The sequence below is a fragment of the Emydura macquarii genome, unplaced genomic scaffold (genome assembly GCF_026122565.2).
Source record: "Emydura macquarii macquarii isolate MOO-44397 ecotype Brisbane River unplaced genomic scaffold, CSIRO-AGI_Emac_v2 contig_3603, whole genome shotgun sequence".
NCBI classification, from domain to species: Eukaryota; Metazoa; Chordata; order Testudines; family Chelidae; genus Emydura; species Emydura macquarii.
Genome location: NW_027133740.1, coordinates 2,837,649 through 2,909,737, shown reverse-complemented (window position 1 = coordinate 2,909,737; position 72,089 = coordinate 2,837,649). Strand labels below are relative to the sequence as shown.

At 39.9% G+C, this 72,089-nt stretch overlaps 1 protein-coding gene across 2 annotated transcripts; it reads left to right on the top strand.

Moving 5' to 3' along the window:
* Nucleotides 1-13,868: 13,868 nt before the first annotated feature.
* Nucleotides 13,869-70,921, top strand: FXR1 (FMR1 autosomal homolog 1). 2 transcript variants are annotated; one of them, XM_067536478.1, is made up of 17 exons: nt 13,869-14,632; nt 30,732-30,784; nt 34,872-34,965; nt 44,350-44,421; nt 45,988-46,136; nt 46,947-47,040; nt 48,237-48,353; nt 48,461-48,631; nt 52,923-53,001; nt 58,007-58,116; nt 59,338-59,424; nt 61,097-61,304; nt 63,422-63,625; nt 64,647-64,847; nt 65,822-65,902; nt 68,585-68,676; nt 69,900-70,921. In XM_067536478.1, the coding sequence occupies exons 1-17, from the start codon at nt 14,582-14,584 to the stop codon at nt 70,071-70,073; spliced, it is 2,037 nt and encodes a 678-aa protein (XP_067392579.1). In that variant the 5' UTR covers nt 13,869-14,581; the 3' UTR covers nt 70,074-70,921. The 2 variants fall into 2 exon arrangements, with proteins under 2 accessions (XP_067392579.1, XP_067392580.1); XM_067536479.1 differs by lacking the exon at nt 65,822-65,902 and having other exon boundaries at nt 13,955-14,632.
* Nucleotides 70,922-72,089: the final 1,168 nt, after the last annotated feature.

Below are 72,089 nucleotides of genomic sequence, written 5' to 3'. Positions count from 1 at the left end.
TTGTCTGTCTGTCTCCCCTCACAATGCAGTGATTTTGGATTCTCATGAGCTCATGTATAGCTGCATGGGGGCGGAGCCCAAGACATGATCTGGAAAGAGGGAATACAGTGTGAAGTGGTGGGGTACCGGGGGAAAAGCAGTGGGAAGAAGTTACACAGTTTACATTTTGTCCATATTATAAATGTGCGTTAAGGCACAAACATTTCCTGCACGTATTTGTGAGGCCTGCAAGCTCATGAGAGTAGTGTTCAGCTTCCTAATGCAATGGATGGCCTTTCGTAGAGTGGTCTAGAGCAGTAGCTCTCAACCTTTCCAAATTACTGTACCCCTTTCAGGAGTCTGATTTGTCTTCCGTACCTCAAGTTTCACCTCACTTAAAAAGTATTTGCTTACAAAATCAGATAAAAATACAAAAGTGTCACAGCACACTAGTACTGGAAATTGCTTACTTTCTCATTTTACTATATAATTATAAAATATATCAATCAGAATATAAATATTGTACTCCTCCAGCAACAGAACATTATGTCCCCCTCTCCCAGCTCTGACCAGAACTCCTCTTTCCTGCTACTGCCAGGTTGGTGCCACCCTCTTGACTTCCTTGCAGAGTGCCTTCTGCCTTTTTTATTTATTTATTTATTTTTTAAAAAGACTTTCAGATCTCTCCTGTCACCTCCCATAGCATTGGGCACTTCCACTCTCAGTCTGTCCTTCCAGGCAACCCCCATACCAGGGTGCCAGACTTGCCCTGAAGAAGAGTCCTCCTTTGTGAAGTTGATCTTTGACTGACTGGCCCCAAAACCATCACTAGGAGCAAGTGAAGTCACCTTGGCAGGAGCAGATACCCATGTAAAAGCAGGAAAGGCATAGAGACACCAAGGCATGAGACCCCTAAATGAGCTTCTCATGCAGAGAGCTTTGCAAATACCCTCTTTTCTATCCTTCAAATCCCTCTTTACTTTTCCCAAGTTTTCTACATTGATCTCCCCATGCCATCCTACATCTGAGTCACTGCCCTATGTTTTATTTGTTTCTCAGACAATAAGTATTTTTGGGAAAGGAACATGTCTACTTATTTGGCACTTTGATCTTTTCACATTCAAGGCTCAGGACACAAGTAACATCCAGTGAAGTCAATGAAAGAACTGTTTTGTAATGTACCTTATACATTTGTGATGTTAAATCTCACACTTACATATTCCTTTTAAAAACAACAACAACATTATCTGGTAAAAGGATGTTAGGGCTGTGTGGTTAACAATTCAAAAGTCCAAGAGTGCTATTTGTGCAGGCAATCTTAATTCTCCCCGGTGCATATGCAATTATAAATAAAGATTATACAGTATAAATGTAATCTTTAATTATGCATACAAATACTATTTCTCAGATAATACGATCTAATATCACATCAGCTGGAGAATGTGTCAGGAGGTGAAAACACCATGCTAGAACAAATTTTCTGGTATAGCATATGTGGTCCATCAGAGTAAAGTTTTGCTCTAGTGAAGGTTAGCCCCTCTGCCAGCTTGACATCTTCATCTGATGGTGACTGTGACCATGTAATTTAAAAACTGTTTGTAACGCAGCTGTACAAGGGAGTAGATTGAAGTGCCTTTACCGACTGCAGAGCTCATATAGCATTCAGCAGCAGGCACAAAGGCAAGGGTTACTGCCAACCTTATCTGGTGCTCTGTGGCTAAAACAGTGATCTTGCTGACCTTACAGGCTTGATCCAAAGCTTTTTCTGGAGTCCTTGTTTTACCGACAGTGCAGCCTATAGACTGAGCTATAATCAATCATGGAATTTAGTGCACACCTTACCTAACTGAATTGTAAGCTGAGTATTTAATTTACACATGGATACTCCCTAGCAACTTGCCCCTCCCCCCAAGATAATTCTTGTGGCTCTCCTTTTCATGAAGGAGAGAGCCTCTCTTCTGCAAGGCTCTGCACACTGCATCACTGTTCCTATTTCCTACCTTTCCCCATCACACTACCAATTACTCTCTCTACTCTCTTCATCTCTGTCTTTCATTCTCATGCCTTCCTCCACCCTGGTTCCTATGGTTGGAGCATCCAATCCATCCCAACATACCCAATGCCTGTCCTCTCTTCCTTCAAATTCCTCCTCAAATTCTTCTGTGAAATGTATAAATGCTAAGCTGTGTTAGAAAAATGTTGTCACTGCTCCATTATAGCACCCACAAAAAGCCCCTCTAAAAGTAATCCTTCCAATGTTTCTTGTGTCTGACTTGTGCTGTCTGTCTAGTTAGATTGTAGGCACCATGGCCAAATTTTTCAGATTTGGGTGGCTACATTATCTAATTTTCAGGGGTACTGAGCACCCACAATTTTTGCTAATTTCAATGGGTGCTGCAGGTGAAGAGCCACTTAGAAAATTAGGATACCGATTCAAGAGCCTGGATTGACAAATGTTGACTGTGCTGCCTAGCTTTAGGTGCCCGAGTTAGAAAGAGAAATAGATCAACATTTTCTATGTCTTGTACTGAGGGCAGTTTTTATCTTTGACTTGTTAATAGGCTACATTCATAACCCATCCTCAGCAGAGCACACAGACATTTAGTGTCCATTCCAACCTTCCTGGGATTTGACTTTATTGATAACTCTGCCAGCATGACTCAGGAATAATTACCTTGTACCGTAATACAGGGTTTTAGTTCCTGAGCCTAGTGTGACTCAGCAAAAGAACTGTGCCTTCCTATACTCGTTCTTAGGGTCAGGCATCCCATTACAGAAGGGATACTATCAGATAGTTCTATCCCAAATCGTTATTCATGGTAGGTTAACACTGTTATAAATCTAGTGGGAACTGTGCTTTGGATTCTAATTATGCATTTTTTATATCTACCCATCTGTTGCTTGTAAACTGAAACCAAAACAAAACAGACATTATTTTTGAAACACCTTAAAACATTTATGCTATTTTGTTACAGCATCAGCTATCCAACCATCAAAAGGGGCACAAACTCGCTAATAAATCTCATTCACAAAGCTCGCTAATAAATCTCATTCACAGAGCTGTGTTGCCTTCATTGCTGGTGCTAATATATAAAAAAGAAAATGATGCTCATCCTCGGCGTCTTGCATTCATAAGAAACACTAGAGAAAACATCACAGTTAAACAAAGTTGGTAGAATAAGTTTATTTTTAAGTTTCTAAGAGGTTATTTTAAAAAATGCAGAATTATAAAATAATATTTAGCATACACCTTAAAGTGCAGACCTGCTTTGAAAGGGGAAAAGGTAAAAATAGCACCTTCTTCCTCAACAGCTCTTCTTTCTGTGTGTTCAGAGTCTTACCTGCTGACATTTATGACAAAAATACATTTTTACTGCTTTTTACACCTGTTATCCTTGCAGGGGCCAGCACAACTCAGAGGGAATGAGCTGGTTGTCAAGAAGGCTAATAGCATATTGGGCTGCATTAGGAGGGGCATTGCCAGCAGGTCACGGGAAGTGATTATTCCCCTCTATTCGGCATTGGTGAGGCCGCATTTAGAATATTGTGTCCAGTTTTGGGCCCCCCACTACAAAAAGGATGTGGACAAGTTAGAGAGAGTGCAGCAGAGGGCAACCAAAATGATTAGGGGGCTGGAGCACAGGACTTATGAGGAGAGGCTGAGGGAACTGGGCTTGTTTAGTCTGCAAAAGAGAAGAGTGAGGGGGGATTTGATAGCGGCCTTTAACTACCTGAAAGGGGGTTTCAGGGAGGATGGGGCTAGGCTGTTCTCGGTGGTGGCAGATGACAGAACAAGGAGCAACGGTCTCAAGTTGCAGGGCGGGAGGTCTAGGTTGGACATTAGGAAAAAGTTTTTTACTAGGAGGGTGGTGAAGCACTGGAATGGGTTACCTAGGGAGGTGGTGGAATCTCCATCCTTAGAGGTTTTTAAGCTGAGGCTTGACAAAGCCCTGGTTGGGATGATATAGCTGAGGTTAGTCCTGCTTTGAGCAGGGGGTTGGACTAGATGACCTCCTGAGGTCCCTTCCAACTCTAATATTCTATGATTCTATGGAGTCTATGCCTTCTTTTGCCTCATCATCAGATTTCTTTACTAATCAAGTTTGTTATTCCTGTGCAAATCCACTGAGGGGGAAAGGCAGTACTGAAAGTGATAGTTGAAGAAATAGGTGTTGCATATGACATGGGCCTAACATGACATGCTGGTGACAATGCCTCAGAAGGAAAAAACCCAGCTGGAGTTTCAGATCCCAAGTTGTTTGTAGGCCAGCAGTTAGAAAAATAAATCTTTGTGCCTGTAAAGCAATCAGATTTTGTATAGAAATCATTGAGACAATAAATATGGAGCCACATTGCCAGATTTTACAGTCACTGTGCAGAGCAGAATCACTTTTTAATAGTTCATGTAAGGTGGATTTCATTTTGTTAGAGAAGCCAAAGCTTTGAGGCCACTAGGCACCATTGGAGGGACTTAGATGTAGAAATAATTTGTATATTATGAATTATTTCTCTCCCATCTTAGGTTTCATGAACTGGTGTATTTGTAAGTAGATGATAAAGAAATTAAACAGCTTCTAGGTTTCTTTTCTTTCTTTACATTTATGTATTGTTTTGGAGGGGGGTTATTTGTGATTAATGGATAATAAAGGGTGAAATTCATACCTGTGCAGAGGGACAGTGCATGGCCTACCTATCACTTAAGTGGTATTATGCCTTGTGCTGGACCGCTGCACAGCAGAGAACTTCATTAAAGTCCTTTTTTGTAGTAGTAGTAGTCTGATGTCTTGGGACAGTCTGGGTAATGATCTAGGGTATAGCAGTGTGTGTTAGCAGACCAATTAAGAAGGGTATTGTTTCTGGCAAAATGGCATTTGCTTGTGTAAGTTCTATCACCTGTGCTTGAAACTGATAGCAGTTATCACCTGTACATACAAAAAAGAGTGCTTCAGAAATCCACACATATGTGGGATGCCAAGTTTTGAAAATTATTTCCTCTGTTATATATGTCTCATCTCCACGCTCTTTCTTAAAAACCCCTAACAGAATATGTTCTGTTAAAGAACTCTAGTGTTGTTCTGATTAATTTGGTGATGTTTACAATACTTAGCTCTTGTGCCCTTTATTCAGCACATCAGAATGAGTCTGTTTTCCCCCATCGCTCAGAATTGAACCTCTACAGAAGCAAGGGAGGAAGAAAAAGAAGCAGCATTATGTGAAGCTTAAAAACAGTAAAGCAAGAATGACAGGATTTTCATACAACTAAAAGATTATCTTCTTTAAATGTCTAACTCTCATGTTTGCTCTTTAGGGGTAGATTGTTAAAGTATGTGTTCAGCTTTCTCAAGAGACATTTAGGACTTCAAATGTAGTAATAAATTAATTTGCGAGATAGAGGCAATAATGAAGGATTCCATTTCAAATCACTGAGTGCAACTTTTGTGGAATTTTCAAACACTAAAAAAATATAAGTGACAGCCTCATTTATTTATATAAATGAACCTACTGATGAAGGAAGGTACAAGATTGACAGCATTAGAAAAGGAAGTTCTCTTTATATTTATAAGAGAGAAACAGTTTACATAGCAGTAGTACAAGCTTTCCTCTACATCACTTTGCCGCCATACTGTCCTAGCAGGCCCACCTCCGCAATGTGAAGATAGTTCAGCCACCATGTGTATCCAATCCTTTGTTTCTCTTCTGAGATTACCAAAATTAGTTGCAGTGACATGGACACATCAGCTAAGAACTGATATCACCACTTTATTCACATGGCCAACAATAAGCCAGGAGATAGGGACAATTTTATCTCTGTGTCCACCTAAGCTAGATCTTAATTAATGAACTACTCTGTATCCTGTCACCTACTGCTTGAGCTATCCAGTTTTCTGTGACAGCAATTTTATGCCAAGAGCACAGCAGTCTCACAACCACTAAAGAGCCATTTGCTTGTAAAGCGTAAGAAACATCTCTCAGGGGCTAAAAGTGTTAAAGAAATGCTTAAGAGTATACTGAGTTGGTAGAGTCTTAGGCTCAGATTACAGAAAAACATCAGCAGTGAAAGTCCACAAGACTTATCCTAATTTATCAGATTACTTCCTCAGAAACTCTTCTTTTGAACTGCTCTTCAACTAAAGAACAAATGTATAGACTTCAATGCTTAATAAAGCTAAAAGCTTCTCCCTGGGGTAATTGAATTTTTTCCATCAAAGGGGCATAGACCTGGTTGCAGCTGCAACAAAGAAGAAACATATAAAGCCAAGTGGAAAGCAGTTAGACAGCATTGGTGGTACAGGACCATTGAACATGGTCTTGCTAATTGGAATCTATAGCACAGGACATTCCACTACATGCTGGGCAAATGACCCTGAAAGTTTCAAGTCTATCTAGTATAAAAAAAAGTTCAGATGTAAAAATAATCATACGAATGATGGATTCTGTATCCTTGAATGGGCATAACCAACCAGAGATCTGGGTAACTGGCAAATTTCTTTTTTAAATAAGGCCCTTTGAGCCCCATATATGCATCTACTTTCACAAGCATTTCAAAACCTGTCTTCTAATAATTTCACACAGAGCTTTCAGAGAAGCAATGTTCAAAAGAATAAAAGTAATGAAACACAGCAAAGTTTTACATTTTATTTCTGCACTTTGGGAAAATTCCTATTGAAGACACAAGGCAGTTCAAATTGGAATTTCTTTACTGCCAACAAAAATGAGTAACTCTTGATCTAATGAAAAATTACAGAGATTGAAAAGCAGAGATGGATTTGGGAAATGTTTCAGTTACAGCAGGATGCAGCCCTTATTGCACTTGTAATTCAAATTGTTATATCTGTGGAGACCCAAATTGCTCCTCTCTAGGGATTTTGGGGCTTTAGAGTTTTGAGGGGTTTTTTTTCCTGCTGAGGAACACTTATAGGTGGCTAAAATCACAGACTTCACCTTTATGAAGCAGGATATAGCTTGTTCAACAATGTCCTCATTTTAACTGAGAATAAAATAACATTTAATGATAAAACTGCTCATTTCTTGTCTCTTGTCTTTCTTAGACTGTAAGGTCCTTGGGGCAGGGACCATCTTTTTGTTCTGTGTTTGTACAGTGCCTAGCACAATGGAGACCTGGACAATGACTGGGGCTCCTAGGTACTGCAGTAATACACTACTAATAACGATAATTTAAGAATATTTGGCATATAGTTTAAATAGTACCATCAAATGAGCACTTGTGAATCCTTTTAAGGGCCCAGATCCTGCAATCTAGTTCATGCAGGCACACCCCTTATGTCCTATGATGGTGTGTACAAACCACACACTGGAAGGGAAGGAGTTAAAGAGATACTTCACCTACAAAGCATGCACAGGCTGGAGGTGGAGCTTAAAAAGAGTAGCTCAGTGGTTGGCAGGCAGTGGAGATAAAAATGATCTACGCTCAGAGCTCCTGAGAAGGAGCACCACAGGAGCTCTTGCTGGCTGGGGCCTGGTGAAAGGGACCTTACCAAAGCAACAGAGAAGGGACCTGAGGTTCTCTGAAGGTTAGAGACTTTATCTTGGTGTTTAGTTATTTACTGTACCCGATCCCTTCCAAGGCTTCAGAGCCCACACTCCAGCTTGTGTCACAACTTTTGAGCATTGTCTACACAGCTATTTTCATAGCACTAGAGCTATCCCCACTGCCCCAACTCTGCTGATCCAGGCTGGGAGACTCACCCATGTGGACTCCAATATGCTGTGTATGCATAACCTAAGTGTTTCCAGGAGCAGGCCCTACATTAGACAATGACAGAACAAAAATGCCACTAAGTCATGGCCATCCACACAAATACCCGTCTGTTTCCAGACTCTAGCCATTTCTCTCTCTTCCCCTTATCACCTCCATTTTCCCTGTCCTTTTTACTCTGGTCTGATCGCTCTCTTTCCCTCCATTTACCATACATTACTTCTCTGTCTTGTCTTTCCCCATCTGCCATCTATCTTTTCCCCATTCCCCATTCTTTTCTACCCACTCACTTATTCCCTTCTTTCCTCATTAAAGTTTCCATCCCTTTCTCTGCTATTCTGCTTCCTCCCCTTCCACTTCTATTTTCGTCTCCTGTTCCCCATCTGATTCCTCTTTTTGTTCTCATCTTTGCCCCTTTTCATCTGCTGTCTCCTCTCTGCCATTCTGTTTCTCTTCTCCCATGTTTCAGCTCTTCCCATTAATCCCTTCCAGTCCCACTTTTTGACAGTGTCTTAATGTATTCTAACTCTAGTACTAGGCATTTCTTCCTCACTATCTTAACTAACATTTCACATGCTGAGCACAGGTGCTCCTTTCAGAAGTACCAATTCAACACAGCTGGAGAACGCCCAGTGCTGGAGGTATTATTCCATTAAGATAGTCTAGAACCAGTAGGTATGGAAAATTATGGAGCATAGTGCAAATTGTAGTTTAGAGCACCAACAATTTTTAGGGCTAAAATGATGAGTCTTGGAGCAATGAGGTGATAGTGGAATCAGAAAATATAGTTTTTAAACATGCCAGACAGATGACATAGAGCAGTTGGTACCAATACAACAAAGAAATAATGAAAGGATTAGTTGTATTCTAAAGACAGAAGGTTCTGAGTACCTGTAATAATGTAACGGGAAGCAAGAACCCAAGCAAAAAAATTGGGTCAGTTTTACAGTTTTCATCAGAATTGCCTTCTTATAACTGAACTACTTTGCTTCATTAATCTCCCTTTTAATCTCATCAAATAGATACTCATTGGAAAACACCATTCTGCTAATCTTACAGTACGGTGAGGAAGACAAGAATGTTGTCAGATTCCACCTCATCATCTTCAACTTGATTGCAGCTAATCTGATACCTCTGCAATACATGAACCCAAAAGATTATTCAGAACAAGATTGTCTGAACTAAAACAGCAAATACTAAAGCCAGTGAAGCCATATTTTAACCTCTTGACTGCTAATTTTACTGAAGGATGATGTATGCTATGCACTTTTCTATCTAGCAGTGGTACTGGGTGAGCTGCAGTGTATATCTAGGTCAAGATGATTGCCCATTGTGGTTTTGAGACACCTTGAATATAAATGTTTAATCTCTAACTTTTAACTACTAATGTTAAATCTTTTCCCAACAAATACCACTGAAAAAGTTCTGCAGTCAAAATTAACATCAAATAGGGCCAATCCAACATCCATTAAAGTAATGTAAAGTCCTCCTGATTTTAATTGAAGTTAAATAAGGCTAATATTGGGAGAACAACTGATATTGAGATTCTTCGAGTGATTGCATATGTCCATTACACTATGTGTGTGTGTGTCTCATGCAGCAGTGCCAGAGAGTTTTCCCTAATGATACGTATAGGGGTGACCATGCTTGTGACCTGGTATCCCTCATGCTTTGAGTCCAGGGCATAAGGGCAGAACTGCCCCACTCAACCTTCAGTTCCTTCTTACCATTGATGGTCAGAGTGTGGTGTTAGCTCATTCCTTCTGCAAACATGCCATTATAGTTAATTCTTGTTATTAATTAGTGGTACTTGTTTTGGGTCCTTGGACCTCCTTTTTTCCCTTCCCCTCTCCCCCCCCATTTAACATGTTCGCCAAAGGTAGTAGTTAGTGGCCTATAGGCTCAGCCTCATACCAGGAAAGCCTGTGCCAAGGTACCTTGGCTTCAAACCAAACCAATACCTGTGAGGAGCCCTCACTTTTGCTGTCTGAAATGTTTGGATAAGTGTCACATCAGGAACAGGTGTCTGATTTGCTGATGCTTCAAGACAAGAAGTAGGATGCAGAGAGAACACCTCAGATACATCTTTGTGGAAGCCACTCTTTGCCTGGCATTGGTGCCACCTTGGTCAGCTAAAGGGCGTTCCTTTCCATCCAGGAGTGCTCCCCTGGCCTTAGCTATTGTTAGAGACAGGAGGAAATCTCTTTCACTGGAGCAGTCCTCAAAGAGGCACAAGATCTTGGGGCACCCCTGACCTCTGAAGCCAAAGAAGAGGATGACTTCCACATTGTCAGAGTTCTCTGTGTGGGACTCCTCATCCATAGAGGTAGGTCACTCTGGTACCAAAGATAGAGTACACCCTTTAGTTCACAGATCCCTGGTACTGCATCCCAGTGGCTTAACCAGACCAAAGCTGTTGACTCTGATTCCTGTGCCGGGACCATCGAGGCTGGTTGCTTCCTGAGCACAGAGAACTGTTGTCCCTGCCCAAGGAAGGGCAAAGGCCAATTTTGGTACCAACCACCCTGGAGGCTTGTGCAGCTGTGAAGAATCTGCTGAGCTGCTCGGTACCACCCTCACTGATTGCTCAGATTGACAGTACCTTTCCAGCTCCTTCACACATGATGCACACATTGGCTTCTCTGTTGGGATCTGTTACAGTGTGAGTGACTTCAGATCTGGTACTCCTTATAGCAATTTCAATGCCAACTGCGAGACCAATGGTAGCTGCTCTGCCTCAGCACTTGTATTGACAGACCAGGAAGTCCCCGATGTTGCCACATATACCAGGAAATAAAAATTATCTTATTAAGGTTTACAGCTGCACTTCTGGATGTTTATCCAAGCCTTTGAACATTTTGAAGTTAGATCACTACTAGTTTAAAATTGATGGGAAAACTGGTTTGATAAAAAGAACCAATATAGATAAACCCTTGAGATAAAAAAAAGTTCTGTTAACTTTCTTTCCCCTCTTATGACCCCTTAATATTTTCAGATGCCTTTTCATTTCCTATGTTTCAGATGGAACCAAATGCATTACAAAACTTTCATGGTGCTAGGTAGAACAACGATTTACCAAAAAGCTCTTGAGAAATTTTTTTATCAAGATTTCCACCCTGTTTTCTAGACCAAGTTGGCTTCTAATAAGCATTCAAACTTTTAGATGTTTATTTGGACTTAACCAGTTATTAGTAAAAACTCTACATAAAACTCAAACTGCGGTTACTGAGGCCTTGATTAGACTGGTAGATTGTCAAAGGTATTTAGGCACATAAAGAGGACATTGAAATTAATGGGAGTCAGGTAATTTTGAAAATTCCACTAGACACCTATTTGTATAATTAGGCACCTATATAAATTTTCTGGCCTTTAAGTACTATTGTTGGATGAAAATATGCTGCAGTACATGAAAAGCTTTAGCCTGTGATGGGCACTATTCATACTAATCATTGCACACTGCCTACTTGTTCTTATAGAACAGAAAAGAAAGTTCATGAATGGTCCAAGTTTGTTCCATTTATACCAGTGCCAGTCTGGAGTAGCTAAATTGTAGTCACTCCTGGTTTATACTAATTTAAATGAAAGCAGAATTTGGTGCTGTCATCTTCTTCAGTCTGATTGCTTCCAAGTGGCTATCCAACCTCCTGAAAACAGCTGCCCTGTGCCCCATTTTCACCCAGCTGCAGCAACCTGCTGCAATATTAGTCTGTAAACAAGCTTGTCCTTTTAAACACTATCAAATGCATATTTTCAGCAAAACAATTTTAATCAGGCAAATTCACATGCAGATTACATTGGCTCAGGCCAGTTCTTGTTATCATTATTGACCAAAACTGTGCACAATATTCCAAATATAGTCATACTCGTGGTTTTTACAATTCTAAAATAACTCCATTTGATACCTATTTCATAACTTAATTAACACACAATGGAATTTTGTTTGCCATTTTTACTGCTGAGGACAATGTCTAATATTTAAGGTTTCATTTTTACCCCATTACACCATTTTGTCTAAATATTTAACATCAAGAGAGAATGAATAGTTTCAGAAATATTATGAGACTTCCCAGAGGTTTTTAAGCACTTAAACTTTTTGTCATCCATCTTTTGGTTGTGTAACTGTTCGTTACATAATGTTCCTTCTGAGTCTCTCATAGCTCCAAGGTGTTCAGTGCCCTCAACTAATGGGAATGGAAGGCACTCAGCACCATGCATAAATGGGCCCTTATAGTCTCTCTTTATGGCACAAAACCATTTAAAAGCCACTTGAGATATATCCTTTAAAGGTTTATCCAATATTTGTTGTAATTAAAGGTTGAAATGAAATGAATGTGACTCAGTAAAGAGAAAATGTTTATACATGTGAAAGAAATAAGAAGAGTCTAAATCAGGCAGCCACTGTATCCTTAGTACTACCAGATCCCCAACAAAAATTTGAAATATCTGAGTAGGGGAAAAAAAAGAAAACTTTTATAACCTGCTGAAAAAAAAAATGCTCACATTCAAATTCTGGGTGGAGCTCAAGCAAGAAATACAGATAAGCCAAAATGATATTTCAAAGTACAATAATTTTTTATTGGCATTTAACATTGTTCATACAACCAAAAATCAAATTCATTTATATTTAGCAAAGATATGGGCCCTGATCCTGCATTTAGTTCTGCATGGGCTGACCCATGCATGGCACAGAGGTCATGGCAGGCACAGGGCCATAGGGGTCTAACCATGTTCACCATGCAGCACAAATTATAACAAATAATGTAGGAAAACATTACTTTTCTGTCCATCAGAAGCTGATGAAGGGGAGAGGAGAGATGAAGTCTTTCCAAGCAAGATAAATTAAGGGAATGCTAATGCTAAAATACAGAGAGTAGATTGGATGGTCCACATTACAAGAAATATTCTCCTGGAATTCGTATATCATGGTGATTGACATGATATCAAAACTCAGGTAGATAACAGAGTATATTCCAATTAGTTTCCTAACATATGAATGAGAGCACGATTAATATTAACAAGTGTTATAACCATCAGAAGCTATGAAAAGGTAATTTTTGATATGCTTGACTAGGAGTTTAGATACTTGTCTGAGATTAGTAGGCAGTTTCTCAAATCTTATTCTGAGAGATGGAAAGGTAATGGTTACACATTTTAAGAAGAAAGAATAACATCAGACATTTCCTGTTTGTTTGACATTTTATAATGGCAAGGAGTTTTAGAGATTGAAAGTAGTACTCATTTAGGCCTTGATTCCCTATTGTGGAATGTACAGAGCCCTAAGCATCATTTCCCAAACTAAGGGTTTTCCATGTGAATTCAGAGAGCCACCTCTTCAGGTCCTTATGTGCTTATTTGGGAAAAGCCCACTCCAATTTGGGGAGGTCAGGTCATTTGTGTGTGTGTAAAGTTTCACACTCCTGTGTCTGTGTATATAGGTGAGTCTTTTTTCTTGGAGTCAAGCCCTGGTGTTTAGAGATCCTCCCTCTCCTGGGAATTCTTATTTATATTAGTGTCCAAAATGTGCTAAGTGCTTTCCAAACAGAGAAGACACAGCCCCTGCCCCAAAGCACGTGTAATCCAAAATGAATAAAGGTTGAGGAAGGGACTATAACATACAAAGTGAGTAGGATGACAAGCACAAGGCTTATCAAACTATAGGTATGATTTAAACATTCTGGATTCCACTCCCTGTATCTTCCCTCCATTATTCAACACCCTGGTCTCTCTCTCACAGCAACCAACAACTCTGCGTCCAGTGTTATGCCTCCTCCTTCACAACATGCCTTCTGGCTGGGAATAAACAAGCAATAGAAATCAGTGAGTAAACAATACAATGCTGGGGAGGGAGGGAGGGAGGAGGAACTGGGAAGGTTGAGTGAGGGATGATTGGGATGAATGATGTAGTCGGCTTTCTTGTGCCTATGAAGGAAGACCCTTCTCCGTCCAGTCCAGAGTGGGCACGTTTCCACCCCGATCTGATCGTAAAGAACCTCCTCTCCTGGGGGGGAAGGGGCTATCACCAGTCCCCCGCCCTGCGATACTGACTCCCTGTTCTTGGCAGCTGTAAACATAATGGGTGCGGCGGGTCAGTGCCAGTCTCCTGGGGAGCAGCCAGCTCCCGCCCTGGCTGTGTGAGCGTGGGGAGAGGAAGTGAGAGTTGTGGACCCCGGCCCTCCCCCGCGGACTAGCCAACCCCGACCCCGGCCCCTCCCGTGCGTGGAGCCCTGAGGAGCTCGCCCGGGCTCGGGGCTAGGCAGGGCAGTTAGGCCAGGCCTGGGTTGACTGGGACGGGCATGGTTATGAGCCCTCCAGCAGGGAGCAGCCAGCGGCCCGTGTCTGAGGGAGCTCAGCTCCGCACAGGCGGTAGCCAGCCCGGCTGTTACCGTGTGTCAGGAGTCAGCCCCCGGCCCGCCCCGGGGCGTGGGGACAAGGAGCCAGTTCTGCTCCACCCCGGGCCGGGGTGAGAGACTCAACCCCCCCCCCGCCGCCCGTGAGAAGAGGCCGAGCCCGGCTGTGGGCCAGCCCAGCGCCCTCTCCGCGTGAGGGGAAGAGAACCGGGGTGTTCCCGCCCCCCTGCCCCGTCGGTGAGAGGGACTCAGGCTCGCCCAGCCAGTGAGCGGGGAAGCAGGCAGGCCGGAAGGGACCCCAGGCCCAGAGGGGACAGGCCCAGGCCAGCCGACCCGCTTCGCCCGGTGTGAAAGGGAAATAGCCGCCCCGCTCCGCTCCGGACCGGCTGCGACTGGGCTGGGCTAGGGGAGGCCCACCGGGCACACCCCGCCCCATGTGAGGAGGACTCGTCTCGGAGGGGGAGCCCGGAGCGGAGAGCGCCCCCCCCAGCGGTGACAGTTTCTAGAAGCCCGTCCCAGCGTCCTTTGCGGTCTCAACATGGAGGAGCTGACGGTGGAAGTGCGCGGCTCCAACGGGGCCTTCTACAAGGTATCGGCCTTAGGGGCGCGGCGGGCAGGGGCGGCGGGGCAGGTAACGGTTCCCGGGCCTCGGCCTGTTCCCTCTCGTCCGAATAAACCGTTAGGGTCGTTGCGGGCCGGGGGCGCGGCGAGGCGAGGCGAGGCGGGGCGGGCCTGCGGGGCAGAGATGTGGGGAGCAGGGGGCGCGGGTGTCGTGGGAAGGGTGGGCTGGAGCGCGAGCGCTTGGGGCGCCGGGAGAAGGGGCTGGGATGTGGGGTGGGGCTGGGGGGGGGTGCTTGGGGAAGCGTGTTTGAGGTTTTTGTGGCGGGGGGACAAGAGGAGACATCTGTGTGGTGGGGTTTGAGAAGGAGTTTGGGGGCGTGTAGATGAGGCTTGTTCTCGAGGTAGCTCCCTGTAAAGTGGGAGGGGGAAGCCTGGTGTCGTTGCGACGGAGGCAGGTTATCAGCTGAGCAAACGGAGAGAGATTTCTTTCCTTTTGGGGGCGGGGGTTTGGAAGCTTTGAGTGGGGCCGTGGAGGTGGGTTGAGCTGCTGAAAATAAAAGCTCACATAATATAATGCTTAGGGACTTGAAGTTTATTTATGTCATCAGAAAGCTTCCTTCACCATCACCCTCCCTGGTATGCCAGGATGTTACAGGATCAATACAAAATACTCTCAGCTGTTGCCTGTCAGTCTTTTTCCCTAAGTCAGGCCTGAGATGTTTGAGAATCCCAGCTCTTTTTATAGAGAGAGCCTTCTGTGTTCCTTTACAGGAGGCCAATTGAAGCCAGCATTGTGAGCACCCAGTTTTATGCTTTTCTCCCTGTGCGCATAATTTCAGGACTCTCTTAATCATTTACATCTAATCATAGGTGTGTCATAACCTACTATGTATGATGTGAAAAAGGCAAATAAATCACTGAGTTTTCTATTGATTGTGTCTCTGGGTTTAGCTTGGATATCATATGGTAATTGTATAGTATGTAAATATAGTTGGTGTTTAAAGGATCATAACCAGTTGATTTTACAAGTTTCTATCTTTTAATAGATAACCGGGTGATAAACTAATAAGAGGGACTCTGATAGAAAGAACTTACTAGGGAAAATTGTATTTCTGCTCTTAATATGTAGTGTTGACATTTTTATTCAGATCAACAGTGAGTGATGTTAGACTTCAACAATTAGAGAAATTTTAAAGGCTTTATTCAGATTTTGAAAGGCTCATCAGAACATACATTTAAAATCCTTCATCAGGAGAGCAAGATGCTTTTAAAAAAGAGGAGGGGCGCTTTTTCTATTGGTTAGTGTAATCCAGAATTCTATCTAGATACTGTTCTGGCTGACTTACTTAACTATGCTACAGTTTTCTAATCTGCTGAAGAGGAATACTTGGTGCACAAGAGTGTTATGAGGTATGTTAGAATCTTTGGATATATAAATGCAGAACTATTATCATAGAAAGCTTGCCTTATAATCTGGCATGATGAAGTGTCCCTGCAAGTAAAGTGTGAATTGGCACGACTGGATTTGTACCATTGTGTATTTAGTACTATGACGGGATGGTTAATGAAAGTAATGGGCCATAGAGATGTGCCCCATAAGTGGGTTTTACTTAGAAGTGGGCAGTTTGGCTTTCAGCTCTATTAACTCCGGTAAGGATGACATCTAGTACTGAATGTAGTCCAGTTAGTAAAAGAGGTTGGTTTATTCCAATTTCTTTCTGGAAGCTGGGGTTGAAGTGTATTCAGCTAAGGCTTTTGATCACCTTGTGATCCATACCCACACATCATTTCAGAAGATTTTGTTTTGTTTCAGTAGATAAATATGGTGAAATAATGTCTGCTGATGGCAAGGTCTGTTGCATATTAAGCAAGCAAAGGTTGCATGCATGTCTGGGGAGCTAAATTGCTTAATTTTTCTGTGTAAGGTTTGGGAGGGAGGAAGGTGATGCTTTCAGCATCCTATCACAGATAGTGAAAGAATAGCAAAACTTACAAGGGGCTCATTATCTCAGGTAAGATCAGTGTATTCTCAGGTCATTATATAGAAGGTGAACATGGCATTGGGAATTCATAATAGCTTCTCTTGTCACTCACTAACTGCTAGTATTATTATAACAGAGTTTTTCGTGTATGTATTATGAATGGCATAATTTAGTAAGGAAATGGTTGTACTTTTCTAAAAATAAAAGATCAAAATATGTTTTCCATAATATGCATCAATTTATTTAAAAAGTAACTGGTTATGGTGTATGCTACAAGAGCAATTTCTCAATGGTTAGCCTTTTTAATATAATAATCTGAATTTAACTCTAAACGTTAACCTCCAAACCAATTTTAAATGTCTTTTGAAATAAACATTTGACAAGGTTATATTAATCATTTTTACTTTATCCAATGAACAGAGAGCACTCTTCTCTTCTTACACCCCTAGAAGGTTCACAAATTAAAGCCCTGGTCCTGCAAGTTGTTCCATGTGGGCTGACATTGGCTTCCATGGAACAGCTTGTAGGGTTGGGGCCTAAGATATGATGAGGCCAAGGTAGAATAAATTGAATACCAGGTAATTTATTTTGATGAGCCTTTCAAAAAACCCAGATTTTAATAGAATTTAAAGATCTCATGGCACTGACAGCAATAGTGGGTTGTCGCAGTGTCCTTGATGAAGACTACCTCTCCATCTATTCTGGTGTAGTTTGCTGTGCATCTCTGTTGGGTTTTACATCCCAGAGAGCAACTGTCTGTATACAGTTTGTGAAGTACACCCCTTAGGGAAAAAATGCACTATAAAAGGTGAAATATTATTAAACTCTTTTAACCTCAAACTTGCAATTTTTAAAATGCTGATTGGTTTTTGGGCATCTTCCCTTTTCAGTATATACTTGTAGCTTCCATTAGCTTTAATGGGAGTTGTATACATATTGAGATGGAGAATAGCCCAATATTAGCAAAGAGAATGCAAAAGCATAACACTTTATTACATGCAAAATATTAAGGCATTGTGAAAAATCTTATGAGAAAAAAACTTTAAGTATCAACAAAATGTGTTTTTATTTCCTTATCACTAGTTTTACAATAGTGCTTAGAAACTTGACTGATATGAAAGGCATCTATGCTGGTCTATCAGTTGTTTCCAGCCTTCGCAGGTTGTGGGGTATTGGACCTTAAAATCGCATAATTCTGTATACAGTTTACAAAACAGTTTTCTAATTTTGTGGGCCACTAAAATTTACCACAATATTGTGTTCATGTGTGGAGGTAGAAAGCAAGATCTTAGATTTTTTTTAAATCCCAGCTTTCCTGTGGATTCAGCATTAATTTCTAGTCCTGCTGGCTAGCAAGATGGCAGACCTTAAAAATTGTCACTGGTCCTCAGTAAGAAAGTAATTTTTTTTAATGCTGGTGACATAGTAAATATAGGGAATCCTAGATCTTAGCCCAGTATAACTTTCTTTTGCAGTAATAGTTTAGCTGTAAAGTATAGAGACTGCTATTTCCGGGCTTGCCTGATAAAACAACATATCATTCAGACTGGTCTTGTCTAAGGAACAATTAATGTATTAAAACAAAAAGAAAACATTTCCACTGGAAATCAAGGTTTCAGGAAAATTTATAGTGTAAGATAAAATATTCCAATTACAGTGTAATGGCTTAAAATATTTTAAGTTCTACCTTCCATCTAATCTACTCTGTAATAATGTAACCATTGTGTAAACCCCTAATACATTTTTTAAGTAGAGTTTAATTTAGTTCATATTTTCTCCTTTAATCTCTGCTTCCATTTTCTGAAGGCAGAGAGGTGGGGGTTGCTCTGCTTATATCACTTAAATAGCCATCAGACAGTGGTAATATCTGGTCACTACTGGCTTAGGCTATGTCTAGATAGACAAGTGATTTGGAGATGGAAAGCTCTATTACTATTCCTCTGATCCATGTTATAAGCTACATACTTACATTTTTTATAGCTGAACAATATTTTAGATTTTCTTACAGTCTGTAGCAGTGCTTCCAGATGGGTTTGTTTTGTAATAACATTTGAGTTTTCCTTTTAATTTTTCTTCCTGGGTATGATAAAAGTGAAACCTCCTTACTTTTTTATTTAAGAGCATAGTTTAAGTCCAAATTGAGGGCAGGGTAAGGAAAACAACGCCATCTGAATGAGTGGAATGTGGCTACCAAAACTTTTAAAATAAAAAACTTTGCTATTTAGATTTAGAATGTTTAAATGCCTTCTAAATATTGGACCATTTTTTCAGGTTTCAATCCATAGGTATGGTGTAAGCCAAGTGTAAATAATTGGTGTTAAGAGCTTTTAAAAAAAGTGCGTGTGTGTGTGTGTATAGATGACCAAAAGTAAAGAAACTTAACACTACAATTCCTATTGAAATCATATTTAGCCACATTGCTTGTGCACATTTAATGGCATATAAAGCCATGCAAAATACCACTTACCTACTAAGGGGCCACATTGTCGTTACTGTAGGAACCATACCTTTGAATTTCCTGATTTGCATTCTCGATTATTTAACTGTAATGTCAAAATCAATTTTGTTGATAAAATAAAGTTGACAAATATTTTTGAAGGATTATTTTTTTTATTTAACACACAATTGTAATAAACTAGACTTGCATGTTGAAAAATAACATAAAATGGACCAAAAATACCCTTAGTATAAGCAGGTGCAACTCACTGTTTGTTACCAGTGGAAATAGCAAGTATGTTATACCCAGATTAAATTTGAGCCAATATTGACCAATCCTTCAGGTAATTATAGGAAAGTTGTGTATGTACCAGATGTCACTCTGATTCCTCGAGAATTCTGTCTGTGTCCAGTAGCAGTAAATTATCAAGTGGGGCCAGAGTTGATTGATTTAAATAAAGATTTAAATACTAAGTAAAAGCTTTTATTTAAATATTATTTATTTTAATTAATGAGAGATGTATTCTCATTAATTGATATAATCATAAGTGGAACCTTGGTTTGGTACATCCTTTTGCTACCTAGTAAGGTACACTATAACCATATACATTTGTTTAAACAATTATATGGATTAATAGTTTCAGATTCTTATTAATTGTATATTTTTAATATGTTAGAAAATGGTGAATACATTATGCATAATTAACTTTTTGCTCATGGTTTGTGTCAAACTGCATTAGGATGGTAACTGGAATTTAATTAGACACATTACAGCACATGAAATGTATTTTTATTAAACCAAGCCCTTAATACAATAAATAATTATTGTGCCATATTTATAAATCTTGACCTCAAAAGTTAGATGTTTTTCCCCGATTCTTGAGAAAAAGAACTTTTAATTTTAGCCTTTAGTTTTTGATAGAGGCTCATAAAGTCAGCATTTTTAAATTTTATTTAAATGTTTTAAGAGAATATAATAAGTTTAGGCCTTAATATATTTTGTATTAAATAACAATAAAAATCTGATTTAAATAAAATCCAATTTTTAAAATAAAAAAAAATCAATTTTTATCCACCCTGAGAGAGCCTTCTGTTTGTGTATTACATTAAACAATTCACATATAAGTGGTAATTATAAAAATACAATGCTTAGGCATGAAAAGGGTCAAGGGTTTGGTAATGGTATACAGATTTTTGACCTCTACATCATAGCTTCAGAAACAGCCCACAACATTAGATACCAAAACCTTTATTATCTGAGATTCCTTCAGTGAATAAGGTGCAATTAGTGTAGTTTTAATGTGCCAGGTGTCCATGGTCTGGTCTACACTGCTAGCTGCCGTTGACAGCAGGTACGCAAGTTACATACTGTAGCTTGCCCCGTCGACTTACTTACGCTTCCTTACTGCAGTGTCTCCACCATGCTGTGTCGAGGGGAGATGCCCTCTGGTTGATGCAGCCTTACTTTTTTTTTTTTTTTTTGGGGGGGGGGGGGGATGGGATTTATTGCACCAGCCAGAGAGCACTTCAGGGATCGATTGAGTGGGTCTTCACTGCTTGCTCAAGTCGATCCTGCTTCATCGATTGTGCGGCCCCGGCAGTATAGATCTACCCCATGACACAGAAATTACCACCCTTCCTTGTTAGCAATATCAGGAAACAGACAAAATGACTGGAAGATCATTGAAACTGAACTCCTTACAATAATTGGTCCCTCCATATTTTTGGTAGAGATACATCTGGGGAAGGAACTTACACTACTGTCTGCTGTATCTCTTTTGTGGATAAAGACAGACTCCCCTTTTTATCCTGGAATTGTAGTAGGCTGGCACCTGTCCCCATCACTAAATTCTCTTAAGTTTTAAAAGCTGTAGAACTGCAGTTCTGTATCAGGATACTGATGTCATAAATTACTCGTGGTTCACTTCATTTGGGCCTAATTCTAAACTCACAAGGAAAGCTTCACGTAAGGGAATTTTAGTGTGTTGGGAATACTTAATCTCAATTTGGAAGCATCACCCAGGGTGCCCACACAACCAGGCTGCACCGAACCTACTCTTGGATGTACTGCTTGCACTCCTCACTTTGTGAGTTTGTGGCCACACCTTAGCTGTAGTATAGCACTGCCTGCACTTCTTGATTTCCCCAATACATCAGTAGCTCTCCTGTGGGGTTTTGATACAGAGATGTCCATGGTGTGCGAAGTCTCTGGTTTTTTTGTTCCCACTCCAGCAAAGAACAAACCTTGCTTGTGCACAAGCATCTTTCCCCACCTCCCCCCCATGTTGTGGGTGCATAAGATACCTCTGGGTTTGCCCTATATTGGATAGTCCTTTTGCTGGAGTTACAGAATTATCATCATTCAGCTATTTAAAAGCTCACCTGTCTACCCTTTTCACCATATTGATTTATTTGCTCCTTCCTGCTGCCCCCTGCTTTGCTGGCAATTTCCTTTGGAAACAAACAAAGTGGTGTTTTGGCATTAACTATCTTCACAGTCACCAGTGATTAAATAAAAGTCACTCTGACAGAGTATTTTTCCCAGTTATGCTGAGAAAAAATGATGATTTTTTTCACTACTTGTTAATTTAGAGAAAACTGTCACTTTCTGTCAAAACATCCCAAGTGGCTAGTGTAAATGTACAATGGTGTTTCATAGTAACAAAACAAATTTATTCATATATTCCAAGGCCAGAAGGGATCACTGTGATCATGTGGTCTGACCTTCTGTATACCACAGACCATAGAACTTCCCCGAAATAATTCCTGAACTAGAACATATCTTCGTCCAGTCTTGATTTTAAAATTGCCAGTGCTGGAAAATCCACCACAACTCTTGGTAAGTTGTTCTGATGATCATTTACTCCCCTGAACTCACCTGAACTCCAGTTAGAATTTGTGTAGCTTTGATGTCGGGCCATTGGCTCTTTTTATAACTTTGTCTGCTAGACAGAAGACCATGTAGTCAAATATTTGTTTCTCATGTAGGTATTTACAGACTGTGATGAGGTTCACAACTTATCCTTCTCTATAAGGTGTGTTTTCCAAACCTTGAATGATTCTCATTATTAAAGCATACGTTACTTCACTGGTGTAGAATTCCTCTGGAATTCAAGATTTAAGACCTGCTTCTCCACTTTCTTGCACTTTGCAGACTAGGGTTACAATATTTTATAGCAATTAATATCTCACATTTACCTAAACAAATATGGTGTAGACTACTGTTCTGTTTATTTGTTAGATTTATGAAATGTGTTGATAATCAATACCTCAGCACTTGGACAAATATGTAAATAATTAAATTTTTAAAATTACATATTGCCTCAATGCCACCAAAAGACTTCCCGTCAGCTCTAAAAATGTTACATAGTGAAGAACAGATCAGTCATGCAGTGTTCTATGAAGGTTATCAAATCTATGCTCTGGCAAACCAAGGAGCTCTTTAGGGCATTGATTGACTTTTTGTTATGTTTGTGTCTAGTGCTTAACACAATGGAACCCTAGTCTGTGACTGGGGCTCCTAAGTGTTACCACAATACATATAATAATTAATAAAAGTGAGTTGTGGAGCTGAGGACTCCACAGTGAGAATGGTTTGCCATTCTTCAATTTAATTAAAGGACTGCTACTCTGAGTGCCTCAGATGATTGCAGCTGCTGCAGATTCACATAAGAAAATAAGTGGAGTCAAATGTAGAAAAGGAACGTGCTTAAATACCATTTTCAGTTTGCGTCCCCAAGAGACCTAGTGGGTCCCATGTGCTTACCTTGGGTAAAAATTGGTACTTTTCAGTTTAACAGATCAAGGCAATGGATATAAGCCAGTTTATTGGGGGTGACTGTAACTTGGGAATCCTGTGGTCAAATGACCTCTAATTTGGATCACTAACACTACCTCGTTCCTTTATGATTCACATCAATTTCAAAGCAATCAGGTAACCATTAATATATCAAAATTGAGCTTTAAAGCATATAAAATGGTGGGAATGGAACCCTCTAGCTGTTTTTCTGTTTTGGTGCATGTTCTCTGTTTAAAAAAAAAAAAAAGAAAAGAAAGTACATTTCTTAGGTATCATTCTCAGTTTGAGTCCTCCAAAGATTTAGTGGATGCCATTTATTACTTGGGGTAAAACTGACAGATGGAGACCATTTGACCCACAATCATATCAATAGTTTGATTAATAGCTCTAAGCAAAAAACAAACAAGCCTCCTCTGGTCCCCCTCCAAAAACAAACACACACACAAAACCTTGAAAATTTTTGAAAAATGGCTATTTTTTTCAAGACTAGTATCTCCACATCCCTAGTTCAAATGATCCCAAATTTGGTTTACTAATCCTACTTTGTATCTTCTTGAGGCAGATCAGATTTCAAAGGAATCTGTCTAAGCATGTCGATTTTAGAGGTCTTAGATAGGTCAACTTTTAAATAGAAGTCATGGCTCAACCTTAAATATAATGTTCCTGCCATACCATTATAATTACATCAGCACTATTACCTTTATCATCTAAGCTTGTAGTCTCATCAAGAAAAGATATTAAATTAGTTTCATGGGATCTATTCTTCCATAAATGTATTTTGATTGGCATTAATTATATTACCCTCCTTTAATTCTTTATTAATCGAGTTGTGTATCAGCCCTTCCATTATTGTGCCTGGGATCAATGTCAGATTCACTGGCCTATAATTGCCTGGCTCATACAGTTTACCAGTTTTACATATTGGCACAACTTTAGCTTTCATCCAGTCCTCTGGAACTTTCCCAATATACTAAGACTTACTGAAAATCAGCATTAATGGTCCAGCTACATCTTCTAAAACTCTTATAATCATAGAAATGTAGCGATGGAAGGGACATTGAGATGTCATCAAGTCCAACCCCCAGTACAGTGTGGCAGGACTAAGTAAACCTAGATCATCCCTGACAAGTGTGTGTCCAGCCTCCATCTTCCTGGAGTTCTCAAAGATAATTGCAAATGGTTCCCAGATTGTTTCAGCTAGTACCTTAAAAGCCCTAGAATGAATTTCATCATGCCTTGCTGACTGAATACATCTAACTTATCAAAATGTTCTTTAGCCTGTTGTTTCCCTATTTTAGCTTGCTTTCCTTCCCCCTTGATGAGTAATCTGGTCATCTTTTTAATGAAGATTGAAGCAGAATGGGCATTAAACATCTCAGCTTACTTAATATCAGTTATTAAACACCTCAGCTTGCTTGATGTTATCAGTTATTAGCTCTTGTTCCCGCAAAGGGCAGGTCTGCACTATATATTTACAGTGGTGCAGCTGCATTGCGTCTGGTTAAGATGCTCTAAGCCAATGGGGGAGAGGTCTCCCATCGGCTTAATAACTTCATCTCTGCAAGAGGTAGTAGCTGTGTCAGCGGGAGAAGCTCTCCTGCTCACAGTGCTGCCAATACTGGCGCTTAGATATCTCTAACTACGTCGCTCCATGTTGTTAATTATTCATACCCCTGAGTGATGTAGTTATATCGAAGTAATTTTGTAGTGTAGACTAGGCAGCCTAAATAGAGAATCCACACTTTCCTTCATATTTCTCTTGCTCCTAATCTATTTAAAGAACCTCTTCTTACTGTGTTTTATGTCACTTGCTAAGTGTAACTCATTTTATGGCTTAGCTTTTTGTTCCTGCATACTTGAGCTATTCGTTTGTCCTCCTCCTTAGTAATTTGTCCACGTTGCCACTTTTTGTAGGATTTCTTTTTGATTTTCAGTTCATTAAAGAGCTCCTGATGCAGCCATATTGGCTTCTCATTGTTCTTCCTATGTTTCCTTCTCATTGGCATAGTTGGCAGTTGTGCCTTTAAAGTTGTCTCCCTGAGAAACTGCCAGCTCTCCTGAACTCTTTCTCTTAGAGCAGTGGTCCCCAAATTGTGGGGTGTGCTGGAACCCATCCGTGCCTAGGGGTAGCCCACTTGAAAATGCCAAGGTCAGGGCAGGCTGCAAAAGGAGAGCAGATTCTCCCAAACTGTTGGTTAACACTGTAGTTAGATTCTACAACCAGTTACAAACAGTGCTTCTGATTCCCTACGTTGGTTACCAAGAATCTAAAAAAAAAAAATTACACAGCTCCTTTTACTGCATTTTAGCCTCTGGCTCCCAGTCAGCAACTAGGTCCAGTAAAGAAATAAGTTATTTAAAACTCCATTCCCTTTACCAAAGTGTTCTCCTGACCCCAAAGGGTCAGCTACATCAGCCAGATCAATGTAAGTTTGGATCTTCCCAAAATACCATGCTGCCAGCCAATCCTTTAATAACTAAACTAAAGGTTTATTATAAAAGGAAAGAAACAAATGATAAGAGAAACATTAAATGGTCAAAGAAATCAGATACATACAAATGACTGTAAAGTCCATATATATCAGATTCTCAGTAGAACTGTGGAGTTTGCAAGTTTGGTCAGTTCCTCTGGAGTACATCCAGTACCTGGACATGTCTCAGTCCTTTGTTTATAGCTTCAGTTGTAGATGAGTTAATCCAGAAGTAGGAAGCAGGAATGAAGACAATTGGGGATGATGCAGCTGCCTTTTATGTCCCTTCGCCATGTGGTTTGCCGCAAACACAGCCACACAGTACATGGCATGGAAAAGCCCCAGAGTCCCGTGTCCCTGGGCATGTTTTTACATGTCCTAGTGATTCATAAGGTGTAGACCCTAGGTTCTTTCACTGGATTCGTAGTACCTTTAAGTTCCCTCGATAGGCCATTAAGCAGCCTTAGTGCCACTGCCATTCTGTCTGGGGTATCACCCAGAAACACAGCACAAGTTGAAATACAAACATGTCATACTCATTTAGAACTTGTAATACAAAATTGATACATACATAAAAATGTGCTTATCAATCTTAGTGAATTACAACCTTTCCAACAGTACCTGACATTGGATCTCATGCAAATTATTGTAATTTTGCAATACTGATATTAATAATATTATAAATGGTCACCCATAATCCAGATAGCATCTCACATAATCCCCCCTTTAGGAGGGCATGGAGGAACATTGGAGGGGGGAGGGTGTGGCGGGGTCCAGGCCAACCTCTGCATGGGGCGGGGATGGAGCATTATCCATCCTGCTTTGTCCCTGGCCTTGGCCCCCAGCTTCTGCCCAGGTCGCACTCCTGTTTCTGCCCATGACTCCTGGTCCTGACCACGGCCCCAATTCCACCTCCTGCTCTGGTTCCGGCTCCACTTCAACCCCCAGTCACAGCTCTGCCCTTAGCTCCAGGGAGGCCCAGACAGGGTAAAGGAAGATGTGCACCAAAAAAAAAGATCTGGAGACCACAGCCTTAGAGTTTTCTTCTTATGGGATCTTAATTACTAGTTCTCTGAGTTTGTTAAAGTCTGCTCTTTTGAAGTCCATTGTCCTTATTCTGCTGTTATCATTCCTTCCTTTCCTTAGAATCGTGAAATATATCATTCTTCTTTGAGCAGTGCACTGATGGACCTTGCCATCAGGTCCGCATATCCAACTTTGTCGATTCAAGCCTCTTGGCACTGACAGCCTCTGCTGGTACCATTGCCTTCCCCACTGCCTGACTTTCAGTGCACTGCACTCTCCATTGCTCAGTACCAGGGCTCCGGTACCAAGCCCACCCAGAACCCTGGGCTCACCAGCAGCTTCCTGCCATGCACTGCCAGTATCATCGGTAGAATCAGAAAATGAGCAAGAGGACCTAGTTTCCCATTGCTCATCTCGCCCCTGTACGGTACACAGTCCCACTACAAACAGCATGAATACTACCCCTCTGGCCAGCCTCCCTGATTTGGGCAACCGGGGTTCCAGTCACTGGGCCCTTTTCTGGGTCAGTGGCTGTATTGGTAGGCCCAAAGGCAACAGACCTATTCACCTCTAGTGGGGCTTTCCCATCAGCAAGGGAAATACCCTCCTTCAGCTGCTGCCTCGAGAGCCTCTGAACCCCCTGAACAGACAAAGAAGGGACCAGTGGGTGAACTGGAAGAGGCCACTCCTCATACCCAGATATCATCTTTGTTACTAGACAAGACAGTGATACCCGCTTTGCCATCTATGGCGGATGATTTTACAACTTTTCAGGACTTGGCACAATGGATGGCAGAGGGTCTTCAGATACCTCTCCAAGAAGTGACTGAGTTTCATCATAAGCTGATGGGCATTGGAAACTGTGAAAATGTGTAAAAAGTCACAATTAATGAGGCCTTATTGGACTCTGCCAAGGTAATATGGCAGACCCCCACATTCGCCTCTCCAACATGCAAAAGAGCGGACAAGAAATACGATGTCTTAGCAAAGGGCACAGATTTCGTATCTGCACACCTGTCCCCTAATTCGATCATTATTGATGCGATGAATTCCAAGGGATGCCAGCACCACTTTAAGTCCACCCTTTATGCTAGGGACTGCAAGAGAGTGGACCTATTTGGCAGGAAAGCTCATTCATCGTCCACCCCCAAGGTTAGAGTGGCAAACTACCAAACCCTATGGACAAAATACCAGAACTATGTGAAGTTACTATGCAAAGTTAAACTCTTTATTGAACAGCTTTTATTGAACAGACTCCCACCAGGAGCATTTTAAGGCCTTAGTTCACAAAGATCAACTGGTGGTGAAGATATCCCTCCAGTCGGCACTCGATGCCATGGATACAGTGGCTTGTTCCATATTGACCATGGTTATAGTGAGACGGGCCTCGTAGTTTCACCTGTCTGGCTTCCCCAAGGAGGTACAAGTGACAGTGGAGGACCTCCCATACGAGGGAGCAACACTGTTTGCTGAAAAAATCAATGCCTCCCTCCACTCATTAAAGGATTCGAGGGCCACTCTGCGATCCCTTGGTATATACACACCTAGGTCCAAAGGAAAATACAACCCTCAGCCGCTGTTTAAGCCTCATTCACAATACTCATACTCATCTCAGGACCTATCCCTATACACACAGAGGCCATATGAACCTCAGAGGAAGAAGCCCAGGTTTCCCAGATGAAAGATGTCAGGATCCCAACAAGTCTGTTCCCAACCCTCCACCACGAAAGACAGTTTTGACGGGTTGGGTGAGGTGCCCGTAGAACACTCTCCTCTCTGCCATTCCATGGTGGAAACACACACACACACACTCCTTTGGGGACCATCTTACTTCGTTCTGCAGCACCTGGGAGTGGATCATCTCCAACAAATGGGTGCTGGAGATTGTCCAGACTTCTGGGCTGGAGGGGAGAAAGCAGTGAGGGGCAGTGAGAGTTATGACAACTGGGTGTCAGTTCAGCTGTTGTTCTGGAAGCTGTCTGAAGAGATGGAGTGAACGGGGTACCGAGACAGGCCGGGAGTTTGGTAGGAATGTGTGGGTGGAGTTTGGGGAGGAGCGTAGAAAGTTGTTCTGTATTGGCTGCAAGGGGGCATGAGAACCCATATATCTCTCATTGGGAGGTTGAGGTGGTTTTATTTTGTAGCAAAATCAGGGAAGTTGGGTTTGCAGGGCAGGGGAGATGTAGTGTGTATCCCACCGTTTTGGTGCAAAAAGCTGACTTTGGTCAACAGAAGTCTGTAGTGTAGACCGGGCCTAAGAATTAAGGCTCAGTTCCAGTATGTACCAGGGTTATGAGGCAAAAACTCATTGAAACACCAGCTTCTTTACTGATAGTAAATGAAATGCAATAGGCCGACATCGATAGTGGTAAGAACTCACCACGTGAATACTACTAGATTTTCGCCAGTGATAAATCGTCCTCCATCTTGTCATCTCTTCAGCTTAATTACTGGTAAACATATTGTGTTTTATCTGAGCCCATGATGCTGGGAATCATAATGTTGCACTTGCTAGGTTGGATTTTAGAAATCAATTGTAGTAGAAATACTCTTATTATTGCCCATAGTTGTATGCTGTGTTTGTGAAATATATTCCCAATAGTCGTGTTAAATGGATACCGGAAGGATAAATATATATTAAACGCTTTTCTTACTGTACCTCTCTTGTTAATTATACCAAAGGTAATTTAAAATGAAAGAATTTTAAATATCTACTTTATCATCTACTGCTTTAGACAGATGTAATCATTTAGGGATATTTCTATCTAGTCTACCCAATTGGAGGCAATGTTCCTTTTTTTGAAACTGAAAACTCCTCCTCCTTGCATTTTTACTGAATGTAATGAACCCTCCTCAGTCTTTCTTCCAGAGGAGAGAGATTTTTGTCGTCTTTCTCTGCAAGAGAGCCTTTTGAAGGGGCTTATTTTATCAGGAGCACATCAGGTGGTTCAGAGGGTTATTTGGCATTTGCTTTGGCCAGTTTAAAATAGAGGAAGGGTCATAAATATCAATACTCTGCTCTTCTGGTCTCACTAGAATGTTTTTCTGCTTGGCAGAGGTCTTTTGTAACTTCTAGATGGTTATCGTTTATGTGAGCATCCATTAGCAGCGGAAATGATGAGTGAGTTCTCCTCAGTCCTTATTTAACGACTTTTCCAATCTGAAGTATTTATCCCTCACAGTGTCAATTGGACTGTAATTTAGAGTTGGAAAAGAGCTAGCCCATCATTAAGAACTAGGCAAAATATAATCTTTCCCAACCCAGGAAGACACATTGGTATACTTTAGGTTTTGATATTGCACTGATTAAGGCAAATAAGTATAGGGAGACATTTTAATGAAAAAGCATATTAATCTACTTAAACTTCTGGAATAGAATAAGAACTTGATGCACTGTGATTTGGTCATATTTTCATTTGTTTTAAAAGTAACTTGTAAATCAGATTAGTAAAGTCTATCTTTTTCAACAATACAGTTTTTGCTGAATGTTCCCACAACCCTAGAGACAAATTGAGCACATTAATAACCTGAATACCTTTTTTATTTTTTCTTCCTTTAGGTTCCACTCTATCTGGTTCCATTGTGACCAGTTGCCTTCTGCTGTGATTTGACAGCATAGTGACACTGTAACTACCTTAGAACTCAGCTGGAGCATAAAGCCAGACTATACAGGGGTAGAAGAGATGTACTGTCCTGGTTTTCTTTAGTATTTGGTATGATTTTGCTAGTTGTTTGTTTATAATCTTGAGAATATTAAGTAATAACTGAAAAACCCTAATGAAAACCATACCAAATAGTGTAAAATAGCCCTAAGCGATTCTCTCATCCCTGTAGGCTTTGTGCATCAATGAAAGTTCTGTGTTGTCTATGACATTGCCAGCATGGTTCTTTCTAGGCCATTGCATTGAAACAGCAGTCTCTAGACAGCTGAAGCAGTGAGGGAGGTTGAAGGACAAGAAAGAAAGAAAAATCCTGTTTTCCATTGGATCACAACCCATCTGGGCATGGATCTTGTTTTATTTTTGTGATTGTAAACTGCCTTGCATACTTACAGAGCTGTACAAACAATAAATAACAATGAGTTTTCAGTTGTAAATATGCTGAATTCCTCTCTTCATCTGGTCATTGGGCCATTCTGTATATAGACCCTAGTTCAATGAGCTATTTAAACATATTTCTAATTTCAGGCATGAATAGTCCCATTGAAGTTAATGGGACTACTCATATACTTAGAATTTAGGCACATGTTTAAGTGCCTTGGTAAATTTGGACCATATTACCAAAGGTAGTGGTGTTTTACAGTTCATTTTAGTTTTAAATTGCATAATGCTTTCCTCAGTCTTATGTTTTTGCACCACTGTAGTGTTTAAATGATTTCAAATGCATTCTTTTAACAATGTTTTTTTATTGCAGGGATTTATCAAAGATGTTCATGAGGATTCACTTACAGTTGTATTTGAAAACAAGTAAGTATTCTATGGGGAAAAAAATCCATGGTTTAAAACTATTAATTTTATTCTTCTCTTCACCATTGTGATTGTAAATAATTGGTTTATACTGGAAAGTTCAGTTTCTAGAACACCTAGTACTTAAGGTTCCTTCCCCAGTTACTAATGTAGTCCCACATTTTCCCTTAGTTTAATTGCCTTCCCAACACTAGAAGATTTAGTATATGAAGTTCATTCTCATAATTAACTTTTACTTTCTTGGGATTCTTATCAGAGTTATCTTTAGGAAGGCTTTGCTTTCCATATATGACTTTGTTACTCCCTGACATTTTAGCAGTATTTTTTCACCTAGTAACCGATGTGTTCATGTTTCAGCAGAGCTCAAATACTGTTTCTTTGTACAGTGCGATTGGAGATTTTTGTGAGATTTTTTTAAAGTGTATTAGAACCATACTGTAAATGTTGAAAGGATTTTATATAGACTTCTATATTGTTCTTCGAGTGTTTGCCTGTGTGGCTCCCTACTTCAGGTACATATGCGCCTCATGCACTCAGGATTGGAATCTTATAATAGCAGTGTCCATTGGGACCGTGCTTGTGCCTTGCATAACCTCATTCTCTCCTTCCGCCACTTGACGCACAACCATCCCTCAGTTTTCTCATCACTTGTGGAAGCAGGATAGAACCAGTGATGGGATAAAAGGGAAGGTCCTCTCATGGATCAGTAACTGGTTAAAAGACAGATAATGAAGGGTAGGAATAAATGGTCTGCTTTCACAGTGGAAAGAAGTAAATAGTGGGGTTCCCCCAGGGATCTGTACTGAGACCCGTGCTGTTCAACATATTTATAAATCATGTGGAAAAGGGGATAAACAATGAAGTGGCAAAGTTTGCAGATGATACAAAATTACTGAAGATAGTTAAGTCCAAAGGAGACTGCAAAGAGTTACAAAAGGATCTCACAAAATTGGGTTGACTGGGCAACAAAATGGCAGATGAAATTCAGTGTTGATAAATGCAAAGTAATGCACGTTGGAAAACCCAATCCCAAATATGCATACAAAATGATGGAGTTTGAATTAGCTGTTACCACTGAGGAAAGAGATCTTGGAGTCATGGATAGTTCTCTGAAATATCTGCTCAATATGTAGGAGGGGATATGATAGAGGTTTATAAAATCATGAATTGTGTGGAGAAAGTGAATAAGGAAGTGTTATTTATCCCTTCACATAACAGAAGCAGTAGGAGATCACCCAATGAAATTGATAGGTAGCAGGTTTAAAACAAACTTAAGGAAGTAATTTTTCACACCGTGCACAATCAACCTTTGTAACTCATTGCCAGGGGATGTTGTAAAGGCCAAAAGTATAAAAGGATTCATGAAAGAATTAGATAAATTCATGGAGGATAGGTCCATTAGTGGGTATTAGCTACAATGGTCAGGCATGCAACCCCATACTTTTGGTGTCCTTAAGCCTCTAACTGCCAGATGCTGGACTGGACAAGAGAGGATGGATCACGTGATAATTACCCTGTTCTTTTAGTTCCCTCTAAGGCATCTGGCACTGGCTACTATCAGAAGACAGGATGCAAGGGTAGATGGACTATTGGTCTGATCCTGTACGGCCATTCTTATGTCTGTCACTTCTTCGTAGAATTTCCTTAGTTTAGCTTAGCTCAGTCAGGAATTGATTCCCTACTAAAATTTTCTTTCCTTTGCTATTTTATTTCCAAAAATCTGCTTCTTTATTAATTCTCTTTGGTGCCTCTTTCTGCTGCTGCTTGTAATGGTAGATCCATAGCCATCAGGCTTTAAGCCTTGTCTGTCTTAAGATCATCTGATTCCCCTCACAGATGGCCTCAGCTGCTGTCTGTAATGCCTTATGCTTGGTTGTTGCTCAGTCTGGTGATTGTTCTCCACAAGGACAAGAAAATCTAGGGACAGCTGTCTGAAATCTTATCTTCTGGAGCAATCCATGAAGAGCACCTCAGATCCTGAAGATCAAAGTCTGAGTTCCAGGACAGAACTGTCCACAAAGACTCAGTCTATCAGTGCTCTTGTCACCAGGGAAATGACACCCAAGGTTTGTGCCAGTAAGGGATTAGCTCTGGCAGGGCAAGAGCCTCTGCTTCCAAAACCTATCTTTGGATCAACAACAGACCCAGCACGAACAGGGCAAGGGCCATGGCAAATGAAGACCAGCTTAGTACTGACAATGCTTTGACAACTTGAAGGCAGGGAATATCAGTGTAATTTCACTAAATGTGTCTCCCAGCACTGATCTTTATTTTCAAGGACACGTGAAGTAGAGAGAGCTGAGAAGAGCCACTTGTCTTCCCTCTCCTCTTGGGAGCATAACACAAAACTCTTTCCCAGCATAGGGGCAAGTGTTACTGCATCAAACTCCCAGTTTGGCACCAATAGACATTGAAACAACTATGATATGTACACCTGGAATCAACTTCTTAATGCTGAAAATTATTGGTACCAGACCTTCACCAGCAGTGGAAGCTGCAATTGTCCAGATGATCTGCTGCTGATTGAGAGCACCATGCCTGCAGTATTGTCTTTGGTACTGAAAACATTCTTTTCGGCACCACCCACTGCATCACATACTTTATATACCCCTCTCTGCCCGGCTGCTTTCTGAATGCTCTCTTCACCACCTTACTCTCAAGACAGTATTTCTGATGGCTGTTATGTTAGCAAAAAGCTGCTGTGAGATTATTGCTGAGGCCGTAGTATGTTTATCTGGATAGGGTGATACTTTTTTAGATGATCTCCGCGCCTCTTTATTGCCTTAAGCAAGGTAGTTAAGGGACAAGCCATCTTGGCACAGAGACTTTCTAGATGGATTACACAGTGTATTTCTGTTACCAACTGGCAGACATGCTTCTTTCTCCTAACATGAAGGCTTACTCTGCTAGAGCCCAAGCTGCTACCTTATGCTACCTAAGCTAAACTACTACCCTGTGTTTCAAAAATATTTCTTTATCTGAAATAAACGGATACTTGAAGTAATCCCTTGATTTTTGTAAAGCATTATGTTCTGGACCTGGCCTCTAGATTAGAGGCAAAATTTTGGCAGGCAGATTTATTTATTTATCACTGTAGCACCCACCTTCCAGATGGGCTCTGCTTGCTAGTTACCTGAAATGGAGATCCACATGAACAAATACTCAAAGAAGAAAGAATGGTATCTTATAGTTACTTTGGTTCTTGGAGAGGTTTTGTCCATGTGGATCTGCACAATCCTCTCTTTCACCCTACTTTTTCACAATCTTTACTAGCTGGGATTATCACTTAGCGAGGAAGCTGAGGGATGGTTGTGGCCACTCCCCACCTGAGGGCATAAAGGGAGGTTTGTGGAACTACAAGGAAATGCAAGGTGCAAGAGACCTCAGAGATTTATTAAAAAATTCTGATCCCATGCATGTGAGATGCACGTGTGCACTTGAAGTGGGATCTATATGGACAAAACGTCTTGAAGAATCCCAGTTACTGTAAGGCAAGTAACCACTCAGTTTTTGATGTAAAAGCCTTTCAAATATTATATCCTGAATTTAAAAAAATCATAAGACTTTCTGCTTCTCTGATGTTCGTAAAAGTTTTATCAGCAAGGTTGAAACTGACTTGACTACAAGGGGGAAGAGTGAGACTGATTATATGCAAAGTGATATAAAATGCACAAAGTAAACAGAAAATAGCGAAGAAATATTTTTCTCTTTGCTTATGTGTTGTATTTACTATGGTTACGTATAAAAGTTTCAGACAACTGTTTTATTTTCAAGTTGATTGTCAATTCAAATAGTAATTTTATTTATAAAGTACTTAGAAATTTAACTTTCATTGATTATAACCTTTTTGGAGCAGGAACAGTCTTTTTATTCTGTGTTTGTACAGTGCCTAGCACAATGGGATCCTGATTCATGGCTAGGGCTTGTAGGCACTGCCACGATACAAGTTATAAATTAATAAGAGGTACAGAACTGAATTTTAAACAGTGAACATATCTTAAGAATGAATTGTCACTGAATATTTTTAAGGCTTGTCAAACAGGATTAGTTCTTGAAATAATCAATGAAATATCTATTCAACTTTCAGTTGGCAACCGGAGCGCCAAGTTCCTTTTAATGAAGTCAGATTACCACCTCCACCTGATATCAAGAAAGAAATAGGAGAAGGAGATGAAGTGGAGGTGAGTTGACTCTCCAGGGCCGTCTTTAGTGGGGAGCGGGGTCCGGGGTAAATTACATTCCCCCACCCCATGCCCGCCGGGCATGACTGACTGGCAGCCGCCTATCCCAGGCCATGATCTGCACAGGCTGCAAATCACGGCCAAGCCGGGCTGTTCCTGCTGTTAGGTCTGGGTAAGTGAGGGAAGCACATGGCAGCCGGTTGTTGAACCATCGTGCATGTGTGGGGGCGCAGTTCAGGTGCCACTGCAGCACAGATTCTCCTCCTCCCTCTCCCACAAGGTGGGCATGGGAGGGAGAGGGGAGAGGAGGTTGCGGATGGGTGCCTCAGAAGAGGTGTAACATGACACCATGATGTTGCCCTGATTCGCCATACGCTAGGGATGGCTCATGTTTCCTTCCTAGCTTGCACACCCTCCCCTCCTGTGAAAATGACTATTGAGACAGGATAATATTAATACTGATAATAGCCACAAGAAAAAGTAAAGACTTTAAGTTTTAAAAGTAAACATCTAATATATGTAATGTCTGTGATTAGTAATGGTTGTACTTTTTGAAATATTGAATAATCCAGTAGATAAAATACGATTACAGACTAGAAGTTACATTTTCCAATCAGTTTCTTCTATATTGTATTGTCTCTTAAAAAAAAAAAAAATCAAAGAAAATGTTTTTCTCATTTTCATTAAAAATTTTCATGGAGTTTTTCATATTTTCTCAGAAACGGATGATGATAAAAAATGATCACCCCACACTCCCCAAAAACTTCAACAAAACAGAAATTTCCTACTGAAAGTTTCCATTTCATTAAAAAGCCATTTTTTATCAACAAGGGTTGATTGAAAAATATTCAATCCACTGTTGAACGTGATTTCTGATCCTGACTGCACCTCTGACTTGCGCTTAGGGCTTGAACCTGTGCCTATTGAGGTCAATAGCAAAATTCCAATGAACTCAGTGGTGCAGGATCGGGTCCTTAAACCTGTGTTTCCTCACCTGTAAAATGTGGATACTGTTTACTTAGCTAGTATAGAGGTTAATGTGTGTATTTTGAAAATCTGAAACTCTACATTAGAGCTTAATATGAGTATATTGTGCTTGGTTAGCTCACATAGTTGAAAGTTGAATTCCAGTTTCCATTCTAATTCTGCTTTTTCAGTTGATTATAACCCCAAATAAATTCCTTTGGGCTGAAATTTCCCATGTTTATGTCAGCCAACAGGTGATTTTGTTTTTTCAAAGTTTGAACAAAACCAGCTCTTCTTTTTCGAGGAGTGTCCCTGCGGGTGCTCCATTCCAGGTGGTAGTGTGTCCTCGCATCCTTGATTGGAGGTTTTATCAGCAGTGCCTGTCTGGGTCACGCATGCGCCGTCCCCATTTCGCGATGCCGTTGGTGCTCTTTTCAGCACACATGACCTGATCCCCTCAGTTCCTTCTCAACCATCCGCAGTCTGAGATGAAGCTCTCAGGAGCTCTTCACAGCCCACTTCAGAAATCGTTAATAGTTAGTTTTTTCCTCGTTAAAGTTAATCAGTTTACCTGTAGTATAGAGTAGTTTTCCTCAATCATTCCCTCTTTAAAAAAAAAAAAAAAAAAAAAAAGTTTCCCTTGGACCTACCCTATAGTTAACAATAATATCATGCCTGGTTCTCCTGGCTTCGAACAGTGTGCCTCATAGCACAGAGATGTTTTGCCCACTTCGAATGGGCACTCAGAGTGCATCAGATGCTTAGGCGAAGAGCATATCACCCAGAAACGTGTCCACTGCAAGAACTTAAAATCTAGAGTCAGGCATAATGGGGACCTCCGTCTGAAGCTAATTTGTATGGAGAGGTCTCTGAGACCTGCCTCAGACCCTGGACAGAGTAACGGCTTTTTGCAGGATAAGGTTAGGAAAAGACACTCTACTCCACCAGCAATGGAGCAGAACAAGAGAAGGAGGTCACGGAGTGGACAAAGGAGTTGGTACCAAAGAGGCTCTAGGTTCCTCCGGTACACTGACCTCCATGATGAGGAAGGACTCTCACTGCTCTACTAAAGATCTGAGAGATAAAACAAAACAATCCCCATTTGAGAAGGCACCGTCAAAAGTAACGGTCCACAAGATGGTAGTAACCATCACATCAGCACTGACACAGACCTTGGCGCCGACAAGCAGTACGGCACTGGCACATACCGAGTTCACAACAATACCAGTGGTGCCTACAGCACCTATATCGTCTGAGACACCAATGGCGCCGAGAGCATCAACAGTGCCTACATATATGTCTACACCGAGAAATGTCCCGGAGCAGACTGCGTCACTGACACTAACGCTGCTGACGACGCCGGCCCCACAAAAGCACACTGAAAAATGCAGGCACCATGAGGAGGAACAATTCTTAGCATCCTTCCCACTATCAACACTATATGGGATGGATATCTTTCCTGTGCAGTTTAGTCAGGAAGAGCCCATTTCTCCCATCTCCTTCTCCAGTGATGAGGAGTATGAAGGTGAACAGGCTACCTTTTCCAACAACCATCACCTAGTGGCACCCAACCAAATACCGTCCACATTCTAGACATCCATCGCCATGGCCTGGATCTTCATGGTTCGCTCTACCACTCCCATATCGCATACACTGGCCTGGATGGGACACCTGGTCTATTTATTCGACACCACACAGTAGACCGTCAACCTCCCAGAGATACAGGGAAAGGTCACCCTATAGACCTCCAACAGGACCTGAAACAACCGGTCCTACAGTAGAACAGGAGGAGATTGCAGAGCAAGAGATAACTCTATCTGCACACAACTTCTCTTGTTCACCAGATGAGGCCATAGTTCCCCCACCTCCTACAACTGCTGATGATTTTAAGCAATTCCAGGAGTTGTTTAAAAGGGTGGCTGACAGCTTGGAGATTCCACTCCAGGAGGTCGCAGCTTCACAACATAAACTTCTGAGAATACTGCAGACCTCAGCTTCTTCTAAAATTGCCCTATGCATGGATGATGTCCTGATTGGAGCCAGCCAATAACATCTGGCAAATGCCTGCTACCATTCCTCCTACTTGCAAAAGGACTGATAAAAAGTATTATGTACCTGCTAAAGATACCGAGTTCCTCTTCACCCACCCAATTCCTAACTCACTGGTCATAGAAGTTGCTAACCAGAGGAACAAACAACAATATAACAGATCAACCACATGACAAGAGGACAAAAGACTAGATTTACTTGGCAGGAAAGTCTACATGTCAGCTACCCTAAAATTGAGGGTAGCAAATTATGCCGCGTTGTCAAATTATGATCACGGCAATTATGCAAAGATATTTGAGTTTATTGAATGCATCCTTGAGGACAGAAAACAACAGTTTGTCTCTCATAAAAGGAGGACTATTGGTGGCAAGAACCGTGTTACAAGCTCCCTTCAATGTTGAGGACACCACAGCCAGAACAGTTGCAACTGCCATCGTAATGCGCAGGCCATCATGGCTTCACTTCGCAGCCCTTCCCAAACAGCTGCAGGCAACAATCGAGGATCTTCCTTTCGATGAAGCGAAGCTCTTCACAGATAAGATTGATGAAGTCATGTATACCATGAAGGACTCTAGGCTATACTCCTCAATCTCGGAATCTACAAACCTGCGACAAGAAGGAGAATCTTTAGGTACCAACCGTATAATTCTAGGTATCAACACGACCCACAAAACAGAGGTTATGAACAACCACGCTCCAGACAAAGGTCCCAGTGCTGCCGGCAGATGAACCAACAGCCATCAGCATCTCAGGCTGCCTCTTCTGAACAACAATGTTGAGGATTTGGTCAAGGGTTTGCACAACCACCCTCACCTACCACAGCCAGAGCCATAACATCCACCATCTTGTTCAATCAGCACCTATGCCCATTTTACCAACATTTGACGAATGTAACAACAGACAAATGGGTACTCAATTATCTGTTCTGGGTATACTATCCCTTTTACCTCCATATCTACAAACCAAACCCCTTCCCTGTCCCTCTTCAGGGACCCATCTTACAAGCACCTTTTACAGCAGGTGATAGAACATTTATTCCAAATAGGTGCCATAGAGCAGGTCCTCTACCACCGCAGAGGCTTCTATTCTCATTACTTCCTCACCCAAAAGAAGACCGGAGGTTAGAGACCCATTTTGGACTTATGAAAACTGAACAAATTTATAAGGATACAGAAATTCAGGATGGTCACCCTGGCTACCATATTACCAACGCTGGAACCTGGGGGGACTAATTTGCAACCCTCAACCTTCAGGATGCATATTTCCACATTTCTATTCACCCAGCTCACAGAAGGGTTCCTAAGATTCACACTAAGCAATAACCACTATCAATACTCGGTGTTAACCTTTTGGCCTTTGTACTGCTCCAAGGGTCTTCTCCAAGATACTTGCCGTTGTAGCTGCCTACCTTTGCAAACCAGGGATTTCCATATTCCCCTATCCGGACGATTGCCTGATAAAGGCATGCACTTACATGGGGGTGGTTCAAGCAATTCACACGACACGGGCATTATTTCATACGCTAGGACTGATGATCAATGACAAAAAATCTACCCTACAGCCTGTGCAACAACTAGAGTTTGTAGGCGTGCACATGCATTCTCGCATTGCCAGGGCGTTCCTATCAAAAACCAGCTTCAACACCATTGTAAATTTGGAATATATAATAGAAAACAGCCCATTCTTGAATGTACGTACATGCCTCCAAATTCTGGGTCACATGGCAGCCACTATATTTATAGTACAACATGCACGATTGCACATGCGAGCCCTCCAAATATGGTTCATGACAGTGTACAAACCACACAGGCAATTGTTTTACAAAACTGTGGTAATGCCAAAAAAGATCAAGCAATTGTTAAAATGGTGTACACAGCCCAACAACCTTCTATCGGGTTCCGTTCATAAGGAAAACACACTCCATCGTGATCACTACAGACGCATCACTAATTGGATGGGGAGCGCACCTACAAGAACACACCCTTCAAGGAAAATAACTAGCACAGGAAAGGAAATTGCATATAAATCTGCTGGAGTTACGTGTTGTCTGCAATGCCTGTCTACATTTCCTACCTCTCATAGCAGGGAAAACAGTAAAAATAATGATGGACAACATTGCATTGTCCAATTACAATGCTAAAGAGACTGGGAGTTAAGTTTTAATTACGTGTCCAGGGTAGGATAATCTGTTTGTTTGTTTTTTTTCTCAACACTTTTGTAAAATAATTTAATTACCATCTTATTTGTTAGGTGTTTGTTGGTTGCTTGCCGTATCTCAAGTAAATGGCCACACTTGCTGAGCTGAGGGAAAAGCCTGAAAGATTTCATTTGAAATCTTTTTTCAAGAAAAGAGTAAGCACCAAAAAAATAGACTTATAATACCAGTGAATTTGTTTTTAATCATACCTACAGTACAGTGTCTCTAGCATGGTTCTGCAATATTTGTGCTTTCTCTTTTTGTCAAAGTGAGATCAAAGTTTATTAGAAATAGTCCATAAACACAGAGCTCTCCTTTTTTTTTTTTTTTGCCTGATGGGGATTATTATCATTTCAGTGGAATGCAAAGCAATATTAAGAGCTGTAGGAAGATGGTTATTGGAAATATTTTCAGTTACCGCTCTCTTGTTGTTTAGTGTGTGCTATGCTTTGTTTAATGAACATTATTCAAACCTTGCTCTGATTACAAAATTATTAATTTTCTTTTGGACTGTCCCATGCTCTTTACTGTAATATCTTAAATGTGTTATCATTTGTAAAGAGTTAGCTTCACAGCACCCTTGGGAAGTAAGATAGTCTTATTTCCCCCCATTTTATGCATGGGGGAACTGACATACAGATTAAGTACAAAAGTTCTCTAATTTTTGGTGCCCACTTTGAGACACCTAAGGACTGATTTTTCAGAATATTTAGCACTATGTTGAACTGTACATGTTTACAGCATAGCTCCTGTTGACTTAAGTTGTAGCTGAAAATGCTCAGCACTTCAGCAGATCCCATGGTCTGAAATTGGGCATACAGACAATGAGGAACACATAATCAGTGTGAAAAGTTTGGTTTTTAGTGACGTCATCCAGCATCAGGTAGGAACTCCTGTGGCAGGAGACGGAATAGAATGCAGTTCTCCAGGGCAGCATTCAACTGCCTTAATCATGAAACCATACTTTTTCTTCCTGTAGTCCCCTGTTTCATTTACTACATGCCTTCCGACTTCTGGAACAAATGGGACGGGGGTCCTCCATACAAAAGCTTCCTTCGCTACATGGTCCTTATTCATCCCTTGAGCATGGTCTCTCCTGTGAACTGAATGAGGCAGGAGTCCTATGGAAAAATGAGTATATGACCATGTATCTCAAGACTGTATTGTAATGCACATGTACAGGAGGTAGAATCAATGTTGTGCAGGCATCCTGGCATTTCTGGCCTTTTAAATGCTTGATTTTGCTACCTTCATGTATTTTTTGGATGTAAATTCTTATTCAAACAAAACCTCAATCAAACTGAAAAATTCCCTCGTGGAGCCATACTCCCAGTTTGAGTCAGAAATGGGGTTTGGACGTTTGGGTCCATATACATCTCCACCTCTAAAGTTTGCTGGGCATAGTCCTCTAGCTAAGGCCTCACGAGTACGGAGTGGTACAATATAGTTGTACATTTGATTTTTTTTTGGTAAGTCTTTATTGAATTTCATCTCATTGAATTCAGACCAATTCTCTAATTTGTCAAGGTCATTTTGAATTTTAATTCTGTCCTTCAAAGTGCTTGCAAGACCTCCCAGCATGATGTCCTCTGTAGGTTTGATAAGCATACTCTCTAATCCATTATCCAAGTCATTAATGAAAATATTAAATAGTGCTGGACCCATCACTGTCCCCTGCAGGACCCCCCTAGATACACCTTCCCAGTTTGACAGCGAACCATTGATAAATACTCTTTGAATATGGTGTTTCAACCAGTTATGCACCTACCTTATAGTAAATTAATCTACTCCACATTTCCTTACTTGCTTTTGAGATGTCATGTGGGAAGTGTAATAGCATAGTATAGTTGATGATACAGTAAACTGATCTCAATTCCATGACATGCAATGGAAAATTGTATCCTGACTGAACACTGTTTGAAGAACATTCACAGGCTTAGACAGAATAACCTGGAATTTGCTCTGCAAAGTTACATAGCAAGAACATCTCAGCATCTTTATCAGACATGCACAGTAAACCGACACAGAAGCAAACTAAATTTTGTAAATTGGTAACATTAAAGTAAGCATTAGTGTAAAAATGTTACTATGTAACAAATGTATCTTTGAATAAGTAATACACTCCTTTATATGGGTGCTAAAATTAGGGGTGGTAAAGGTCTGTGCCCTGATATTTTCTCCAGGGAGTGTTAGACAAATTGGAGGATTGGGCCAAAAGAAATCTGATGAGGTTCAACAAGGACAGGTGCAGAGTCCTACACTTAGGATGGAAGAATCCCATGCACAGCTACAGACGGGGGACCGACAGGCTAGGCAGCAGTTCTGCAGAAAAGGACCTGGGGGTTACAGTGGACAAGAAGCTGGATATGAGTCAGCAGTGTGCTCTGGTTGCCAAGAAGGCTAACAGCATATTGGGCTGCATTAGTAAGAGCATTGCCAGGAGATCGTGGGAAGTGATTATTCCCCTCTATTCGGCATTGGTGTGGCCGCATTTGGAGTATTGTGTCCAGTTTTGGGCCCTCCACTACAAAAAGGATGTGGACAAGTTGGAGAGAGTCCAGCGGAGGGCAACAAAAATGATAAGGGGGCTGGAGCACAAGACATATGAGGAGAGACTGAGGGAACTAGGCTTGTTTAGTCTGCAAAAGAGAAGAATGAGGGGGAATTTGATAGCAGCCTTTAACTACCTGAAAGGGGGTTCCAAGGAGGATGGAGCTAGGCTGTTCTCAATGGTAGTAGATGACAGAACAAGGAGCAATGGTCTCAAGTTGTAGTGGGGGAGGTCTAGGTTGGATATTAGGAAAAAGTTTTTTACTAAGAGGGTGGTGAAGCAGTGGAATGGGTTACCTCCATCTTTAGAGGTTTTTAAGCTGAGGCTTGACAATCCCTGTCTGGGATGATTTAGCTGAGGTTTGTCCTGTTTTGAGCAGAGGGTTGGACTAGCTGACCTCCTGAGGTCCCTTCCAACTCTAATATTCTATGATTCTATGATTGTAAAAGGTGGTGTGGGAAAAAAAACCTTGAAAAAGTGTATTTGTGTTTAGGGATAGTATGTGTACCACTCCATCCAATATGAAATTGCCTGTTTTCATCTTGATTAATCCTTTATTTATTATTGGTGGTCGTTTAGTTCTGTTTTTTTTTACTGGCTGACTCTTCAATTTTCCATCAAGATTTTTTTGACAAATATATTTGAGGTGACTGGAATAGACATGTCTTATTGATTTTGATATTCAGAGAAGGTTAGTGTATCTTTTCATGAAATTCTTACTGTTAAGGAGTACTGCATATATGTATAGGACAAGTTGGGGTGGGGAAGAGGATTCAATGTTAAAACACCCAGTAAGGAAGGTAGTATTAACAGCAGCATTGTCAGAGATGGATTTGTTAGATATGTGGTCTAAGAAATCCCATAGCACATGCAAATTTTTTCTGTTTGTAACTTCTATGATTTACGTTTCAAGGAAAAATAATTATTTGGCCTAGTCAGTCTGTTGGCCAGTGCAGGATATATTTTCGTCTCTTTTGCCCTGTCTACTTATTAATTTCTTTCTGATGGCCTTAGTTTATTACATTAATGTATACTAAACATGAGGAACAATTCAAAGCTGTGAATGTCCCACCATTCATCACTTGTCTAATGTTAACTAGGTAGTGGAGTACCTATGGTAGGCACTATAATGAGCTGACCTGAGTCCATATAAGTACTAGTAGGTCATTGGGTAAACTGTAGACAAAGTGGCATCCTTAACTGTGAATTTCTTGGTTCCTGTGCACTTTAACCTCACAGAAAAGTGTTTCAATTTGTTATGGTATTGCAAGAATCCCATGCCTTCACATGCTATTGAGTAAATTTTTACATTCAGGTTTTAAATCCCTCAAAAGTCAGCTATGTGTATTGTTAACAGAATCTGCACACCTAATCTCTGTAGTGCAGAGTTATGAAAATGTATATGATGAGAAGCACACATGACTATGGATAATTGGAATTTTATATAAAAATAGTTTTAAATTGCAGTATCTTATATTAATGATGGCTTCTGTCTTGGTGAACACTAGCTGGGTCAGTTGAAGAAGATTCAGTTCTGCTTCATTGTTGGTTTAATCCTCTAGGCTTTTAAATTGTGTATCTATATTTTAAATATGTTCCTCTTGTATTTTTTTTCTTTCAGGTTTATTCAAGAGCAAATGACCAAGAACCTTGTGGCTGGTGGCTGGCAAAAGTTCGAATGATGAAAGGAGAGGTAAGTTACTTTAAAATTTAGGACTATCTGCTCCCACTTGAAGTGCAGCAAGTATGGAAGGTAAATATTGCAAGACTCATTAAATCTGTGCACAACATATTGTGATGGAGAAATGATACTGCGATATAATGACATTAGCATATGAAAAAAAAGTACAGGTGAGAGTGGGTTTTAGCTAATTCAGAAAGGAAGGATAGCTTGAAAAAAGGAGAAGGAACCTGAAATATTACCAACACAAAACTATGATAGCAGATTGGGTCATAAATTAAGGCTGTCCTTGGTGATGGTAACTTGCAGCTGGCAGACTGCAGTTGGGGTAACAATAAATATTCTGTAAATTGCTCTCTAAGTGGGGATGGCTCCTGGATACTTGCCATTTTGTGGGTTTGACACACCTTGGGTCTGGTTATTTTGGTTCTGCAAGAACCACATTGCATACCTAACTTCTTCTGAATGAGATAACAAATATTACTTCTTTAAGAGCATATGGTCTTTCTTTTATCTTTGAAATATAGTTTCATGTATATGCACTTTCAACATTATTAAAGCTAAATTGGAAGAGAACAAAAATTTATGTAGACAATCCATACAGCAAATAATTTTATGTAATCATTTATTTGCGAATAAAGGAATAGTTCCATGAACCAAATTTCATTTAAAATGTGGTTATAGTCAGAAAAGATCCTATGGAAACATGGCACCACTTTACTAAATATATGTGTTCCTTGTTTGCATTTCAGTCAGGTCGCTTATGTTGACAAAAAACAAGTAGCTTTTTTTGCTGCCCACTCTTTTGCAGTTGCCTCACGGGGTGGAAGAAAGGCTTTGATTTGGGAAGACTGTGTAAGAAATGTGTATCCCGGCACAAAACCAAGTTTTGTGCATCTCCCTGTGTACTGAAGGGTTGGGGGATAGGGCCAGAGTATTCCTAGCTTTTACATCTTCCAGACCTTTTGTCTCCTGAAACAGAAATAAATATATGTAAATACAGAGCAGCACCACAGCCTCAGAAGAAAGGATTTCTCCTCCTCCTTTATCTCCAGTAGTTCCTTTCTGGCCAACCTATTTACACAGTGGATTTAACTTTTACTGCTGTTACCTCAGAGCCAATATATCAGTGTAAAATTAGCTGGATTCTGTACTCCCTCAAGCATTTTTTGAACAATTTTGGCTAAGTTATTGTTGCATTACCTTTAGTAGTAGTACATGGGATGTACTAAGCAGAATGAAGAGATTTTAAATTTCAGTTCCTGGATTGAGTTGGCAGAATTGGCAGTCTGAAAAAACATCGTTTGATTTACAAGCTAAGCAAACTTAGTTTCCAGTCCTGCAATGTGATATGCATACTCATACCCCTCCACTCATTCAGTCCCATTGGCTTCAGCGGGGCACTGTGTGGGGGAATCCACACATGCATATTACATTGCAGGAACACAGCTTTGTCAAAATAGAACTGTTTTAATTTGTAAACCCATATTTTATATTTCCTTGATAATGGTGATAGTGGCTATTATCTTTAACATGGTTACTTTTAGTTAATGATTATTTAAAACTTCCCCCCCTTAGTTTTATGTCATTGAATATGCTGCTTGTGATGCCACGTACAATGAAATAGTCACATTTGAACGACTTCGACCTGTGAATCAGAATAAAACTGTCAAAAAGAACACGTTCTTTAAGTGCACAGTGGATGTTCCTGAAGATCTGAGAGATGCGTGAGTAACTGCATACTGCAACTTCGCTATTATTCATTTCAGCATGGCATATTCCTTTCTCCATATATGTATCTTAAATCCTTTTCTTAGGTTAAAGTTTGAAGAGAATACTCTTGTTGTAGTTCAAAGTTAAATGGCATTAACTGTGATACTTCAATCAAACACTAAAGTGACACGGTTCCAATCAGCCTTGCTGGAACCTCGCAGTGATGACCTGCCACCCCCAAATGTTCCCTCATGTCATAAAATTATAGAAGATTAGGGTTGTAAGGGATCACAGGAGGTCATCTAGGCCAACCCCCTGCTCAAAGCAACTAAACTAGTTGCTAGTCTAACTCCAACTAAATCATCCCAGCCAGGGCTTGGGACGACTCTGTCATACTCTGGCACAGTTGCACCTTCTCCCTCCTCCTTCCTTCCACCAGAAGGCTTGATGATTATCTGCTGGTTGGATCATATGCTCTTTTCTGGTTCATAGAAGAAAACTTTGGTCCAGAAGGCCACTTCCTGAGCCTGCAACCCTGTACACATAAACTGTTACTGCAGCCAGCTGCAGTATAAGGCAACAAATAGAAAAGTAAGACTTTCAAGAAGCTGCTGACAGCTTTTTTACCCATCCCATTTTTGCAGTGTGAAATCAGGTAGACCCCCCAGCACATCTCCTTGAAGTAGTTTGGCGTTTCCCAGGCTGAGAAACATTTCTTATTATAGACTACTGCAGTATTCTCATTTTTGATGCACAGGGTTAAACAGTTCCTATTTATACAACCATCTTCAGCTGAAATAACCTTTACGCATTATTTTCTCTAGGTGTGCTAATGAAAATGCACATAAGGATTTTAAGAAAGCTGTAGGAGCTTGTCGAATTTTCTACCACGCTGAAACTACACAGTTAATAATACTGGTAAGAAGTCAGTTTATTTTTTGTGAGACAGCATGAATTTTCAGTATATTAACTGCTACATTTTGATTGTTCACAGATTGTTGTGTGCTTCCTGCATATATGTATGACCTGATTTATTTGTAAAGCTATACATATTTCAAGCAGTTTAATATATGTATGTATTCATCATATTTTAAAATATATTTTGGGCTAGGCTCACTGGCTTGGTATCAGTACTGCATCAAAGGCAGCCTGGGTTTGGGAGTGATATTTGGTCTCTCTGATTAATGCTTCCCATGATGCAGCTTTCTGCAGAAGTAACTTGCTTAGTCTCTTTTGAAGGTAAAGGCATTCTTGCACAAATTTCCCTTATTTGGATGTAGGAGAGAGATCCGAATCATAACCATGGCCATTTAGGGAATTGGGAGCCTTAGGGAGATTTTGTAATGTACAGATGAAAGGTGTTTAGGGCATTTAGTCCTATCTTTGAGTTATTTTTAATTATTGATCAAAGCCAGTGAAAAGCTAGTTCTCAGTTTTGAAGTATCATAGCAAAAACATAAAGCCCTCTCTCATATTTGTTCAAATGCAGTGAAACTGAAATTGGATTTGTTCTGGGAACTCCTGCGTCTGCTCTCTAACATACTATTTTTCACCCTCAGCAATGCAGGAGAATCCCACAATCTTGACACCTGGCTTAATTAGGTTTGCTCTTGTTACGCAGTATTTTCCCTAGCAATAATTCCTCTTTGCTCTTCTATTTCCTGGGGACAACATTTTCCATATAAATTTACCTGTTCAGATTCAGTTTTCCCTTTTACTTTCTTGGATCTCTCCCAGTGAATAAGTGGATGACCTGCACACGTATGGTAAAAAGATTACTTTATCTAATATAGCCATTTATAATGTGTCCATAATGGGATCTTCTCAGTGCAAGATTTACTGTATGGGTCCAATAGGAAAACTCTGCCTGTAAAGACATGGAGCCAATGGTAATGGATTTGTGGGGTTTTGTTTTGGAAACTGAATTTTTCTTGGCGGTACTTGTATTGAGACCTAGCGGAAAGCTAATATCAGTAAACAACTTTATAAATTGGAATTTATATTTACAATTCAATTTAAATGTTAAAGTAAACGGAGATGTAATTTGTCTTCTGAATATGGATTTTCTTTATAAAAAGGGGATATTGCTTATCCTACCACTTCTCTTTTTGTAGTCTGCCAGTGAAGCAACAGTGAAGAGAGTAAATATATTGAGTGACATGCATTTGCGCAGCATTCGTACCAAGCTAATGCTCATGTCAAGAAATGAAGAAGCCACAAAACACTTAGAAGTAAGCTGTTTTAGAATGGTTTTATTTAATTGTTTAAAGTAGTCATTTAACTGTGTTCAGTTTTGATTTCCTTTTTGTGGTGAATACATTCTTTCACCTCTCCGTAGTGCACAAAACAACTCGCAGCAGCATTTCATGAGGAATTTGTTGTAAGAGAAGATTTAATGGGACTTGCAATAGGAACACATGGTAGTAACATACAGCAAGCGAGGAAAGTTCCAGGAGTAACTGCAATTGAGCTTGAGGAAGATACTGGTACTTTCAGGATCTATGGAGAGGTAAGGGGAAAAGGGTTTGTTTTTTTTCTTTATATTTAATAGTTGATTTACTCTGTGTTTGTTACTACTGTACAGAGATGAGCTGTGAGCATAAGAACAAGAGTCAGAGACAGCTGAGTTCTAATTCCAACTCTGACACACTGCGTGGGGCCAGTCACGTACCTTCTGTGTTTCCTCAGATGTGAAGTGGGGATAAAAATACACGCTTCACAGGAATGGGGGGGAGTGTTGTATTTGGTATAATTAATTGTCTAATATTTGTAAAGCATTTTGAAAATGAAAATCACTATAATAATCATGTAACAAATGTTTGTCACTTTAGCTGTTACCTTTTTTGTTTTGAATGTATCTTTTTTTTTTTTTTTTTTTAAATTAAACCAATAAAGCCCCTGCTCTCCCCACACACCTTTTTCTTCTTTTTCTTTTTCTTCCTGGGCATTGCCTATTCCATCATTCTAGAATTCCAGGCTTCTCTGTTTCTCTCCCTAACACCTAGAACTCCATCAAAGCTAGAGATTTGTAATTCTGTTTAGATTTCTTCATTCTGACGAGGGGCTTGCCTAATATGATAGAAAGCTCCAGAAGTAAAGCTGATATTTAAAAAAAGGATGCTATAATATACACAGTATGTTCTCCTTTAATAGACTGGAGCACAGTTCACATATCATAATGTTATTTACAGACCACTACTCATTCGTTGCTAACTAATTGAAAAGTTCTGCGGCAGTCTCTTCCGTTGTTTTTCATTTGTGGCCTGATACTGACTTTTGATTACTTTAACAGTAGAACTTTAACATTCAATTAAAGTCATTTTCTGTATTTAATATTAAAGCTGGAAAAGACTCTTTATATAGTCTACAACTACTGGTGTAACACATTACACTCTATAAGGCCAACAAGCTGCATTTGGGGGGAAGAAATTACTTTTGGCTGCAATACCACTTATGGTACACAGGTAGTACTTATTCTGGACAAAATACTTGCTGTAAGGTATTATTCTTGTTAAATTACTATATACTATGTGCCATTTTTCAGACTAGCATATTTCTCTTCCAATTGTCATTTCTTCCCTACCTAGTAAATGTACTGGAGTATATAAATATAAGTGTGCTCATATAGCTCTATAAAGGGACTAAATGTTAACATTAGATTGTAGAGCCCTGATCCCTAACTCTGGCTGAGGAGCACTTGATGCAGATCAGAAGGGGGAGTATGCAAATGTGACTTTAAAGCTCTTTTTGTGCCCTTGTGATCCTGGGGTTGTTGTAACTGGTCCTTCCCCTAATTCAAGTAAGAAGCCTGAGGACTGATTTTATTTGTGCTGGCTGTCAATGGCCCCAATAGGCTGTTACTGCAGCTTGGGCTTGCCTGACATCCCCCTTTTCCTTTCCACACCTCCTATGCTAATCACAGGGAGTAGGGGTTGAGCTGTTACGGTGGCTACCCAAGGTTTATCCTGTACTGGATTGGTCCTGTTGTGACCAGCTATACCAGTTTAGTGCAGTTCTGCACTAGTGGAGCAGCCCAAAACTGCACTAGTGCAATGGAGAATCTGAATCTATGTCTTAATTAAATTCATGCCTTATACGTGCTTATTATCTACTTCTACCTCAGATTTTTACCAGAATGACAGTAAGTGGGCTTTCCCTGGTGTATGTGGTGGTTATTTTGGAAAGACTGGAAACTTCCTAGCATGCATCTCTTAGCCAGAGCCACTTTTTGGTAGGCTGTAGTAGTGATTGTAGTCTCTTGCATGCCCTTAGATAGGAATTTTGTTATTTGGATCCACGCAGTTTATAAACCCTGCATCCTCCATCCCCTCCTGGGCCAAATTCCACCAGTTTGCCTCTAAATGCTCCCTCAAAAGAACACTGTGCAGAGAACGTACTCTTCCAAGTGATGTCTTTGTAACTTGCCCTTTTTTCCACCACACTAAAGCAGGACCTTTAGTATACAAACCTTGTGAGCATGCATATATGGAAAAGATTTTAACCACGTCCGTTGAGCTGTGTGCATGTGATATGTATACAAATAATATAAAATATATTCACAAATTTCTGAACTTAGTTTATCTGCAATATTGATAGTTCTAACATCACAAAGATCTTATTTTTTTCAGCTTGTATCCAGTTCTATTCAACATTCAAAGAAAAAATTAATATTCTATATTATAGGGGGAGCTGGTAGCAACTGCTGTATTTAGGCTGCATAATTTTTTGAGAAGCTGTTACACCTTCATTGCCTTTGAATGCCTTCAGTGAGCAGCTTTGAAGGCCTTGCAGCTGTTCGGCGGCGTGCGATTTTTGTTACTTTCGGCGGCGCGGTTCTGCTTCTTCGCGGAACCCTTCAACTCAGCCCACGGAACCCTGGGGTTCCGCGGAACACCATTTGAGAAACACTGCATTAGAGAGATCCTATTCAAAGGAAGAAACAATGGGAGTCCTGTAGCATCTTAAAGACTAACAAATTTCTGCGGGCATAAGCTTTCGTGGACTGCAACCCACTTCGTCAGATCCTATTCAAAGGATGGTTAGAAAGTGCTTCTGATTAGCAGAAAACCCTCAACTAGGCGCACTTACCTGACTAAGTGGAAGCACTTCTTTTTTGGTCACGTCAGAAAAGCATATCTCCACGAGCGAGCACGCCTGGATCTTGTACCGGACTATCTTCTATCTCTAAAACAGAGTTGACTGTTAGCAGCCACATGCAGTCTTGTAGCTCTTTTTTGGTCTTCTGCATCTCGGCGGATAGTAGATCCCTTTTCTCCAACCCCATCATCACCAGATTCCTAAGGGTTTGGTCTGGTTGTATCCACATGTACAAGATCCCATCCCTTCTTAAGATCTAGGCCCTAGTAGAATTGATGGGCCCACCCTTGGAAGCCCTTGCAACTTGCTCTCTGCTGCACCTCTATATAAAGGTAGTATTTCTAGTAGCTATTACCTCAGCCAAAAGGGTGGGAGAGTTAAAACCCCAAGTATCAGATAATCTCTGTAGTTTTCCATAGGGATAAGGTTTACCCTCACCCCAAATTTCTCACTCGGGTAGTGTCTCTGATTTTTCATGTTAACTGGGCAGTCTGCTTGCTGACTTTCTTTCCAAAATATCACATTCATAGAGATGAAGACAGACTGCATTTGTTGGATGTGAGAAGGGCTGTAGCTTTCTATCTAGTATACTAAGTCCTTTAGGTCTTCTGCTCAGTTGTTTGTTGCGATTAGAAACAGTGCTAAGGGCAGTCCAGTCAGAGGATTTCATCCTGGATGTCTTTGTGGATTCATTTATGCTACAGGTTGAGTAATCTATACCCTACTAACTAGGGTATTGGTGCATTCTACTAGAGCACAGGCAACATGGGCGGCTTACTTGGTACAAGTACCTATCGTGGACGTTTGTGAAGTGGTGACTAGGTCATCTGGCCCCACTCTTGCTTCGTATTATGCCATTTCCCATCAGTCCAGGGACAATGCCAGCTTCAGTCTTACAGTCGCTGTTTAAGTGGACTCTGTGCTCACCTCCGTGTTCGTCTTCTCATGAGTCACCTATAGTGGAATGGACATGTGCAAGCACTGAAGAAGAAAAAAGTTATCTACCTTTCTGTAACTATTTGTTCTTTGAGTTGTGTTGCATATGTCTATTCCATGACCCACCCGTCTTCCCCTCTTTATCGGAGTTTGTCTGGTATGAAGGAAACAAGGGGGCTTGGGGATGGCTCTACCCTCTTCTACCTTCACACAGTGGCCTGTGATGACAGAGGGTTTCCCCTGAGAGGGAAAAAACATTCTCCTCCACCTTGTGCACAAGGTGGAATGGATATGAGCAACCCACCTCAAAGAACAACAGTTACAGAAGGATAGGTAATTTTTCTTTATGATGTTAATTGCTATAGATATTCAAGCATGTCTGGGTTCAGAAATTGTGTGTGCCGTTTTGGGGATAAAAGGATATATTTCAATTAATGGTCATTCCAAAATTCAATGAGCTGTTGCAAGATAAACATAAAAGGGGTATTTTTTCAGAGTTGGTTTTAATTGTGTTCTATTGCAGAATATATAAAAAAATCTTTATATTAAATAGTGTGCAAACACTGTTTTTCACTATTTTTGCCACTCTCTTGCCACTGTTTTGTTCTTGAGCTTTTTAAACTCAGTTATTTCTGTATCATTTAGTTCAAAACTAGGTTAATTTAATCTTGTTCCTGCTGTTGTCTGGCAGATTTCCAGTTGTTGGAACAGGGTGTTATTTTTAACGTATCACATGCAAAATAAACTTCTGTTGTGTTCATTTCTAGAGTGCTGATGCAGTAAAAAAGGCTAGAAGTTACTTGGAGTTTGTGGAGGATTTTATTCAAGTTCCCAGAAATCTTGTTGGTATGTAATACTGCTAAAAGTTTAAAACACTTGAAAATTGGAGGAAGAAAGGCTGTTCACTATGACTATGCATAGAAGGCTTAGATGACAGTATTTGAAGGTTTCTCCCTATACTTAGAAACTAAAACCCTTTGAATAACTGTGGGTAGAACAGGGGTTTTAAAAGCATCTCTGTTGCACATGTGGACAACTTGTCAATTCTATCTTGTAATTAATTTAAAAAAGATTAAATAGACTTCTTAAATATTATGGTTGCTCTTTGAGAGTCATAACATTCAGATTTCTACAGTCATATTTTTAATAAAAACAATTAGGATTAGCTTTTAAATGTCCTGCTTCTGTAAAATTTAAATTGATAAATTGTGGGGAGAGGAATGGAACCTAAAAAAAACCTCTTAAAAATGAATATTGAAACTGATCTTTTGACATTACATTTAAAAGAAAATCACAGCCTTTTAAGAATGGCATGATAATTCAACTAAGATACCGAGAGTTTTGTGGCACTTTAAAGACTAACAAATTAAACTTGTTAGTCTTTAAAGTGCCACAAAACTCTCGTTGTTTTTGCTGTGTACAGACTAACACGGCTACCCCTCTGGAACTAAGATACCATTGTCCAGTGCTTGGTCCTAGTTGACTAATTATGCCTGTTGGATGGCGTTGTGCTGGAATGTACACAAGTAGCAGTATGATAATCATATCCTTCTCATTCCAGAAATGTGCATCTTTTCATGTATGCTAATCATTCTTGAGGGATCAAATGTCCTTTTAGTTTAGTTTTTTAATCTGGGAGCAGAAATATCTTTTTTATGGATGAAATTCCTGAAACTGAAAATGTATCTATAATGGTATTTGAAGCAATCTCGGAACCATTATAAATTATTTTTGAGAATTCCTGGAGGACAGAAGAGATCTCAGAAGACTGGAGAAAGGTGGTGCTATGTTTTCCCATCTTTAAAAAGGGGAACAAGGAGGACCTGGAAAATTATAGACCAGTCAGCCTAACTTGAATACCTTGAAAGATACTGGAGCAAATTACTTATTACTGGTAGGGGAAGTAGAAATGGGTGGTAACCTTGGCAGCAGTGACCATGAAATGGTTGAGTTCAAGATCCTGACAAAAGGAAGAAAGGAGAATAGCAAAATACGGACCCTGGACTTCAGAAAAGCAGACTTTGACTCCCTCAGACAACTGATGGGCAGGATCCTCTGGGAGGATAATAGGAGGGGAAAAGGAGTCCAAGAGAGCTGGCTGTATTTTAAAGAAACCTTATTGAGGGTGCAGGAACAAACCATCCCGATGTGCAGAAAGAATAGCAAATATGGCAGGCCACCAGCTTGGCTTAACAAAGAAATGTTCGGTGAGCTTAAACACAAAAAGGAAGCTTACAAGAAGTGGAAGCTTGGTCAGATGACCAGGAAGGCGTATAAAAATACTGCTTGAGCATGCAGGAGTGAAATCAGGAAGGCCAAAGCACAACTGGAGTTGCAGCTAGCAAGGGATGTGAAGGGTAACGAAGGGTTTCTACAGGCATGTTAGTAACAAGAAGGTCAGGGAAAGAGTGGGCCCCTTACTGAATGGCAGAGACAACCTAGTGTCAGATGATATGGCAAAAGCTGAGGTACTCAATGCTTTTTATTGCCTCTGTCTTTACAGTCAAGGTCAGCTCCCAGACTACTGCACTGGGCAGCACAGAATGGGGAGGAGGTGAGCAGCCCTCAGTGCTGAAAGAACAGGTTCAGGACTATTTAGAATGGCTGGACTTGCACAAGTCCATGGGGCCAGATGCAATGCATCCAAGGGTGCTGAGGGAGTTGGATAATGTGATTGCAGAGCCATTGGCCATTATCTTTGAAAACTCATGGCGATTGAGGGAGGTCCTGGATGATTGGAAAAAGGCAAATCTGGTGCCCATCTTCAAAAAAGGGAAGGAGGAGGATCCGGGGAACTACAGACCAGTCAGCCTCACCTCAGTCCCCGGAAAAATCGTGAAGCAGGTTCTCAAGGAATCCATTTTGAGGCACTTGGAAGAGAGGAAGGTGATCAGGAACAGTCAGCATGGATTCACCAAGGGCAAGTCATGCCGACCAAGCTGATTGCCTTCTATGATGAGGTGACTGGCTCTGTGGATGTGGGGAAAGCAGTGGACGTGTTATATCTTGACTTCAGCAAAGCTTTTGATATGGCCTCCCACAGTATTCTTGTCAGCAAGTTAAAGAAGTATGAGTTGGATAAATGGACTGTAAGGTGGACAGAAAGCTGGCTAGATCATCGATCTCAACAGGTAGTGGTCAACGACTCGATGTCTAGTTGGTAGCTATAACAAGCGGAGTGCCTCAGGGGTCGGTCCTGGAGCCGATTTTGTTCAACATCTTCATTAATGATCTTGAGGATAGAGTGTTTTGCACCCTCAGCAAGTTTTCAGATGATTCAAATGACACTAAGCTGGGATGAGTGGTAGATACGCTGGAGGGTAGGGATAGGATACAAAGTGATCTAGACAAATTGGAAGATTGGGCCAAAAGAAATCTGATGAGGTTCAGCAAGGACAAGTGCAGAATCCTGCACTTTAGGACGAAAGAATCCCATGCACTGCTACAGACTGGAGACTGACTGACTAGGCAGCAGTTCTGCAGAAAAAGACCTGCGGGTTACAGTGGACAAGAAGCTGTATATGAGTCAACAGTGTCCCCTTATTGCCAAGAAAGCTAACGGCATATTGGGCTGCTTTAACAGGAGCATTGCCAACAGATCAAAGGAAGTGATTATTCCCCTCTATTCGGCATTGGTGAGGCCACATTTGGAGTAGTATGTCCAGTTTTGGGTCCCCCAGTACAGGAAGAATGTTGACAAATTGGAGAGAGTCCAGCGGAGGGCAGTGAAAATGATTAGGGGGCTGAAACACATGATTTATGAGGAGAGACTGAGGGAACTAGGCTTATTTAGTCTACAGTAGAGAAGAGGGAGGGAGGATTTGATAGCAGCCTTCAGCTTCCTGAAGGGGGGTTCCAGGGAGGATGGAGCTAGGTCCTGGTTATAAGGAATAGTCGGCATGGATTTGCCAACTTAATTTCCTTCTTTGATAGGATTACTGATCTAGTGGATAGTGGAGAAGCAGTAGACATGATATGCCTTGATTTTAGTAAGGCTTTTGACACAGTTCTGCATGACGTTGTCATAAGCAAACTAGGGAAATGTGGTCTAGATAAAATTACTATAAGGTGGATGTACAACTAGTTGAAAGACCGTACTCCCAAGAGTGTCTGTGGTTTGCTGTCAAATTGAGAGGGCATAACTAGTGGGGTTCCACAGGGATCAGTTCTGGGTCCAGTACTATTCAGTATTTTCATTAATTACTTGGATAATAGAGTAGGGCAGATGCTTATAAAATTTGCTGATGACACCAAGCTAGGAGGGCTTGCAAGTACATTGGAGGACAGGTTAAAAATTCAAAATGACCTTGAAAATTGGAGAATTAGTCTGAATTCAACAAGATGACATTCAATAAAGACAATGCAAAGTACTTCACTTTGGAAGGAAAAATCAAATGCACAACTACAAAATGGGAAATAACTGTTATAGTGACCACAGACTGAATAGGAATTAACAATGTGATGCAGCTGCAAAAAAAGGCTAATATGATCCTGGGGTGTATTACAGGAGTGTTGTATGTAAGACACAGGAGGTAATTGTCCTGCTGTATTCGATGCTGGTGAGGCCCCAGCTGGAGTACTATGTCCAGTTCTGTGTGCCGCAATTTAGGAAAGATGTGGACAAATTGGGAAGAGTCTAGAGGACAGCAACAAAAATGATAAAAGGTTTAGAAAACCTGACCTATGAGGAAAGGTTTAAAAAAAAAGGGGGGGGGTATATTTAGTCTTGAGAAAAGAAGACTGAGTAGGGACCTGATAACTGTCAATTTTACTGCACGTGCACTGAAGGTAGGACAAGAAGTAATGGGCTTAATCTGCAGCAAGGGAGACCAAGCTGAGATATTAGGAAAAACTTTTTAACTATAAGGGTAGTTAAGCTCTGGAATAGACTTCCAAAGGTGGTCATGGAGTGCCCATCTTTGGAAGCTTTCTTAAAAACAAGTTGGACACCTATCAGGGATGGACTAGGTTAGTTGGTCCTGCCTTAGTGAAGAGGGCTGGACATAATGGCTTCTTGAGATCCCTTCCAGCTCAACATTTCTATGATTCTGTGGTTCTGTGATTAGGATAGTTCCTGTCTCTTAAACTGTTGAAAAACAAAGGTTGTTCCCACTTCCTCTTCAAGGTCAAACACACATTTTCCTTAAATTCCTTGTCCCAGTGTATTCCTGGACTTCAGTTTTATATCTCTTCTTGATAGAAGGCATCTCATCAAGCAGAGTGCTTCTGGCACCATACTTTGTCACTGGTTCAGTACTTAGAGAAGATTGCCATCTACTGAATCATCAATTCCAGCTACTGAGACAGCTCCGTGTTTGGGAGTACTGAGTACTGTATGTCCCAACATTGTTTATTTCATGAGAGTTGACAGGATCACTATGCAAGGCAGTATGACTGTAGGCCTGAAAGAGCTTTGTTTCAGAGGGACTTTTTGTTTAATTGTGGGTTGGCTCCATTATTCAGGAATCTAATATTTCCTGGTTCTAGTTCAGATGCATCAAAATAAAGCAAGAAGAGCTTGTAAAATTACAGTGCCATTGAATTGAGCCCTGATTCAACCTCACACTGGAATCTAATCTGGATCCAACCACCATCATCTTTGTCATGTATCTAATTTATACACTGCATTGATTCTCCCACTTGCACCTTGTGTTGTCATTTGCAACTATGTAAAGTAGGTGAAAAATGTGACATAATGTCCATGGTAGTGGAGAATTGGGCTCATGAAGCACTGCTTTTATTTTATTACTATTACTGTTTTAGTGCATGTGACATGGAAATGACAAGGAAACTATATTAAAGAAAAACTTTCAAGCATTGGTTCAGAATTAACCATTTTCCTCCCTTAAAGGAAAAGTTATTGGAAAAAATGGAAAAGTGATTCAGGAGATTGTAGACAAGTCTGGAGTTGTGCGGGTGAGGATCGAAGGGGACAATGAAAACAAACTGCCCAGAGAAGATGTAAGTTCTTTATTCTTTCTTTTAGCTATTAAACATGTATTTTTTTTAAAACTATGTCAATGCAGTTTAACAAATGGTTTTGGAAAGAGCAAAGGTGATACTGTTATTGTCTGTTTAATATTAGCAAAATATTTGTAGAAAGTTGACAACTTGGGGAAAGGGTTGGGTACTGGACTCAGTGGGTTAGTATCTGATCAGCATTTCATATTTAGCCCAGGTTGTTAGTATCTCAGAGTTACTATCTAATGGCTGATTGGTGGCCGCTGAGATATTAAGTTTGGTCTCAGTCCAATTGCTGGTTGGCTGGAATCCATATCATAAAAACTATTAGAATTGACACTAATTGGAGGAACCCATCTTGGCATTTCCAGCAGAAAGGCCAAAGAACTGGCTATGGAAACTGAATTATACTTTCACCCCTAATCATGATCCTTGTAGGTTATGATTGATGCACATTTGTAGATCAGAGTAGAGGAAGTTAACACCGTATCTGCCAGGGCTGTATGCATTCTGTGGCTTCACTCTCAAGGGCTGTCAAACTGGCACCTTTCAACAGCAATAAATTTACATTTAAACTTCAGCAACTCAGGAAAGTTGATTTAAGTAATCATATATTTCAGTAACACCAATGATATGATTCTTTGATTTGCAGTATCTTTTTTCCCACAAATACCTTATCACCTGCACATGTGACATGGTGGTGTCACACTGTTTATTCATAATATTTATTTATTTTATATATGTGAAAACAGGGATAGAACCTTGGTCCCTCTAAAGTTCATCTGTGCTGAAAAACTGGTTTAACTAGCCAGTGAAGGATTCTCCCTTGGGAATGGTATAAAGCCACCAGTTACTCCTCTGCTGGCAGTACAGTGGGCATGGCTGAGGGAAAGGAATATGGAGTGAGCATCCCTATGCCCCAGCTGTCAGTGGCTGCTGGAATGGCTTGCTGGGGCCAGAGACAGTCAAGATAAATTAAAGCAGTCCTGAAGCTGTTCTAACATACAGTAGCCCGAAGTTCAGAGAAGTGCAGAAATAGTCACGGGAAGGAGGCACTGGTGACAGATATCTAGTCTATCTTGAACACAGTTCAAGGTTCAGGCTACACTGTTGTGAGTGTTTGTCATTTATTCATAATACTTAAGGCAGATAATTTGTTCTTTTTGTGGTTTTGATAATATGCTATTCTTTTTGAGAATGATTATAGTTTTGTTTCTATAGGGAATGGTCCCATTCGTATTTGTTGGCACTAAAGAAAACATTGGAAATGTCCAAGTTCTTTTAGAATACCATATTGCCTACCTGAAGGTAAGTTTTTAACTTTGTATTTTGGAAACATTTATAAGAGGAAATTATCAATGTATACTTAAATTTTTTAAGTAATACGTTGACATCAGTGAGAGTTGCAGTTCCTCTCAGGATCAGCCCTAAGGTTGTATGCATGGCTTCAACTCTATTCCCTTGCATGTATGGATTTACTTTGGCCTTAAATTACGTGATCACAGGTTATCTAAAATACAAATAAGGTTAATAAAATAAGGCTGAAGTGTAGGAGAACACTGTTATGTGTATTTGATCGATAGTGTGTGATCTCAAAATTCACCATATTGTCCTGCATACATGCAAGGGAGCAGAGATAATGTGGTCAACCTACATTTTTGCGTGTTCTAACTTAACAGTTCAATCTTAATGTTTGTTAACATAGGTCCCCCTTTGAGTGATTTTTGCATATATATAATTCTATATTATGTGTGTGCATATCCAGTGCACTCAGATTGGAGACTGTTAACTAACATTACCCATCAAAGCAGCGCATGCACCCTGTCCTTCTTCATACTGTGGACCAAGGGTATAAAAGGCGGAGTCATCCTCACTCCTTCTCGGTTCCTTGTCACTGCATATGATTACAAATTGGAGCTTCCCATGGTGCCTGGCTGATGGGCTGTGTTTGAGCCTCTGGCCTCCTGATCCTTTTCTTACTTGTTTGCAAAGACAGCATTCTTAGTAGCGATGTCAGTCAGGTGGTTTCTGCACAGATGATCTGCAGCTGGATATCTTTCTGCAACAGAGTTTGTTACAACTTGGTGAACATCACACTTGCAGAGAGGATTCTGGCTCATTGCACCAGAGGTTAGGCTACTCTGCAGCATTTTAAAACAACATCCCAGTCATGGACATGTGGCTGCCCTGCAGATGGTCTTCACTTTGCACTTTCACAAGACATTATGCCATTACATCTTCTAAAGCTGATGCAGACTTTGGGAAGTTTGTTCTTCAGCCCTTGTTCAGATAGATTCTCTGAATTCCCACCACCTAAGGAGTACTGCTTTGGAATAATCTAAAATGAAACATACATATGTACAGTCACTTGAAGGAGAAGAAACTGTTATTTACCTGTACAGTAACTTGTTCTTCAAGATGTTGTGCACGTATTCCACAACTCACATTCCTTTCCTGCTACATCAAAGTCTGAAGATATTAGGATTTCTGTTTAGAAAGAACTGAGTAAGGGTCAAGGTGGTCCCACCCTTTATACTTTCAGTCCATGGCTTGAGCGACTGCAACACACATGTGCCACCCTGACAGATAATGCTAGCTAAAAGTCTCTGACTCAAATACATTGGACATGCACACACCTAATGTGGAATATTATGTGCAGAACACTTCTTAAAGAACAACAACAGTTATGATTCAGGTAACCATTTTTTGCATATGATGTGCTAACTCCAGCTTAACTAAGCATGAAGCATAAAGAAGGAACTAAGCTTTAATGAAGCATAAGGAAAATAAATATACTGCTACGTAAGGCCTTCTTTGGCCTTCAGACAATTACCAAATAGATGACATAATATTTATTGGTAATGGGAGATCTGAAAACCTTTTAAACATACTATGCTAAAACGACCTAGGTTGAATTCATTTTCTAATAACACATAATAATGCTTTAAAATTGGTTATGATTTTCTGTCTCTGAATGTAGGAAGTAGAACAACTAAGGCTGGAGAGGCTCCAGATCGACGAACAGCTGCGTCAGATTGGTATGGGTTTCAGACCCTCTTCCACCAGAGGTCCTGAAAAGGAAAAGGGCTACACTACTGATGAGAGTACCCTCTCCTCAGTACAAGGTTCTAGGTCATATAGTGGAAGAGGGAGAGGTCGCAGAGGCCCCAATTATACATCCGGTTATGGTGAGTGTTTTTAAGTTACAGAACAGGTATGGAAACTTCAGCCTAGGAAAATGATGCTGAGGTTTATTTTTAAATATGTATTTCATTTTTAGATACGTTACTTATAGCGTGGAACACAGTTGAGTGAATGCCTTCCTGGGAATGTAGAGCTCAGCTAACATGGGAAGTAGAGCACCTTAATTATTAACATAGCATCTCATATGAGCATGAGGCCTTATGAAGATCCGATCTTTTTGTTTGCATTCCTATTGAAAAGATATTTTAAACTGAAGAAAAATGAAATGAAAATCCAGTAACTTAATTTTGGAGAGAACATGCCTTTTGACAATAATAAAGTTATATCACATTAAAATTGTGTCAGGGAAATGGCCTGTGTGGCTATACAGAAACTCAGGAGATGCAATTTAAGCAAAGAAAACCAGCTTTTGGGTCTCAGATTTATGTACATTTTCTGTTGCAATCAAAATAAACTAGCAGTCACTGGTCACAATTCTTTTATACAGCTACACTGACTTTAAAGACTAAAAACAATTATAAACAGGTAGCACTCTGTTCCCTGATTAGTTTTTGTCAGAAAATCCCTATGTTCTTTTTTAAAATTCTGACACTATCTAGCCTACTCTACACCCAGTTGTCTCTTAAGGCTTCTCCCCAGTTTCCCTCAGCCCAGGGAGGCATTCTTAAGAACTCTGAAAACTTATTGCAGAACCACTGCTTGGATTTTAACTCCACATAAGTCTCCTTGTCTCTTTTTGGTTCAGAAGGGCTCCCCAAGTGGTGCCAAATTGTACCTCCCTAAAATTTCCTATGTAGTTTTAATTGGAGACCTTACTGAATTCCCCTCTTTTACTTAAAAATGAAAAATCAAACAGAACCTATAGTGCATTGCTGATGACTGAGACTAACTGCCATGTTCCAAGCAAGAAGTGGTTGCATTTCAGTGCTGGGTAGGCATGCCTTTTATACATAGTTTCTGAAGCACTTTGATCCTTCAGGATAAAAGATGCTACATAAACATATGTAACATTTGTTGGCATAGTAATTTATGAAGTAATTCTAGGTGATATGGAAAAAATAACATCAAGGAAAGAGTGCCTGTAGTTATTAATAAAAATTATTTTATGATTGTGTTCAGATATGCCTCCTGTTTCAAAACTGGGAAAGAGTTTGTAATGAATCTTATGATTAAGGCTTATGATTAAGAATTTTTCAAATACTTTTTGAAATGTTGGACCAGCAATTAGCATATGATCTTTGTTTAATCCTGATGCCAGTAAATCCAGAGTTCCCTGTGCTAAGCATTGATGATTTGTACCTACTGTCTGCACCAAAAAATATAGCTTTCATGTACCAGCGGTTAAACCATTTTGTACTCTTGGTGAATTGTGTACTAAACTGGAATGGATGCTGTACAATCGGCAGTATCTTGATGTAGTATGTAACATAAACTGCTTTTATCTCAGGGAATACAATTTTCGAAGTGTTGTTTCTTCATGAGGTAATCACTACAAGTGGCCAAAATATTTTCATCCCTGATTACTTCAGTGTCTGAGTGCTTTAAAATAAAAAGGCAGAAGTTGTATTTTTAATCCACTAGAAAATTATGGAGAGTTTGTGACCCAGAAATATGAGATTGAGATTTATGGGATATTACTTAACATAGTAATTAAATTGTTCAAACTAGTGTTACAATAGTTGCATGATTGAGTAGTTGCTTAGCAACTCCCATTATTTATTAGGTGGTAAAGTTGTTGGGAATTTTCAGAAAATTGCCTAGAAACTGTCACATAGCCCATATGTATGTATAGATGGTATTAATCCCTTATTTCTTGTGCGTCCATGTATAGAAAGACAAAATAATATACATTATGCATGAATTGCACTTGTAAGTCACTAAAATTGCAAAAAATCTTTGACTGCATGTTTCTCGTTATTCCAAAACAACGCCAAGTTTTTTAGGGACTTGCTAAATATCAGTTAAAGTCTAAGAACCATATTCTGATATCAGATCTATGTGGATCCCTGTGGTCAGTGGGATTCCTTTGTGTATCTGAAGTCAGAATATAGCCCCAAATTTCATGGCCATCTCTTTGTTTTCCTTTTTTATATTGCTGAAGGTACAAATTCAGAGCTGTCTAATCCCTCTGAAACGGAATCTGAGAGAAAAGATGAACTGAGTGATTGGTCACTGGCAGGAGAAGATGACAGGGAGAGCCGACATCAGCGTGACAGCAGAAGACGTCCTGGAGGAAGAGGGCGCAGTGTTTCTGGGGGTCGTGGACGTGGTGGGCCCCGTGGTGGCAAGTCATCGATTAGCTCTGGTAGTGTGTTGAAATATATTTTTAATTTAATTTTTACTGCAGACAACTGACTGTATTTTCTCATCTTAAATTAAGTAAATCACAATTTTAAAGTGTGTGTATTTTTTTTAAATATTGCAACATAAAAAAACCGTAGGCTGTATATTGCAAGCTAACTGTCTAAATTTTTATATTTACAGTGGGATTTCAGTACAATCATGTCAGGATTTGCATGTTTTATGAACTATTCTGTGACAAAGTTTAAGGGCTTTGCTTTTCATCCCATTTCTCCCTAGAATTCTTTACTCTTTGTCCTCACCCCTTTACCACCCCACACAGATAATTAGACTTGGAAGAATTTGATTTTTATTTTTTCTAATTTTGACTATTAATATTGGTTTTTATTTTTAACTGTATTTATTTTTACAGTTGCTGGAAATTAAGGAGGGTAGGTTTGAGGTTAGGGTTAGGTCAGCACTGACAGCGAGGTTGCAGGGGCTCCCTGCATGGCCAGAGGGCCCAAGACACCAGGGTGCAAGGTGTAGGGGAGACTGCGATCCTGACCCAGTGGAGCAGAGACCTCTGGCCAGGACTGAAAAGAGGAGGACAAGCCCCTGCTGCAGGGCACTGCTGAATAGTCCCTGCCCAGGGTGGCTCCCACACTCCTGTCTGGTGAGCAAATGAGCAGGGCTGTGACATTGGAGGCCCCCGCACGTATGTATCTGCTAACCAGGTGAAGAGTGTCATGGATAAATGGATTAAAAACTAATCTTTTAAAAGTTTCTTTTAAATATTACATTGAGGGTCTCTTGATGATATGCTGACATGTTGTACTGTGCTGTGCTTCCCTAGAGTATTCCCTGTTGGATTAGAACTAGTGAAGAAGCCCAAGGAACCAGCATAAAACCATAACTGCTATGTTTGTCAATGTATTACCAAAATCTGTAAAATCATGCATTTCAAAATGCATAATGAAGTCAGCATGAGCCACTGTTTGTAACTGCAGTTTGTCTTAGATGGACCTTTTCCATCTGATATTTAGTGCTTAAAGATCCGGACAGCAACCCTTACAGCTTACTTGATAACACAGAGTCAGACCAGACTGTGGACACCGATGCCAGTGAATCTCATCACAGTACTAACCGTCGTAGGAGGTCACGCAGGCGAAGGACTGATGAAGATGCTGTTCTGATGGATGGAATGACAGAGTCTGACACTGCTTCTGTTAATGAGAATGGCTTAGGTATGTTATCAGTTGGGAAACAGAACGAGTTACTTCACAAAAGGTTGCTCTGAATTAGCTGTGTCAACGTAATGGAACGTAAGTTCATTTTTATGAGTGGAGAATCTATTTTTGGTTAAAAAATGATTACTAATGTATTATGTAACTTTTTCTCTTTTGGTGAAAGAAGTCTTCCACATCCATGGAACTATCATGAGGTTTCCTTCTCTTACTGGTCTCTATTGCTATGCTATACCAACTCCATAATTCTTCTGGCTAAAAGAGACTTTGTGGGTCTGCTTTGGTTCCTGTCAGTATTGTTGTTTTAAATAATGCCTTCTGAGGTGGATTAGAGAAACAGCACTTTTGGTTTTCCTTGAGCCAGCATGCAACTTCCTTAACCCTTGGCAACTTGAGCCTGACTGTAGGACAGCACTTAAACTGCTGTTTAAGTCTGTCCCCATTCAGCCTATACTTAAGTATTTTCCCTGAATTAAGTCCCATTCACCTCATTGGGACCTCAGTATTTGCAAAAGTGCTGGGCCTTGAGGAACAAGAATATAACTTTTGTCTCCCACATAACATATCAATAGTATAAAGTGTACTGATTGAAGAATCACCTGTTTTGTGGTGACATTGAGGTCAGACAAATGTTACTGCAAATATAAGGAAAACTTACCTTTCCAATGACATAGGGCGTTAATAGTTTAGTAGCAGTTTATATCTCATATGTTTAGAAACCACATGGAGTCATTTATTCAGCAAAGTAAACTTAAGCGTGTGCTTAAATATTTTACTGAATCTGGAATCAGGACCAAACTGTATAAGATCAAGTTTCTAATCAGTTTTTAATACTTCCAATTCAGAATTCCATTTTCTCTCGGTATATCTTATTTTGTCTTCCATGTTAATAAAAGCAGTCTGTGCCCATCCTTAAACTGCTGAAGAAAAACAGTTTTATCAGAAATAGTTCATGGTAAACTTTGCAATTGCAGATGATAGTGACAAAAAACCCCAGCGACGCAATCGTAGCCGCAGGCGTCGCTTCAGGGGTCAGGCAGAAGATAGACAGCCAGGTAACTCAAGTGGAGCTGTGGGTAACCTCAGATCACAAGCATGAAAGAATGTCCTGTCTGCTGTTTATGTATAGCTATATATCTCTATATATAGCCACACTACTGTAAATGTTACTTAATAACTAATAATACTACTGTGTACAAGGCAAAAAACAATTCTCACAACAGAAGAACATATTTAATTCATAACCTGTCTAATGAAACTAATTTGTATTGTCTTTTAAAATTTAATTTTTCACTTGTAAATACAGTTTACTTCTGATCCAGCAGTCATTGAAGTCAATGACTAAACTCCCATTGATTTCAGTGGCTTAGAATCAAGCTCTGTAAGAATACTGGGTCATGTCCTGCACTTACACCTGTGCAACCCCACTGAAAGTGACATGACCAAATATTTTTAAATTTTTCACTATTGGCTGTCTTCACGTGAGGGGAAGATGACTTAGAATAGCAGTGGAGGCATAGGTTTGTACTGAGGTGCATTGGCAGAACAGTGTGAGGGAACTTACATGGCATCTGCCTGCCCTATGCCTGTATCACGTCAATGTTATCAATCCCTCACCTGTATGGACATATTAATCATCTACAAATTGAAAAAAGACATTTTAAATGAAATTGCATTCTTTGGTTTTGGTTGGGGTTTTTTTTTTTTTTTTTGTTTTGTTTTTTGGTATTGTGGTTTGAGGCATTTCTTTTATGTGTATTAACACTTCAAATCTTAAAGATGAATTCTCTGATTTTCAGTGTAATACCTGTTGCAGAAAATGTGACTGTAAATTCATAGAACATTTTGGTAAATTTAAAGGGATGTTTTCCAACCTGCTAGTTTTACTTGCATCTGCTTGCTGAGGGTCATGTCATTTTTAAAAGTGTAGGTTTTTCCGAAAACACATGCTTCAGTGCACTTTAAAAAAAAAAAAAAAAAAAAAAAAAAAAAAAAAAGGCAAACAGTCCAAGTTCTTATGAGCATTCTTCAGTCTTATAATAAATAGATATGTACTTACAAAGAAGGAATTAGATTGGTAAGAAATTGGATTTCAGCTTCAGACTTACAAGGGGTTATTGTAAATGAGAAAAGTAAGATATTAATCAACATTTGAAATGCCATGACAGTATTTCCCTTCAACTGAAACATGCTTTATTAAAAACTCAAAAAAAACCCAAAACCATCCCTCAATTTTGCTTTCAATCTGTTTAGTTTCTCCCCATATTTCAGAAGTTGAATGAAGGCTGTGCTTTTCTGTTGCCACTATTGTTCAGAATAAACATTGATTATATTAGTAAATAAAATAAAAGGCAGAGCAATAGCTTGTTAGGTTGTGAAAGTAATAGTGAAATATGTAGTTTTGTAGTGTCCTTATGGAAAATGCTCTCCTGCTAATCTTTTCTGTTTTTTTCTTTTTTTTAAAATAAATATATAATCGGAATAAATGGAAGGAGATGATAATGATACTGTTATGGCAGAGATAGTACTGATTTTTTTTTTTCCTTTTGTAATGTGATAACTAATGGAATTAAAAAATATGAGAACATGGGAAAAGCTCATTGAATAATCAAATGTTTAAAATTCAACATACAAAATTAATTTTCATTGCATGTATGCAAGTCATTACAGAATCTGGGTGTAAAGTAGTATTTTAAAGGCGCATCCTCCCTGGTATTGAGACCTGAGTTGTTCTCAAAACTAGAATGGTCTTGAGCAGTTGCACCCACTTATAAAGTGTCTAATAGTAGTGGAGCAGAAACCAAATTAATAAATTTTGTTTTCTACCCTAATATGGATCTTCTCATTTTATCACCATTAAACCCAGAAAAATAGCTAGCTGGAGTTTGTCAAATGCTAAATATAATTATTCATCAATTGTTATACAATAGATATTATTTGACAAGCTCTGTAGCTTCTTTTAGGTTCATCACTAATTGTTTATCCCTTCAAAATGTATAATCACAAATGTGTGTTCTAAAAGCATAGTGTTGCCTTTCGAATTGCAGGAATGGACAGGAAATAGCCGGAGAATGTGCTGTCCATGAAAATCTCTGCAAGAAATAAAGATGTTAATGCTACTTCCTTATTTTATTTTTAAAAAGTTTTCCTCTATTCCTCCCATGTTTCTAATCTCCCTTCAGTCCATTGAGGGGATACCCTAAAATTTCATTACTTTTTATATGCTATCGTAGCTGTCCACTTCACTTTCCTGTCATTAAAATATAACAACAAAACCAAATTTCCTGCATCTAAATCTTTACAATCTAAAGTGTCTTTTGTTGTGAAGAGAGCCCAGTAATACAGTCCTCCTTTTCAGGCTGTCTATCCTACACCTATCTCAAACTAGAATTATCTTTTGACCCTACTAATTTATGGCCAAATTCTGCCTGCAGAAGCAGATGTGTGCTTAGTACCACTGATTTCAGTGGAAGCCATACTTGTTTATCCAAGGACAGAATTTAATCTTTATTATGAAATTATTATAAATTAATTTTTAGTTAAATATGATTTTTGATCAAAGAGTGCTAGGTGTTTCACAAATACATATTTATCAGCTATAAAATCTATATTTTATGCATATAGTGCAGAAAATCCTAAATGGCACAATAGCAAATTGGACAACTCGCTTTAAACCCAAAATAATCTGAAAAAAATTTTAGTGCTTCAGCATCTTTAACTTTTCTTCTCTCACACAGTCACAGTAGCCGATTATATATCACGAGCTGAATCTCAGAGTAGACAAAGAAACCTCCCGAGGGAAACATTGGCCAAAAACAAGAAAGAAATGGTAAGAGAAAAAAGAGAAAACTCAATTATTTTAAAATATATGCTGCTTTATTTTTCTCTCTTTAGTGATGGAATGCTTATAGTCTTTCACGCTTGGGGAATGAAAAACCCTATTGATAATATTGCTGATACTAACTAGCAAGGCAGATATACTTTTGCCCTGTGAATGTATATTTGAAATTTCAACAGTACATTGTTTCTACCTTCAAGTCAAATTATGAAATCTTAAATTTTGCAGAATATTTATGAAATCAGATGATCTTTCTGAAGATTCCTGTGTTTTCAGACCTCTTTATCTCATGTTTGAGATGGGTATAACATCACAAGAGAATGTGACTGGGTACATTGTGGTTGATATTCATCTCATATTGAATTATAATGCAGACTTTCTTAGGTTACAAATAAGTTGAATTTACTGCATCTAACATAATTCTCTAAAATTAGAAGTACTAATTCCTTGTTCCCGTTCCTTGATAGGGATGCTTGCTACCTATAAAGCTTTTACTCTTTAAAGCACTTTATAAATATTAATCCTTATGACTCCCATGAGATGAGTATTATTTTTTACATTTTACAAAAACTGAGGCAGAGATATTCAGTGACTTGCACAAGGTTACAGAGACTAGAATGAATGGTATAGAGATGATAGATGGGAAACCCATTCACCATTCTCAATACAAAACAAGGGGGCATTCAAAACTGAATACAGGAAATACATTTTCATCCAACACACAGAATGTATCCACAAGCTATTTGTTGAGGTGATGAATTTAGCAGGATTTGAAAAGGGGTTATTCATTTATATGGATAACTAGAATATTCAGTTATACGAGTAAATACTAAAAAGAGGTGGGGGAGCTGTGAAAGGGATATAAAACCTAATGCTTCAGGACTTAAGACAATCTTTCACTACTGGGGGTTAGGCAGAAACTTTTTTGGGGTAGATAATGCCATAACTGCCTACTGGAGGGTTTCTTGCACCTTCTTCTGAAGCATCAGGTGTTGTCCACTATTGGTAGGTGACAGGATGCTGGAATAGATGGACCACTAGTCTGATCCAGTGTGGCAGTTCTTATGAGGGAATTAGAGTCAGAGCCAAGATTAGAACTCATTGTCTGTAGCTCCTCTTCTGATGCTTAGAACACATTGGATTATGCCCGTCTCTCTCTCTTGGGTTTTTCCATGTTATATCTAGTGAATTTTTTCATCTTTTTTTGTTGAAAGGCAAAAGATGTGATCGAAGAACATGGCCCTTCAGAAAAAGCAATAAATGGTCCTGCTAATGCTTCTGAGGATGAACCTTCTAAACCACAGCATAGTCCTGAAGAAGAGAAGTCAAGTACTGTACAAGAAGATGAAAATAATCAGGAAGAAGCAGTGCTGAATGGTGTTTCATAAACTGAAGTTCTTAGTTTACAGTTCTTTTACATTACATTTTACAATAGTGCTTGTATAAGCTTGCCAAAGATAGAATATGGATCGCCAGTCTTGACACCGCACTTTCAGTTCCTCCATTTTGGAATACAGAAAGGGGAGGGATCCTGAAGAAATCATATGTTAAACATACTTTGACACCTACTGTGTTATAAATATATCATCAGATGTGCCTTGAAATAGTATATGTAACATTTAAATAAAAACTTGCTGGCTATAGGAAATGTTATTTTGTTTTCAAAATATGGCAAAGATGTGGGGGGAATCCCTAATGTAATATTCTTTATGAAAGCATTAGCTGCTTTTGTTACATTTTTAATAATATGCAACCACTTCTTCACCTGAGGAAAACTAGAAAGAAATGCAGTCTCTAAAATATTTTGCACTGAATTGTAATTTCTCCATTAGTTTAGTCTGGAAACTGGTCTGTTTTAATACATGTTTTTTAAATGCTGTATGTAGAGGAAAAAAAACTGCAGACCACTGGAATACATTTGTTAAATTCTCATAATCTGCAGGGATATTGGATGACATTGGCAGTGACTGTTCTACATTGAAGCTTTGTTTGGTTTATTTATTAAACTGTACAGTATTTAAAAATCAAACATAGCTTTAGTTAAAACACTAAGCTGAATTAGTCATGTCCATTAAGACATAACCTGAACTACTGAAAAGATCAATTTCCAGAAAGTTTATTCTGTATAAATTACATATTAGTCCTTAGTAGAGTATTTTTATTTTTGTTTTGGTTGTTTGATGTGCAATATGTTTTTGTATGCTGGTAGTAAAAAAATAAATAAACTTTGATCTTCCATTGGTTACTTAGTTTCCTTTAATCTTAAAGATGGTTTATTAAATTAACTCAAGATATTTAAGACTGTTCACACATTGTAATTTAGTACTAACCGCTTTGCTTATTGACAGATTGAGATGAACCCTAGCTCCCTCTTAGGAAATACCTAGACTAACACATTAAACTTGTCCTCTCTACACTGGAGTTTTAAAAACATTAGTTAAGACACTGTAAAGATACCTTTTATCCTCCAAACCAAAAGGGCCTTGGAGATCTAGAGGCGGCAATAACTTATTTTTATATAGATGGAAGTGTTGACAGTGATACATTGACGTGTTGATGTTTGCAGGCTTGTAAAGAGGACTTAGAGGGTGGAAGCCTGGCATACTAAGAATAGGGGAGGTCATTCCAGGCATAAAGACAATATTGATATGGAACAGAAAATGATGCAGAGAAATGAGCCTTCACCATTTGTAACATGGATCAGGAGGCATATAGAAAGATACCATGGCAGATGTAGGGGGCAGGGGTTGTGCAGAGCTTGAAGAAGATATCTTAAACTGGATTTCGTGAGAGCAAGCCAGTGGAAGCTTGAGTTAAATGCTCTGAGCAGTGGGTAACAAATTATTTTAACTGCTGCATTTTATATAGATAAAGCTGAAATGGGAAACAAGGCCAGAGAGGCTACAATGGTCAAGATAAGAGATAACCAAGACACAGGTGTATGCATTTCAGATGAAGGGTTGTTTTCAGTATGTTGTAGAGAAAAAATTGACAGTATAATCTGGGGAGGAAAGTATGCAGTCAAAAATGATTCTAAGATAAACTATAGTAATTGGGAAGATGGTGGTGGTCACAAAGGCACTGTTGAAGGGAGAAAGATAAGTTCATCTTATAGATGTGTTGAAGAATGTGGTATGACATCTAGAAAAATATGATCCTGGACATGGGAGAAAAGTCACGTGTAGAGGTAGATTTGACAGCCATTACCAAAGTTTATTTGTTGTTAATGCCCTGAGATGTATCACAGCTGGACCATCAGATTGAACTTGAATATTGGTAGATCTTCATATCTCCCCTTTTCTATATTTTTTGTTAAATACTTTTAAAAACCATTAAGTACATCTGTTTTTCCATCCTCACTTTAGTCTTGCACAGAATTTCAATGGCGGTACCCCATTCATAAA

What these genes read in the sequence shown, in the direction of transcription:
- FXR1 (XM_067536478.1), top strand. Translation starts at nt 14,582, where the DNA reads ATGGAGGAGCTGACGGTGGAAGTGCGCGGCTCCAACGGGGCCTTCTAC. An exon ending in GAGAAGGAGATGAAGTGGAG is followed by an intron (nt 34,966 to 44,349) that starts GTGAGTTGACTC and finishes TTTTTCTTTCAG; the next exon opens with GTTTATTCAAGAGCAAATGA. An exon ending in AAGCCACAAAACACTTAGAA is followed by an intron (nt 48,354 to 48,460) that starts GTAAGCTGTTTT and finishes ACCTCTCCGTAG; the next exon opens with TGCACAAAACAACTCGCAGC.